The following is a 72089-nucleotide window of genomic DNA, read 5'->3' as shown; positions in this document are numbered from 1 at the left end:
ATGTTTCCATGTTTTACATATGGCAGTGTAGATATTTCAATGTTTATAGAGATGGCGCTGTAGATATTTCCATGTTTATACAGATCGCGGTGTAGTTATTTCCATGTTTATACAGATAGCGGTGTAGATATTTCCATGTTTTTACAGATATCGGTGTAGATATTTCCATGTTTACACAGATTGCGGTGTAGATATTTCCATCTTTCTACAGATGGCATTGTAGATATTTCCATGTTTATGCAGATGGCGGTGTAGATATTTCCATGTTTATATAGATGGTAGTGTAGATATTACCATGTTTATACAGATAGCGGTGTAGATATTTCCATGTTTATACAGATCGTGGTGAAGATATTTCCATGTTTATACAGATCGCGGAGTAGATATTTCCATGTTTATACAGATCGCTGTGTAAATATTTCCATGTTTATACAGATAGCGGTGTAGATATTTCCATGTTTATACAGATAGCGGTGTAGATATTTCCATGTTAATAGAGATAGCGGTGTAGGTATTTCCATGTTTATAGACATAGCAGTGTAGATATTTCCATGTTTATATAGATGGCGTTGTAGATATTTCCATGTTTATACCGATAGATGTGTTGGTATTTCCACGTTTATACAGATAGCGATGTAGATATTTCCATGTTTATACAGCTCGCGGTGCAGATATTTATATCTTTATACAGATGGCATTGTAGATATTTCCTTATTCACACAGATGGCGGTGTAGATGTTTCCATGTTTATACAGATGGCGGAGTAGTTAGTTCCATGTTTATGGAGATGGCAGTGTAGATATTTTCAGGTTTATAGAGATGGCGGTGTAGATATTTCCATGTTTATAGAGATAGAAGTGTAGATATATACATGTTTATACAGATGGCTGTGTAGATATTTCCATGTGTATACAGTTGGCATTGTAGATATTTCCATGTTTATACAGATGACTGTAGAGGTATTTCCATGTTTTACAGATGGCTGTGCAGATATTTCCATGTTTATAGAGATAGCGGTGTAGATATTTCCATGTTTGTACAGATGGCGATGTTGATATTTCCATCTATACACAGATGGCCGTGTAGATATTTCCATGTTTATACAGATGGCAGCGTAGATATTTCCATGGACATGCAGATTGCGGTGTAGATATTTCCATGTTTATACAGATAGCGGTGTAGATATTTCCATGTTTTCACAGATGGTGGTGTGGATATTTCCGTGTTTATACACATGGCAGAGTAGATACTTCCATCATTCTGGAGATGGCAGTGTAGATATTTTCATGTTTATAGAGATGGCGGTGTAGATATTTCCATATTTATAGAGATAGCGGTGTAGATTTTTCCATCTTTCTACAGATGGCAGTGAAGATATTTCCATGTTTATACAGATGGCGGTGTAGATATTTCCATACTTATAGAGTTGTCTGTGTACATATTTCCATGTGTATACAGATGGTATTGTAGGTATTTCCATGTTTATACCGATTGTGGTGTAGATATTTCCATGTTTATTCAGATGACTGTGTAGATATTTCCATGTTTTACAGAAGGCAGTGTAGATATTTCAATGTTTATAGAGATGTCGCTGTAGATATTTCCATGTTTATACAGAGTGCGGTGTAGATATTTCCATGTTTATACAGATAGCGGTGTATATATTTCCATGTTTTTACAGATGTCGGTGTAGATATTTCCATGTTTACACAGATTGCGGTGTAGATATTTCCATCTTTCTACAGATGGCATTGTAGATATTTCCATGTTTATGCAGATGGCGGTGTAGATATTTCCATGTTTATATAGATGGTGGTGTAGATATTACCATGTTTATACAGATAGCGGTGTAGATATTTCCATGTTTATACAGATCGTGGTGAAGATATTTCCATGTTTATACAGATCGCGGTGTAGATATTTCCATGTTTATACAGATCGCTGTGCAGATATTTCCATGTTTATACAGATAGCGGTGTAGATATTTCCATGTTTATAGAGATAGCGGTGTAGGTATTTCCATGTTTATAGACATAGCGGTGTAGATATTTCCATGTTTATATAGATGGCGTTGTAGATATTTCCATGTTTATACCGATAGATGTGTTGGTATTTCCACGTTGATACAGATAGCGATGTAGATATTTCCATGTTTATACAGCTCGCGGTGCAGATATTTATATCTTTATACAGATGGCGTTGTAGATATTTCCTTATTCACACAGATGGCGGTGTAGATGTTTCCATGTTTATACAGATGGCGGAGTAGTTATTTCCATGTTTATGGAGATGGCAGTGTAGATATTTTCATGTTTATAGAGATGGCGGTGTAGATATTTCCATGTTTATAGAGATAGCAGTGTAGATATTTACATGTTTATTCAGATGACTGTAGAGGTAATTCCATGTTTTACCGATGGCTCTGCAGATATTTCCATGTTTATAGAGATAGCGGTGTAGATATTTCCATGTTTGTACAGATGGCGTTGTTGATAATTCCATCTATACACAGATGGCCGTGTAGATATTTCCATGTTTATACAGATGGCAGCGTAGATATTTCCATGGACATGCAGATGGCGGTGTAGCTATTTCCATGTTTATACAGATAGCGGTGTAGATATTTCCATGTTTTCACAGATGGTGGTGTAGATGTTTCCGTGTTTATACACATGGGGGAGTAGATACTTCCATCTTTATGGAGATGGCAGTGTAGATATTTTCATGTTTATAGAGATGGCGGTGTAGATATTTCCATATTTAGAGAGATAGCGGTGTAGATATTTCCATCTTTCTACAGATGGCAGTGTAGATATTTCCATGTTTATACAGATGGCGGTGTAGTTATTTCCATACTTATAGAGTTGTCTGTGTACATATTTCCATGTGTATACAGATGGTATTGTAGGTATTTCCATGTTTATACAGATGGTGGTGTAGATATTTCCATGTTTATTCAGATGACTGTGTAGATATTTCCATGTTTTACAGATGGCAGTGTAGATATTTCAATGTTTATAGAGATGGCGCTGTAGATATTTCCATGTTTATACAGAGTGGTGTAGATATTTCCATGTTTATACAGATAGCGGTGTATATATTTCCATGTTTTTACAGATATCGGTGTAGATATTTCCATGTTTACACAGATTGCGGTGTAGATATTTCCATCTTTCTGCAGATGGCATTGTAGATATTTCCATGTTTATGCAGATGGTGGTGTAGATATTTCCATGTTTATATAGATGGTGGTGTAGATATTACCATGTTTATACAGATAGCGGTGTAGATATTTCCATGTTTATACAGATCGTGGTGAAGATATTTCCATGTTTATACAGATCGCGGTGTAGATATTTCCATCTTTCTACAGATGGCAGTGTAGATATCTCCATGTTTATACAGATGGCGGTGTAGATATTTCCATACTTATAGGGATGTCTGTGTAGATATTTCCATGTGTATACAGATGGTATTGTAGGTATCTCCATGTTTATACAGATGGTGGTGTAGATATTTCCATGTTTATTCAGATGACTGTGTAGATATTTCCATGTTTTACAGATGGCAGTGTAGATATTTCAATGTTTATAGAGATGGCGCTGTAGATATTTCCATGTTTATACAGATCGCCGTGTAGGTATTTCCATGTTTATACAGATAGCGGTGTAGATATTTCCATGTTTTTACAGATATCGGTGTAGATATTTCCATGTTTACACAGATTGCGGTGTAGATATTTCCATCTTTCTACAGATGGCATTGTAGATATTTCCATGTTTATGCAGATGGCGGTGTAGATATTTCCATGTTTATATAGATGGTGGTGTAGGTATTACCATGTTTATACAGATATCGGTGTAGATATTTCCATGTTTATACAGATCGTGGTGAAGATATTTCCATGTTTATACAGATCGCGGAGTAGATATTTCCATGTTTATACAGATCGCTGTGTACATATTTCCATGTTTATACAGATAGCGGTGTAGATATTTCCATGTTTATACAGATAGCGGTGTAGATATTTCCATGTTAATAGAGATAGCGGTGTAGGTATTTCCATGTTTATAGACATAGCAATGTAGATATTTCCATGTTTATATAGATGGCGTTGTAGATATTTCCATGTTTATACCGATAGATGTGTTGGTATTTCCACGTTTATACAGATAGCGATGTAGATATTTCCATGTTTATACAGCTCGCGGTGCAGAGATTTATATCTTTATACAGATGGCATTGTAGATATTTCCTTATTCACACAGATGGCGGTGTAGATGTTTCCATGTTTATACAGATGGCGGAGTAGTTAGTTCCATGTTTATGGAGATGGCAGTGTAGATATTTTCATGTTTATAGAGATGGCGGTGTAGATATTTCCATGTTTATAGAGATAGCAGTGTAGATATTTACATGTTTAAACAGATGGCTGTGTAGATATTTCCATGTGTATACAGTTGGCATTGTAGATATTTCCATGTTTATACAGATGACTGTAGAGGTATTTCCATGTTTTACAGATGGCTGTGCAGATATTTCCATGTTTATAGAGATAGCGGTGTAGATATTTCCATGTTTGTACAGATGGCGATGTTGATATTTCCATCTATACACAGATGGCCGTGTAGATATTTCCATGTTTATACAGATGGCAGCGTAGATATTTCCATGGACATGCAGATGGCGGTGTAGATATTTCCATGTTTATACAGATAGCGGTGTAGATATTTCCATGTTTTCACAGATGGTGGTGTAGATATTTCCGTGTTTATACACATGGCGGAGTAGATACTTCCATCTTAATGGAGATGGCAGTGTAGATATTTTCATGTTTATAGAGATGGCGGTGTAGATATTTCCATATTTATAGAGATAGCGGTGTAGATAATTCCATCTTTCTACAGATGGCAGTGTAGATATTTCCATGTTTATACATATGGCGGTGTAGATATTTCCATATTTATGGAGATAGCGGTGTAGATATTTCCATCTTTCTACAGATGGCAGTGTAGATATTTCCATGTTTATACAGATGGCGGTGTAGATATTTCCATACTTATACAGATGTCTGTGTAGATATTTCCATGTGTATACAGATGGTATTGTAGGTATTTCCATGTTTATACAGATGGTGGTGTAGATATTTCCATGTTTATTCAGATGACTGTGTAGATATTTCCATGTTTTTACAGATGGCAGTGTAGATATTTCAATGTTTATAGAGATGGCGCTGTAGATATTCCATGTTTATACAGATCGCGGTGTAGATATTTCCATGTTTATACAGATAGCGGTGTAGATATTTCCATGTTTTTAGAGATAACGGTGTAGATTTTTCCATGTTTGCACCGATTGCGGTGTAGATATTTCCATCTTTCTACAGATGGCATTGTAGATATTTCCATGTTTATGCAGATGGCGGTGTAGATACTTCCATGTTTATATAGATGGTGGTGTAGATATTACCATGTTAATACAGATAGCGGTGTAGATATTTCCATGTTTATACAGATCGTGGTGAAGATATTTCCATGTTTATACAGATCGCGGTGTAGATATTTCCATGTTTATACAGATCGCGGTGTAGATATTTCCATGTTTATACAGATAGCGTTGTAGATATTTCCATGTTTATACAGATAGCAGTGTAGATATTTCCATGTTTATAGAGATAGCGGTGTAGGTATTTCCATGTTTATAGACATAGCAGTGTAGATATATCCATGTTTATATAGATGGCGTTGTAGATATTTCCATGTTTATACCGACAGATGTGTTGGTATTTCTACGTTTATACAGATAGCGATGTAGATATTTCCATGTTTATACAGCTCGCGGTGCAGATATTTATATCTTTACACAGATGGCATTGTAGATATTTCCTTATTCACACAGATGGCGGTGTAGATGTTTCCATGTTTATACAGATGGCGGAGTAGTTAGTTCCATGTTTATGGAGATGGCAGTGTAGATATTTTCATGTTTTTAGAGATGGCGGTGTAGATATTTCCATGTTTATAGAGATAGCAGTGTAGATATTTACATGTTTATACAGATGGCTGTGTAGATATTTCCATGTGTATACAGATGGCATTGTAGATATTTCCATGTTTATACAGATGACTGTAGAGGTATTTCCATGTTTTACAGATGGCTGTGCAGATATTTCCATGTTTATAGAGATAGCGGTGTAGATATTTCCATGTTTGTACAGATGGCGATGTTGATATTTCCATCTATACACAGATGGCCGTGTAGATATTTCCATGTTTATACAGATGGCAGCGTAGATATTTCCATGGACATGCAGATTGCGGTGTAGATATTTCCATGTTTATACAGATAGCGGTGTAGATATTTCCATGTTTTCACAGATGGTGGTGTGGATATTTCCGTGTTTATACACATGGCAGAGTAGATACTTCCATCTTTCTGGAGATGGCAGTGTAGATATTTTCATGTTTATAGAGATGGCGGTGTGGATATTTCCATATTTATAGAGATAGCGGTGTAGATTTTTCCATCTTTCTACAGATGGCAGTGAAGATATTTCCATGTTTATACAGATGGCGGTGTAGATATTTCCATACTTATAGAGTTGTCTGTGTACATATTTCCATGTGTATACAGATGGTATTGTAGGTATTTCCATGTTTATACCGATTGTGGTGTAGATATTTCCATGTTTATTCAGATGACTGTGTAGATATTTCCATGTTTTACAGAAGGCAGTGTAGATATTTCAATGTTTATAGAGATGTCGCTGTAGATATTTCCATGTTTATACAGAGTGCGGTGTAGATATTTCCATGTTTATACAGATAGCGGTGTATATATTTCCATGTTTTTACAGATATCGGTGTAGATATTTCCATGTTTACACAGATTGCGGTGTAGATATTTCCATCTTTCTACAGATGGCATTGTAGATATTTCCATGTTTATGCAGATGGCGGTGTAGATATTTCCATGTTTATATAGATGGTGGTGTAGATATTACCATGTTTATACAGATAGCGGTGTAGATATTTCCATGTTTATACAGATCGTGGTGAAGATATTTCCATGTTTATACAGATCGCGGTGTAGATATTTCCATGTTTATACAGATCGCTGTGCAGATATTTCCATGTTTATACAGATAGCGGTGTAGATATTTCCATGTTTATAGAGATAGCGGTGTAGGTATTTCCATGTTTATAGACATAGCGGTGTAGATATTTCCATGTTTATATAGATGGCGTTGTAGATATTTCCATGTTTATACCGATAGATGTGTTGGTATTTCCACGTTTATACAGATAGCGATGTAGATATTTCCATGTTTATACAGCTCGCGGTGCAGATATTTATATCTTTATACAGATGGCGTTGTAGATATTTCCTTATTCACACAGATGGCGGTGTAGATGTTTCCATGTTTATACAGATGGCGGAGTAGTTATTTCCATGTTTATGGAGATGGCAGTGTAGATATTTTCATGTTTATAGAGATGGCGGTGTAGATATTTCCATGTTTATAGAGATAGCAGTGTAGATATTTACATGTTTATACAGATGACTGTAGAGGTAATTCCATGTTTTACCGATGGCTCTGCAGATATTTCCATGTTTATAGAGATAGCGGTGTAGATATTTCCATGTTTGTACAGATGGCGTTGTTGATAATTCCATCTATACACAGATGGCCGTGTAGATATTTCCATGTTTATACAGATGGCAGCGTAGATATTTCCATGGACATGCAGATGGCGGTGTAGCTATTTCCATGTTTATACAGATAGCGGTGTAGATATTTCCATGTTTTCACAGATGGTGGTGTAGATGTTTCCGTGTTTATACACATGGGGGAGTAGATACTTCCATCTTTATGGAGATGGCAGTGTAGATATTTTCATGTTTATAGAGATGGCGGTGTAGATATTTCCATATTTAGAGAGATAGCGCTGTAGATATTTCCATCTTTCTACAGATGGCAGTGTAGATATTTCCATGTTTATACAGATGGCGGTGTAGTTATTTCCATACTTATAGAGTTGTCTGTGTACATATTTCCATGTGTATACAGATGGTATTGTAGGTATTTCCATGTTTATACAGATGGTGGTGTAGATATTTCCATGTTTATTCAGATGACTGTGTAGATATTTCCATGTTTTACAGATGGCAGTGTAGATATTTCAATGTTTATAGAGATGGCGCTGTAGATATTTCCATGTTTATACAGAGTGGTGTAGATATTTCCATGTTTATACAGATAGCGGTGTATATATTTCCATGTTTTTACAGATATCGGTGTAGATATTTCCATGTTTACACAGATTGCGGTGTAGATATTTCCATCTTTCTGCAGATGGCATTGTAGATATTTCCATGTTTATGCAGATGGCGGTGTAGATATTTCCATGTTTATATAGATGGTGGTGTAGATATTACCATGTTTATACAGATAGCGGTGTAGATATTTCCATGTTTATACAGATCGTGGTGAAGATATTTCCATGTTTATACAGATCGCGGTGTAGATATTTCCATGTTTATACAGATCGCTGTGCAGATATTTCCATGTTTATACAGATAGCGGTGTAGATATTTCCATGTTTATAGAGATAGCGGTGTAGGTATTTCCATGTTTATAGACATAGCGGTGTAGATATTTCCATGTTTATATAGATGGCGTTGTAGATATTTCCATGTTTATACCGATAGATGTGTTGGTATTTCCACGTTGATACAGATAGCGATGTAGATATTTCCATGTTTATACAGCTCGCGGTGCAGATATTTATATCTTTATACAGATGGCGTTGTAGATATTTCCTTATTCACACAGATGGCGGTGTAGATGTTTCCATGTTTATACAGATGGCGGAGTAGTTATTTCCATGTTTATGGAGATGGCAGTGTAGATATTTTCATGTTTATAGAGATGGCGGTGTAGATATTTCCATGTTTATAGAGATAGCAGTGTAGATATTTACATGTTTATACAGATGACTGTAGAGGTAATTCCATGTTTTACCGATGGCTCTGCAGATATTTCCATGTTTATAGAGATAGCGGTGTAGATATTTCCATGTTTGTACAGATGGCGTTGTTGATAATTCCATCTATACACAGATGGCCGTGTAGATATTTCCATGTTTATACAGATGGCAGCGTAGATATTTCCATGGACATGCAGATGGCGGTGTAGCTATTTCCATGTTTATACAGATAGCGGTGTAGATATTTCCATGTTTTCACAGATGGTGGTGTAGATGTTTCCGTGTTTATACACATGGGGGAGTAGATACTTCCATCTTTATGGAGATGGCAGTGTAGATATTTTCATGTTTATAGAGATGGCGGTGTAGATATTTCCATATTTAGAGAGATAGCGGTGTAGATATTTCCATCTTTCTACAGATGGCAGTGTAGATATTTCCATGTTTATACAGATGGCGGTGTAGTTATTTCCATACTTATAGAGTTGTCTGTGTACATATTTCCATGTGTATACAGATGGTATTGTAGGTATTTCCATGTTTATACAGATGGTGGTGTAGATATTTCCATGTTTATTCAGATGACTGTGTAGATATTTCCATGTTTTACAGATGGCAGTGTAGATATTTCAATGTTTATAGAGATGGCGCTGTAGATATTTCCATGTTTATACAGAGTGGTGTAGATATTTCCATGTATATACAGATAGCGGTGTATATATTTCCATGTTTTTACAGATATCGGTGTAGATATTTCCATGTTTACACAGATTGCGGTGTAGATATTTCCATCTTTCTGCAGATGGCATTGTAGATATTTCCATGTTTATGCAGATGGCGGTGTAGATATTTCCATGTTTATATAGATGGTGGTGTAGATATTACCATGTTTATACAGATAGCGGTGTAGATATTTCCATGTTTATACAGATCGTGGTGAAGATATTTCCATGTTTATACAGATCGCGGTGTAGATATTTCCATCTTTCTACAGATGGCAGTGTAGATATCTCCATGTTTATACAGATGGCGGTGTAGATATTTCCATACTTATAGGGATGTCTGTGTAGATATTTCCATGTGTATACAGATGGTATTGTAGGTATCTCCATGTTTATACAGATGGTGGTGTAGATATTTCCATGTTTATTCAGATGACTGTGTAGATATTTCCATGTTTTACAGATGGCAGTGTAGATATTTCAATGTTTATAGAGATGGCGCTGTAGATATTTCCATGTTTATACAGATCGCCGTGTAGGTATTTCCATGTTTATACAGATAGCGGTGTAGATATTTCCATGTTTTTACAGATATCGGTGTAGATATTTCCATGTTTACACAGATTGCGGTGTAGATATTTCCATCTTTCTACAGATGGCATTGTAGATATTTCCATGTTTATGCAGATGGCGGTGTAGATATTTCCATGTTTATATAGATGGTGGTGTAGGTATTACCATGTTTATACAGATAGCGGTGTAGATATTTCCATGTTTATACAGATCGTGGTGAAGATATTTCCATGTTTATACAGATCGCGGAGTAGATATTTCCATGTTTATACAGATCGCTGTGTACATATTTCCATGTTTATACAGATAGCGGTGTAGATATTTCCATGTTTATACAGATAGCGGTGTAGATATTTCCATGTTAATAGAGATAGCGGTGTAGGTATTTCCATGTTTATAGACATAGCAATGTAGATATTTCCATGTTTATATAGATGGCGTTGTAGATATTTCCATGTTTATACCGATAGATGTGTTGGTATTTCCACGTTTATACAGATAGCGATGTAGATATTTCCATGTTTATACAGCTCGCGGTGCAGAGATTTATATCTTTATACAGATGGCATTGTAGATATTTCCTTATTCACACAGATGGCGGTGTAGATGTTTCCATGTTTATACAGATGGCGGAGTAGTTAGTTCCATGTTTATGGAGATGGCAGTGTAGATATTTTCATGTTTATAGAGATGGCGGTGTAGATATTTCCATGTTTATAGAGATAGCAGTGTAGATATTTACATGTTTAAACAGATGGCTGTGTAGATATTTCCATGTGTATACAGTTGGCATTGTAGATATTTCCATGTTTATACAGATGACTGTAGAGGTATTTCCATGTTTTACAGATGGCTGTGCAGATATTTCCATGTTTATAGAGATAGCGGTGTAGATATTTCCATGTTTGTACAGATGGCGATGTTGATATTTCCATCTATACACAGATGGCCGTGTAGATATTTCCATGTTTATACAGATGGCAGCGTAGATATTTCCATGGACATGCAGATGGCGGTGTAGATATTTCCATGTTTATACAGATAGCGGTGTAGATATTTCCATGTTTTCACAGATGGTGGTGTAGATATTTCCGTGTTTATACACATGGCGGAGTAGATACTTCCATCTTAATGGAGATGGCAGTGTAGATATTTTCATGTTTATAGAGATGGCGGTGTAGATATTTCCATATTTATAGAGATAGCGGTGTAGATAATTCCATCTTTCTACAGATGGCAGTGTAGATATTTCCATGTTTATACAGATGGCGGTGTAGATATTTCCATATTTATGGAGATAGCGGTGTAGATATTTCCATCTTTCTACAGATGGCAGTGTAGATATTTCCATGTTTATACAGATGGCGGTGTAGATATTTCCATACTTATACAGATGTCTGTGTAGATATTTCCATGTGTATACAGATGGTATTGTAGGTATTTCCATGTTTATACAGATGGTGGTGTAGATATTTCCATGTTTATTCAGATGACTGTGTAGATATTTCCATGTTTTTACAGATGGCAGTGTAGATATTTCAATGTTTATAGAGATGGCGCTGTAGATATTCCATGTTTATACAGATCGCAGTGTAGATATTTCCATGTTTATACAGATAGCGGTGTAGATATTTCCATGTTTTTAGAGATAACGGTGTAGATGTTTCCATGTTTGCACCGATTGCGGTGTAGATATTTCCATCTTTCTACAGATGGCATTGTAGATATTTCCATGTTTATGCAGATGGCGGTGTAGATACTTCCATGTTTATATAGATGGTGGTGTAGATATTACCATGTTTATACAGATAGCGGTGTAGATATTTCCATGTTTATACAGATCGTGGTGAAGATATTTCCATGTTTATACAGATCGCGGTGTAGATATTTCCATGTTTATACAGATCGCGGTGTAGATATTTCCATGTTTATACAGATAGCGTTGTAGATATTTCCATGTTTATACAGATAGCAGTGTAGATATTTCCATGTTTATAGAGATAGCGGTGTAGGTATTTCCATGTTTATAGACATAGCAGTGTAGATATATCCATGTTTATATAGATGGCGTTGTAGATATTTCCATGTTTATACCGACAGATGTGTTGGTATTTCTACGTTTATACAGATAGCGATGTAGATATTTCCATGTTTATACAGCTCGCGGTGCAGATATTTATATCTTTACACAGATGGCATTGTAGATATTTCCTTATTCACACAGATGGCGGTGTAGATGTTTCCATGTTTATACAGATGGCGGAGTAGTTAGTTCCATGTTTATGGAGATGGCAGTGTAGATATTTTCATGTTTTTAGAGATGGCGGTGTAGATATTTCCATGTTTATAGAGATAGCAGTGTAGATATTTACATGTTTATACAGATGGCTGTGTAGATATTTCCATGTGTATACAGATGGCATTGTAGATATTTCCATGTTTATACAGATGACTGTAGAGGTATTTCCATGTTTTACCGATGGCTCTGCAGATATTTCCATGTTTATAGAGATAGCGGTGTAGATATTTCCATGTTTGTACAGATGGCGTTGTTGATATTTCCATCTATACACAGAGGGCCGTGTAGATATTTCCATGTTTATACAGATGGCAGCGTAGATATTTCCATGGACATGCAGATGGCGGTGTAGATATTTCCATCTTTCTACAGATGGCAGTGTAGATATTTCCATGTTTATACAGATGGCGGTGTAGATATTTCCATACTTATAGAGATGTCTGTGTAGATATTTCCATGTGTATACAGATGGTATTGTAGGTATCTCCATGTTTATACAGATGGTGGTGTAGATATTTCCATGTTTATTCAGATGACTGTGTAGATATTTCCATGTTTTACAGATGGCAGTGTAGATATTTCAATGTTTATAGAGATGGCGCTGTAGATATTTCCATGTTTATACAGATCGCGGTGTAGGTATTTCCATGTTTATACAGATAGCGGTGTAGATATTTCCATGTTTTTACAGATATCGGTGTAGATATTTCCATGTTTACACAGATTGCGGTGTAGATATTTCCATCTTTCTACAGATGGCATTGTAGATATTTCCATGTTTATGCAGATGGCGGTGTAGATATTTCCATGTTTATATAGATGGTATTGTAGGTATTACCATGTTTATACAGATAGCGGTGTAGATATTTCCATGTTTATACAGATCGTGGTGAAGATATTTCCATGTTTATACAGATCGCGGAGTAGATATTTCCATGTTTATACAGATCGCTGTGTACATATTTCCATGTTTATACAGATAGCGGTGTAGATATTTCCATGTTTATACAGATAGCGGTGTAGATATTTCCATGTTAATAGAGATAGCGGTGTAGGTATTTCCATGTTTATAGACATAGCAGTGTAGATATTTCCATGTTTATATAGATGGCGTTGTAGATATTTCCAAGTTTATACCGATAGATGTGTTGGTATTTCCACGTTGATACAGATAGCGATGTAGATATTTCCATGTTTATACAGCTCGCGGTGCAGAGATTTATATCTTTATACAGATGGCATTGTAGATATTTTCTTATTCACACAGATGGCGGTGTAGTTGTTTCCATGTTTATACAGATGGCGGAGTAGTTAGTTCCATGTTTATGGAGATGGCAGTGTAGATATTTTCATGTTTATAGAGATGGCGGTGTAGATATTTCCATGTTTATAGAGATAGCAGTGTAGATATTTACATGTTTATACAGATGGCTGTGTAGATATTTCCATGTGTATACAGTTGGCATTGAAGATATTTCCATGTTTATACAGATGACTGTAGAGGTATTTCCATGTTTTACAGATGGCTGTGCAGATATTTCCATGTTTATAGAGATAGCGGTGAAGATATTTCCATGTTTGTACAGATGGTGATGTTGATATTTCCATCTATACACAGATGGCCGTGTAGATATTTCCATGTTTATACAGATGGCAGTGTAGATATTTCCATGGACATGCAGATGGCGGTGTAGATATTTCCATGTTTATACAGATAGCGGTGTAGATATTTCCAAGTTTTCACAGATGGTGGTGTAGATATTTCCGTGTTTATACACATGGCGGAGTAGATACTTCCATCTTTATGGAGATGGCAGTGTAGATATTTTCATGTTTATAGAGATGGCGGTGTAGATATTTCCATATTTATAGAGATAGCGGTGTAGATAATTCCATCTTTCTACAGATGGCAGTGTAGATATTTCCATGTTTATACAGATGGCGGTGTAGATATTTCCATACTTATACAGATGTCTGTGTAGATATTTCCATGTGTATACAGATGGTATTGTAGGTATTTCCATGTTTATACAGATGGTGGTGTAGATATTTCCATGTTTATTCAGATGACTGTGTAGATATTTCCATGTTTTTACAGATGGCAGTGTAGATATTTCAATGTTTATAGAGATGGCGCTGTAGATATTCCATGTTTATACAGATCGCGGTGTAGATATTTCCATGTTTATACAGATAGCGGTGTAGATATTTCCATGTTTTTAGAGATAACGGTGTAGATATTTACATTTTTACACAGATTGCGGTGTAGATATTTCCATCTTTCTACAGATGGCATTGTAGATATTTCCATGTTTATGCAGATGGCGGTGTAGATACTTCCATGTTTATATAGACGGTGGTGTAGATATTACCATGTTTATACAGATAGCGGTGTAGATATTTCCATGTTTATACAGATCGTGGTGAAGAAATTTCGATGTTTATACAGATCACGGTGTAGATATTTCTATGTTTATACAGATCGCGGTGTAGATATTTCCATGTTTATACAGATAGCGTTGTAGATATTTCCATGTTTATACAGATAGCAGTGTATATATTTCCATGTTTATAGAGATAGCGGTGTAGGTATTTCCATGTTTATAGACATAGCAGTTTAGATATATCCATGTTTATATAGATGGCGTTGTAGATATTTCCATCTTTATACCGATAGATGTGTTGGTATTTCTTCGTTTATACAGATAGCGATGTAGATATTTCCATGTTTATACAGCTCGCGGTGCAGATATTTATATATTTATACAGATGGCATTGTAGATATTTCCTTATTCACACAGATGGCGGTGTAGATGTATCCATGTTTATACAGATGGCGGAGTAGTTAGTTCCATGTTTATGGAGATGGCAGTGTAGATATTTTCATGTTTATAGAGATGGCGGTGTAGATATTTCCATGTTTATAGAGATAGCAGTGTAGATATTTACATGTTTATACAGATGACTGTAGAGGTATTTCCATGTTTTAACGATGGCTCTGCAGATATTTCCATGTTTATAGAGATAGCGGTGTAGATATTTCCATGTTTGTACAGATGGCGTTGTTGATAATTCCATCTATACACAGATGGCCGTGTAGATATTTCCATGTTTATACAGATGGCAGCGTAGATATTTCCATGGACATGCAGATGGCGGTGTAGATATTTCCATGTTTATACAGATAGCGGTGTAGATATTTCCATGTTTTCACAGATGGTGGTGTAGATGTTTCCGTGTTTATACACATGGCGGAGTAGATACTTCCATCTTCATGGAGATGGCAGTGTAGATATTTTCATGTTTATAGAGACGGCGGTGTAGATATTTCCATATTTATAGAGATAGCGGTGTAGATATTTCCATCTTTCTACAGATGGCAGTGTAGATATTTCCATGTTTATACAGATGGCGGTGTAGATATTTCCATACTTATAGAGTTGTCTGTGTACATATTTCCATGTGTATACAGATGGTATTGTAGGTATTTCCATGTTTATACAGATGGTGGTGTAGATATTTCCATGTTTATTCAGATGACTGTGTAGATATTTCCATGTTTTGCAGATGACAGTGTAGATATTTCAATGTTTATAGAGATGGCGCTGTAGATATTTCCATGTTTATACAGATTGCGGTGTAGATATTTCCATGTTTATACAGATAGCGGTGTATATATTTCCATGTTTTTACAGATATCGGTGTAGATATTTCCATGTTTACACAGATTGCGGTGTACATATTTCCATCTTTCTACAGATGGCATTGTAGATATTTCCATGTTTATGCAGATGGCGGTGTAGATATTTCCATGTTTATATAGATGGTGGTGTAGATATTACCATGTTTATACAGATAGCGGTGTAGATATTTCCATGTTTATACAGATCGTGGTGAAGATATTTCCATGTTTATACAGATCGCGGTGTAGATATTTCCATGTTTATACAGATCGCGGTGAAGATATTTCCATGTTTATACAGATAGCGGTGTAGATATTTCCATGTTTATACAGATAGCGGTGTAGATATTTCCATGTTTATAGAGATAGCGGTGTAGGTATTTCCATGTTTATAGACATAGCTGTGTAGATATTTCCATGTTTATATAGATGGCGTTGTAGATATTTCCATGTTTTTACCGATAGATGTGTTGGTATTTCCATGTTTATACAGATAGCGATGTAGATATTTCCATCTTTATACAGCTCGCGGTGCAGATATTTATATCTTTATACTGATGGCATTTTAGATATTTCCTTATTCACACAGATGGCGGTGTAGATGTTTCCATGTTTATACAGATGGCGGAGTAGTTAGTTCCATGTTTATGGAGATGGCAGTGTAGATATTTTCATGTTTATAGAGATGGCGGTGTAGATATTTCCATGTTTATAGAGATAGCAGTGTAGATATTTACATGTTTATACAGATGGCTGTGTAGATATTTCCATGTGTATACAGATGGCATTGTAGATATTTCCATGTTTATACAGATGACTGAAGAGGTTTTTCCATGTTTTACCGATGGCTCTGCAGATATTTCCATGTTTATAGAGATAGCGGTGTAGATATTTCCATGTTTGTACAGATGGCGTTGTTGATATTTCCATCTATACACAGATGGCCGTGTAGATATTTCCATGTTTATACCGATGGCAGCGTAGATATTTCCATGGACATGCAGTTGGCGGTGTAGATATTTCCATGTTTATACAGATAGCGGTGTAGATATTTCCATGTTTTCACAGATGGTGGTGTGGATATTTCCGTGTGTATACACATGGCAGAGTAGATACTTCCATCTTTATGCAGATGGCAGTCTAGATATTTTCATGTTTATAGAGATGGCGGTGTAGATATTTCCATATTTATAGAGATAGCGGTGTAGATAATTCCATCTTTCTACAGATGGCAGTGTAGATATTTCCATGTTTATACAGATGGCGGTGTAGTTATTTCCATACTTATAGAGTTGTCTGTGTACATATTTCCATGTGTATACAGATGGTATTGTAGGTATTTCCATGTTTATACAGATGGTGGTGTAGATATTTCCATGTTTATTCAGATGACTGTGTACATATTTCCATGTTTTACAGATGGCAGTGGAGATATTTCAATGTTTATAGAGATGGCGCTGTAGATATTTCCATGTTTATACAGAGTGGTGTAGATATTTCCATGTTTATACAGATAGCGGTGTATATATTTCCATGTTTTTACAGATATCGGTGTAGATATTTCCATGTTTACACAGATTGCGGTGTAGATATTTCCATGTTTTTACAGATATCGGTGTAGTTATTTCCATGTTTACACAGATTGCGGTGTAGATATTTCCATCTTTCTACAGATGGCATTGTAGATATTTCCATGTTTATGCAGATGGCGGTGTAGATATTTCCATGTTTATATAGATGGTAGTATAGATATTACCATGTTTATACAGATAGCGGTGTAGATATTTCCATGTTTATACAGATCGTGGTGAAGATATTTCCATGTTTATACAGATAGCGTTGTAGATATTTCCATGTTTATACAGATAGCAGTGTAGATATTTCCATGTTTATAGAGATAGCGGTGTAGGTATTTCCATGTTTATAGACATAGCAGTGTAGATATATCCATGTTTATATAGATGGCGTTGTAGATATTTCCATGTTTATACCGATAGATGTGTTGGTATTTCTTCGTTTATACCGATAGCGATGTAGATATTTCCATGTTTATACAGCTCGCGGTGCAGATATTTATATCTTTATACAGATGGCATAGTAGATATTTCCTTATTCACACAGATGGCGGTGTAGATGTATCCATGTTTATACAGATGGCGGAGTAGTTAGTTCCATGTTTATGGAGATGGCAGTGTAGATATTTTCATGTTTATAGAGATGGCGGTGTAGATATTTCCATGTTTATAGAGATAGCAGTGTAGATATTTACATGTTTATACAGATGACTGTAGAGGTATTTCCATGTTTTAACGATGGCTCTGCAGATATTTCCATGTTTATAGAGATAGCGGTGTAGATATTTCCATGTTTGTACAGATGGCGTTGTTGATAATTCCATCTATACACAGATGGCCGTGTAGATATTTCCATGTTTATACAGATGGCAGCGTAGATATTTCCATGGACATGCAGATGGCGGTGTAGATATTTCCATGTTTATACAGATAGCGGTGTAGATATTTCCATGTTTTCACAGATGGTGGTGTAGATGTTTCCGTGTTTATACACATGGCGGAGTAGATACTTCCATCTTTATGGAGATGGCAGTGTAGATATTTTCATGTTTATAGAGACGGCGGTGTAGATATTTCCATATTTATAGAGATAGCGGTGTAGATATTTCCATCTTTCTACAGATGGCAGTGTAGATATTTCCATGTTCATACAGATGGCGGTGTAGATATTTCCATACTTATAGAGTTGTCTGTGTACATATTTCCATGTGTATACAGATGGTATTGTAGGTATTTCCATGTTTATACAGATGGTGGTGTAGATATTTCCATGTTTATTCAGATGACTGTGTAGATATTTCCATGTTTTGCAGATGGCAGTGTAGATATTTCAATGTTTATAGAGATGGCGCTGTAGATATTTCCATGTTTATACAGATTGCGGTGTAGATATTTCCATGTTTATACAGATAGCGGTGTATATATTTCCATGTTTTTACAGATATCGGTGTAGATATTTCCATGTTTACACAGATTGCGGTGTAGATATTTCCATCTTTCTACAGATGGCATTGTAGATATTTCCATGTTTATGCAGATGGCGGTGTAGATATTTCCATGTTTATATAGATGGTGGTGTAGATATTACCATGTTTATACAGATAGCGGTGTAGATATTTCCATGTTTATACAGATCGTGGTGAAGATATTTCCATGTTTATACAGATCGCGGTGTAGATATTTCCATGTTTATACAGATCGCGGTGAAGATATTTCCATGTTTATACAGATAGCGGTGTAGATATTTCCATGTTTATACAGATAGCGGTGTAGATATTTCCATGTTTATAGAGATAGCGGTGTAGGTATTTCCATGTTTATAGACATAGCTGTGTAGATATTTCCATGTTTATATAGATGGCGTTGTAGATATTTCCATGTTTTTACCGATAGATGTGTTGGTATTTCCATGTTTATACAGATAGCGATGTAGATATTTCCATCTTTATACAGCTCGCGGTGCAGATATTTATATCTTTATACTGATGGCATTTTAGATATTTCCTTATTCACACAGATGGCGGTGTAGATGTTTCCATGTTTATACAGATGGCGGAGTAGTTAGTTCCATGTTTATGGAGATGGCAGTGTAGATATTTTCATGTTTATAGAGATGGCGGTGTAGATATTTCCATGTTTATAGAGATAGCAGTGTAGATATTTACATGTTTATACAGATGGCTGTGTAGATATTTCCATGTGTATACAGTTGGCATTGAAGATATTTCCATGTTTATACAGATGACTGTAGAGGTATTTCCATGTTTTACAGATGGCTGTGCAGATATTTCCATGTTTATAGAGATAGCGGTGAAGATATTTCCATGTTTGTACAGATGGTGATGTTGATATTTCCATCTATACACAGATGGCCGTGTAGATATTTCCATGTTTATACAGATGGCAGCGTAGATATTTCCATGGACATGCAGATGGCGGTGTAGATATTTCCATGTTTATACAGATAGCGGTGTAGATATTTCCAAGTTTTCACAGATGGTGGTGTAGATATTTCCGTGTTTATACACATGGCGGAGTAGATACTTCCATCTTTATGGAGATGGCAGTGTAGATATTTTCATGTTTATAGAGATGGCGGTGTAGATATTTCCATATTTATAGAGATAGCGGTGTAGATAATTCCATCTTTCTACAGATGGCAGTGTAGATATTTCCATGTTTATACAGATGGCGGTGTAGATATTTCCATACTTATACAGATGTCTGTGTAGATATTTCCATGTGTATACAGATGGTATTGTAGGTATTTCCATGTTTATACAGATGGTGGTGTAGATATTTCCATGTTTATTCAGATGACTGTGTAGATATTTCCATGTTTTTACAGATGGCAGTGTAGATATTTCAATGTTTATAGAGATGGCGCTGTAGATATTCCATGTTTATACAGATCGCGGTGTAGATATTTCCATGTTTATACAGATAGCGGTGTAGATATTTCCATGTTTTTAGAGATAACGGTGTAGATATTTCCATTTTTACACAGATTGCGGTGTAGATATTTCCATCTTTCTACAGATGGCATTGTAGATATTTCCATGTTTATGCAGATGGCGGTGTAGATACTTCCATGTTTATATAGACGGTGGTGTAGATATTACCATGTTTATACAGATAGCGGTGTAGATATTTCCATGTTTATACAGATCGTGGTGAAGATATTTCGATGTTTATACAGATCACGGTGTAGATATTTCTATGTTTATACAGATCGCGGTGTAGATATTTCCATGTTTATACAGATAGCATTGTAGATATTTCCATGTTTATACAGATAGCAGTGTATATATTTCCATGTTTATAGAGATAGCGGTGTAGGTATTTCCATGTTTATAGACATAGCAGTGTAGATATATCCATGTTTATATAGATGGCGTTGTAGATATTTCCATGTTTATACCGATAGATGTGTTGGTATTTCTTCGTTTATACAGATAGCGATGTAGATATTTCCATGTTTATACAGCTCGCGGTGCAGATATTTATATCTTTATACAGATGGCATTGTAGATATTTCCTTATTCACACAGATGGCGGTGTAGATGTATCCATGTTTATACAGATGGCGGAGTAGTTAGTTCCATGTTTATGGGGATGGCAGTGTAGATATTTTCATGTTTATAGAGATGGCGGTGTAGATATTTCCATGTTTATAGAGAAAGCAGTGTAGATATTTACATGTTTATACAGATGACTGTAGAGGTATTTCCATGTTTTAACGATGGCTCTGCAGATATTTCCATGTTTATAGAGATAGCGGTGTAGATATTTCCATGTTTGTACAGATGGCGTTGTTGATAATTCCATCTATACACAGATGGCCGTGTAGATATTTCCATGTTTATACAGATGGCATTGTAGATATTTCCATGTTTATGCAGATGGCGGTGTAGATATTTCCATGTTTATATAGATGGTGGTGCAGATATTACCATGTTTATACAGATAGCGGTGTAGATATTTCCATGTTTATACAGATCGTGGTGAAGATATTTCCATGTTTATACAGATCGCGGTGTAGATATTTCCATGTTTATACAGATCGCGGTGAAGATATTTCCATGTTTATACAGATAGCGGTGTAGATATTTCCATGTTTATGCAGATAGCGGTGTAGATATTTCCATGTTTATAGAGATAGCGGTGTAGGTATTTCCATGTTTATAGACATAGCTGTGTAGATATTTCCATGTTTATATAGATGGCGTTGTAGATATTTCCATGTTTTTACCGATAGATGTGTTGGTATTTCCATGTTTATACAGATAGCGATGTAGATATTTCCATCTTTATACAGCTCGCGGTGCAGATATTTATATCTTTATACTGATGGCATTTTAGATATTTCCTTATTCACACAGATGGCGGTGTAGAAGTTTCCATGTTTATACAGATGGCGGAGTAGTTAGTTCCATGTTTATGGAGATGGCAGTGTAGATATTTTCATGTTTATAGAGATGGCGGTGTAGATATTTCCATGTTTATAGAGATAGCAGTGTAGATATTTACATGTTTATACAGATGGCTGTGTAGATATTTCCATGTGTATACAGATGGCATTGTAGATATTTCCATGTTTATACAGATGACTGAAGAGGTTTTTCCATGTTTTACCAATGGCTCTGCAGATATTTCCATGTTTATAGAGATAGCGGTGTAGATATTTCCATGTTTGTACAGATGGCGTTGTTGATATTTCCATCTATACACAGATGGCCGTGTAGATATTTCCATGTTTATACAGATGGCAGCGTAGATATTTCCATGGACATGCAGTTGGCGGTGTAGATATTTCCATGTTTATACAGATAGCGGTGTAGATATTTCCATGTTTTCACAGATGGTGGTGTGGATATTTCCGTGTGTATACACATGGCAGAGTAGATACTTCCATCTTTATACAGATGGCAGTCTAGATATTTTCATGTTTATAGAGATGGCGGTGTAGATATTTCCATATTTATAGAGATAGCGGTGTAGATAATTCCATCTTTCTACAGATGGCAGTGTAGATATTTCCATGTTTATACAGATGGCGGTGTAGTTATTTCCATACTTATAGAGTTGTCTGTGTACATATTTCCATGTGTATACAGATGGTATTGTAGGTATTTCCATGTTTACACAGATGGTGGTGTAGATATTTCCATGTTTATTCAGATGACTGTGTAGATATTTCCATGTTTTACAGATGGCAGTGGAGATATTTCAATGTTTATAGAGATGGCGCTGTAGATATTTCCATGTTTATACAGAGTGGTGTAGATATTTCCATGTTTATACAGAGAGCGGTGTATATATTTCCATGTTTTTACAGATATCGGTGTAGATATTTCCATGTTTACACAGATTGCGGTGTAGATATTTCCATGTTTTTACAGATATCGGTGTAGATATTTCCATGTTTACACAGATTGCGGTGTAGATATTTCCATCTTTCTACAGATGGCATTGTAGATATTTCTATGTTTATGCAGATGGCGGTGTAGATATTTCCATGTTTATATAGATGGTAGTGTAGATATTACCATGTTTATACAGATAGCGGTGTAGATATTTCCATGTTTATACAGATCGTGGTGAAGATATTTCCATGTTTATACAGATCGCCGAGTAGATATTTCCATGTTTATACAGATCGCTGTGTAAATATTTCCATGTTTATACAGATAGCGGTGTAGATATTTCCATGTTTATACAGATATCGGTGTAGATATTTCCATGTTAATAGAGATAGCGGTGTAGGTATTTCCATGTTTATACACATAGCAGTGTAGATATTTCCATGTTTATATAGATGGCGTTGTAGATATTTCCATGTTTATACCGATAGATGTGTTGGTATTTCCACGTTTATACAGATAGCGATGTAGATATTTCCATGTTTATACAGCTCGCGGTGCAGATATTTATATCTTTATACAGATGGCATTGTAGATATTTCCTTATTCACACAGATGGCTGTGTAGATGTTTCCATGTTTATACAGATGGCGGAGTAGTTAGTTCCATGTTTATGGAGATGGCAGTGTAGATATTTTCAGGTTTATAGAGATGGCGGTGTAGATATTTCCATGTTTATAGAGATAGCGGTGTAGGTATTTCCATGTTTATAGACATAGCTGTGTAGATATTTCCATGTTTATATAGATGGCGTTGTAGATATTTCCATGTTTTTACCGATAGATGTGTTGGTATTTCCATGTTTATACAGATAGCGATGTAGATATTTCCATCTTTATACAGCTCGCGGTGCAGATATTTATATCTTTATACTGATGGCATTTTAGATATTTCCTTATTCACACAGATGGCGGTGTAGATGTTTCCATGTTTATACAGATGGCGGAGTAGTTAGTTCCATGTTTATGGAGATGGCAGTGTAGATATTTTCATGTTTATAGAGATGGCGGTGTAGATATTTCCATGTTTATAGAGATAGCAGTGTAGATATTTACATGTTTATACAGATGGCTGTGTAGATATTTCCATGTGTATACAGATGGCATTGTAGATATTTCCATGTTTATACAGATGACTGAAGAGGTTTTTCCATGTTTTACCGATGGCTCTGCAGATATTTCCATGTTTATAGAGATAGCGGTGTAGATATTTCCATGTTTGTACAGATGGCGTTGTTGATATTTCCATCTATACACAGATGGCCGTGTAGATATTTCCATGTTTATACAGATGGCAGCGTAGATATTTCCATGGACATGCAGTTGGCGGTGTAGATATTTCCATGTTTATACAGATAGCGGTGTAGATATTTCCATGTTTTCACAGATGGTGGTGTGGATATTTCCGTGTGTATACACATGGCAGAGTAGATACTTCCATCTTTATGCAGATGGCAGTCTAGATATTTTCATGTTTATAGAGATGGCGGTGTAGATATTTCCATATTTATAGAGATAGCGGTGTAGATAATTCCATCTTTCTACAGATGGCAGTGTAGATATTTCCATGTTTATACAGATGGCGGTGTAGTTATTTCCATACTTATAGAGTTGTCTGTGTACATATTTCCATGTGTATACAGATGGTATTGTAGGTATTTCCATGTTTACACAGATGGTGGTGTAGATATTTCCATGTTTATTCAGATGACTGTGTAGATATTTCCATGTTTTACAGATGGCAGTGGAGATATTTCAATGTTTATAGAGATGGCGCTGTAGATATTTCCATGTTTTTACAGATATCGGTGTAGATATTTCCATGTTTACACAGATTGCGGTGTAGATATTTCCATGTTTTTACAGATATCGGTGTAGATATTTCCATGTTTACACAGATTGCGGTGTAGATATTTCCATCTTTCTACAGATGGCATTGTAGATATTTCCATGTTTATGCAGATGGCGGTGTAGATATTTCCATGTTTATATAGATGGTAGTGTAGATATTACCATGTTTATACAGATAGCGGTGTAGATATTTCCATGTTTATACAGATCGTGGTGAAGATATTTCCATGTTTATACAGATCGCCGAGTAGATATTTCCATGTTTATACAGATCGCTGTGTAAATATTTCCATGTTTATACAGATAGCGGTGTAGATATTTCCATGTTTATACAGATATCGGTGTAGATATTTCCATGTTAATAGAGATAGCGGTGTAGGTATTTCCATGTTTATACACATAGCAGTGTAGATATTTCCATGTTTATATAGATGGCGTTGTAGATATTTCCATGTTTATACCGATAGATGTGTTGGTATTTCCACGTTTATACAGATAGCGATGTAGATATTTCCATGTTTATACAGCTCGCGGTGCAGATATTTATATCTTTATACAGATGGCATTGTAGATATTTCCTTATTCACACAGATGGCTGTGTAGATGTTTCCATGTTTATACAGATGGCGGAGTAGTTAGTTCCATGTTTATGGAGATGGCAGTGTAGATATTTTCAGGTTTATAGAGATGGCGGTGTAGATATTTCCATGTTTATAGAGATAGCAGTGTAGATATTTACATGTTTATACAGATGGCTGTGTAGATATTTCCATGTGTATACAGTTGGCATTGTAGATATTTCCATGTTTATACAGATGACTGTAGAGGTATTTCCATGTTTTACAGATGGCTGTGCAGATATTTCCATGTTTATAGAGATAGCGGTGTAGATATTTCCATGTTTGTACAGATGGCGATGTTGATATTTCCATCTATACACAGATGGCCGTGTAGATATTTCCATGTTTATACAGATGGCAGCATAGATATTTCCATGGACATGCAGATTGCGGTGTAGATATTTCCATGTTTATACAGATAGCGGTGTAGATATTTCCATGTTTTCACAGATGGTGGTGTGGATATTTCCGTGTTTATACACATGGCAGAGTAGATACTTCCATCTTTCTGGAGATGGCAGTGTAGATATTTTCATGTTTATAGAGATGGCGGTGTAGATATTTCCATATTTGTAGAGATAGCGGTGTAGATTTTTCCATCTTTCTACAGATGGCAGTGAAGATATTTCCATGTTTATACAGATGGCGGTGTAGATATTTCCATACTTATAGAGTTGACTGTGTATATATTTCCATGTGTATACAGATGGTATTGTAGGTATTTCCATGTTTATACTGATTGTGGTGTAGATATCTCCATGTTTATTCAGATGACTGTGTAGATATTTCCATGTTTTACAGAAGGCAGTGTAGATATTTCAATGTTTATAGAGATGTCGCTGTAGATATTTCCATGTTTATACAGAGTGCGGTGTAGATATTTCCATGTTTATACAGATAGCGGTGTATATATTTCCATGTTTTTACAGATATCGGTGTAGATATTTCCATGTTTACACAGATTGCGGTGTAGATATTTCCATCTTTCTACAGATGGCATTGTAGATATTTCCATGTTTATGCAGATGGCGGTGTAGATATTTCCATGTTTATATAGATGGTGGTGTAGATATTACCATGTTTATACAGATAGCGGTGTAGATATTTCCATGTTTATACAGATCGTGGTGAAGATATTTCCATGTTTATACAGATCGCGGTGTAGATATTTCCATGTTTATACAGATCGCTGTGCAGATATTTCCATGTTTATACAGATAGCGGTGTAGATATTTCCATGTTTATAGAGATAGCGGTGTAGGTATTTCCATGTTTATAGACATAGCGGTGTAGATATTTCCATGTTTATATAGATGGCGTTGTAGATATTTCCATGTTTATACCGATAGATGTGTTGGTATTTCCACGTTGATACAGATAGCGATGTAGATATTTCCATGTTTATACAGCTCGCGGTGCAGATATTTATATCTTTATACAGATGGCGTTGTAGATATTTCCTTATTCACACAGATGGCGGTGTAGATGTTTCCATGTTTATACAGATGGCGGAGTAGTTAATTCCATGTTTATGGAGATGGCAGTGTAGATATTTTCATGTTTATAGAGATGGCGGTGTAGATATTTCCATGTTTATAGAGATAGCAGTGTAGATATTTTCATGTTTATACAGATGGCTGTGTAGCTATTTCCATGTGTATATAGATGGCATTGTAGATATTTCCATGTTTATACTGATGACTGTAGAGGTATTTCCATGTTTTACCGATGGCTCTGCAGATATTTCCATGTTTATAGAGATAGCGGTGTAGATATTTCCATGTTTGTACAGATGGCGATGTTGATATTTCCATCTATACACAGATGGCCGTGTAGATATTTCCATGTTTATACAGATGGCAGCATAGATATTTCCATGGACATGCAGATGGCGGTGTAGATATTTCCATGTTTATACAGATAGCGGTGTAGATATTTCCATGTTTTCACAGATGGTGGTGTAGATATTTCCGTGTTTATACACATGGCGGAGTAGATACTTCCATCTTTATGGAGATGGCAGTGTAGATATTTTCATGTTTATAGAGATGGCGGTGTAGATATTTCCATATTTATAGAGATAGCGGTGTAGATAATTCCATCTTTCTACAGATGGCAGTGTAGATATTTCCATGTTTATACAGATGGCGGTGTAGATATTTCCATACTTATACAGATGTCTGTGTAGATATTTCCATGTGTATACAGATGGTATTGTAGGTATTTCCATGTTTATACAGATGGTGGTGTAGATATTTCCATGTTTATTCAGATGACTGTGTAGATATTTCCATGTTTTTACAGATGGCAGTGTAGATATTTCAATGTTTATAGAGATGGCGCTGTAGATATTCCATGTTTATACAGATCGCGGTGTAGATATTTCCATGTTTATACAGATAGCGGTGTAGATATTTCCATGTTTTACAGATAACGGTGTAGATATTTCCATGTTTACACAGATTGCGGTGTAGATATTTCCATCTTTCTACAGATGGCATTGTAGATGTATCCATGTTTATGCAGATGGCGGTGTAGATACTTCTATGTTTATATAGACGGTGGTGTAGATATTACCATGTTTATACAGATAGCGGTGTAGATATTTCCATGTTTATACAGATCATGGTGAAGATATTTCCATGTTTACAGATCACGGTGTAGATATTTCCATGTTTATACACATCGTGGTGTAGATATTTCCATGTTTATACAGATAGCGTTGTAGATATTTCCATGTTAATACAGATAGCAGTGTAGATATTTCCATGTTTATAGAGATAGCGGTGTAGGTATTTCCATGTTTATAGACATAGCAGTGTAGATATATCCATGTTTATATAGATGGCGTTGTAGATATTTCCATGTTTATACCGATAGATGTGTTGGTATTTCTATGTTTATACAGATAGCGACGTAGATATTTCCATGTTTATACAGCTCGCGGTGCAGATATTTATATCTTTATACAGATGGCATTGTAGATATTTCCTTATTCACACAGATGGCGGTGTAGATGTTTCCATGTTTATACAGATGGCGGAGTAGTTAGTTCCATGTTTATGGAGATGGCAGTGTAGATATTTTCATGTTTATAGAGATGGCGGTGTAGATATTTCCATGTTTATAGAGATAGCAGTGTAGATATTTACATGTTTATACAGATGACTGTAGAGGTAATTACATGTTTTACCGATGGCTCTGCAGATATTTCCATGTTTATAGAGATAGCGGTGTAGATATTTCCATGTTTGTACAGATGGCGTTGTTGATAATTCCATCTATACACAGATGGCCGTGTAGATATTTCCATGTTTATACAGATGGCAGCGTAGATATTTCCATGGACATGCAGATGGCGGTGTAGCTATTTCCATGTTTATACAGATAGCGGTGTAGATATTTCCATGTTTTCACAGATGGTGGTGTAGATGTTTCCGTGTTTATACACATGGGGGAGTAGATACTTCCATCTTTATGGAGATGGCAGTGTAGATATTTTCATGTTTATAGAGATGGCGGTGTAGATATTTCCATATTTATAGAGATAGCGGTGTAGATATTTCCATCTTTCTACAGATGGCAGTGTAGATATTTCCAGGTTTATACAGATGGCGGTGTAGTTATTTCCATACTTATAGAGTTGTCTGTGTACATATTTCCATGTGTATACAGATGGTATTGTAGGTATTTCCATGTTTATACAGATGGTGGTGTAGATATTTCCATGTTTATTCAGATGACTGTGTAGATATTTCCATGTTTTACAGATGGCAGTGTAGATATTTCAATGTTTATAGAGATGGCGCTGTAGATATTTCCATGTTTATACAGAGTGGTGTAGATATTTCCATGTTTATACAGATAGCGGTGTATATATTTCCATGTTTTTACAGATATCGGTGTAGATATTTCCATGTTTACACAGATTGCGGTGTAGATATTTCCATCTTTCTGCAGATGGCATTGTAGATATTTCCATGTTTATGCAGATGGCGGTGTAGATATTTCCATGTTTATATAGATGGTGGTGTAGATATTACCATGTTTATACAGATAGCGGTGTAGATATTTCCATGTTTATACAGATCGTGGTGAAGATATTTCCATGTTTATACAGATCGCGGTGTAGATATTTCCATCTTTCTACAGATGGCAGTGTGGATATCTCCATGTTTATACAGATGGCGGTGTAGATATTTCCATACTTATAGAGATGTCTGTGTAGATATTTCCATGTGTATACAGATGGTATTGTAGGTATGTCCATGTTTATACAGATGGTGGTGTAGATATTTCCATGTTTATTCAGATGACTGTGTAGATATTTCCATGTTTTACAGATGGCAGTGTAGATATTTCAATGTTTATAGAGATGGCGCTGTAGATATTTCCATGTTTATACAGATCGCCGTGTAGGTATTTCCATGTTTATACAGATAGCGGTGTAGATATTTCCATGTTTTTACAGATATCGGTGTAGATATTTCCATGTTTACACAGATTGCGGTGTAGATATTTCCATCTTTCTACAGATGGCATTGTAGATATTTCCATGTTTATGCAGATGGCGGTGTAGATATTTCCATGTTTATATAGATGGTGGTGTAGATATTACCATGTTTATACAGATAGCGGTGAAGATATTTCCATGTTTATTCAGATCGTGGTGAAGATATTTCCATGTTTATACAGATCGCGGTGTAGATATTTCCATGTTTATACAGATCGCTGTGCAGATATTTCCATGTTTATACAGATAGCGGTGTAGATATTTCCATGTTTATACAGATAGCGGTGTAGATATTTCCATGTTTATAGAGATAGCGGTGTAGGTATTTCCATGTTTATAGACATAGCGGTGTAGATATTTCCATGTTTATATAGATGGCGTTGTAGATATTTCCATGTTTATACCGATAGATGTGTTGGTATTTCCACATTTATACAGATAGCGATGTAGATATTTCCATCTTTATACAGCTCGCGGTGCAGATATTTATATCTTTATACTGATGGCATTGTAGATATTTCCTTATTCACACAGATGGCGGTGTAGATGTTTCCATGTTTATACAGATGGCGGAGTAGTTAGTTCCATGTTTATGGAGATGGCAGTGTAGATATTTTCATGTTTATAGAGATGGCGGTGTAGATATTTCCATGTTTATATAGATAGCAGTGTAGATATTTACATGTTTATACAGATGGCTGTGTAGATATTTCCATGTGTATACAGTTGGCATTGTAGATATTTCCATGTTTATACAGATGACTGTAGAGGTATTTCCATGTTTTACAGATGGCTGTGCAGATATTTCCATGTTTATAGAGATAGCGGTGTAGATATTTCCATGTTTGTACAGATGGCGATGTTGATATTTCCATCTATACACAGATGGCCGTGTAGATATTTCCATGTTTATACAGATGGCAGCGTAGATATTTCCATGGACATGCAGATGGCGGTGTAGATATTTCCATGTTTATACAGATAGCGGTGTAGATATTTCCATGTTTTCACAGATGGTGGTGTAGATATTTCCGTGTTTATACACATGGCGGAGTAGATACTTCCATCTTTATGGAGATGGCAGTGTAGATATTTTCATGTTTATAGAGATGGCGGTGTAGATATTTCCATATTTATAGAGATAGCGGTGTAGATAATTCCATCTTTCTACAGATGGCAGTGTAGATATTTCCATGTTTATACAGATGGCGGTGTAGATATTTCCATACTTATACAGATGTCTGTGTAGATATTTCCATGTGTATACAGATGGTATTGTATGTATTTCCATGTTTATACAGATGGTGGTGTAGATATTTCCATGTTTATTCAGATGACTGTGTAGATATTTCCATGTTTTTACAGATGGCAGTGTAGATATTTCAATGTTTATAGAGATGGCGCTGTAGATATTCCATGTTTATACATATCGCGGTGTAGATATTTCCATGTTTATACAGATAGCGGTGTAGACATTTCCATGTTTTTACAGATAACGGTGTAGTTATTTCCATGTTTACACAGATTTCGGTGTAGATATTTCCATCTTTCTACAGATGGCATTGTAGATATTTCCATGTTTATGCAGATGGCGGTGTAGATACTTCCATGTTTATATAGATGGTGGTGTAGATATTACCATGTTTATACAGATAGCGGTGTAGATATTTCCATGTTTATACAGATCGTGGTGAAGATATTTCCATGTTTATACAGATCACGGTGTAGATATTTCCATGTTTATACAGATCACGGTGTAGATATTTCCATGTTTATACAGATCGCGGTGTAGATATTTCCATGTTTATACAGATAGCGTTGTAGATATTTCCATGTTTATACAGATAGCAGTGTAGATATTTCCATGTTTATAGAGATAGCGGTGTAGGTAATTCCATGTTTATAGACATAGCAGTGTAGATATATCCATGTTTATATAGATGGCGTTGTAGATATTTCCATGTTTATACCGATAGATGTGTTGGTATTTCTACGTTTATACAGATAGCGATGTACATATCTCCATGTTTATACAGCTCGCGGTGCAGATATTTATATCTTTATACAGATGGCATTGTAGATATTTCCTTATTCACACAGATGGCGGTGTAGATGTTTCCATGTTTATACAGATGGCGGAGTGGTTAGTTCCATGTTTATGGAGATGGCAGTGTAGATAATTTCATGTTTATAGAGATGGCGGTGTAGATATTTCCATGTTTATAGAGATAGCAGTGTAGATATTTACATGTTTATACAGATGACTGTAGAGGTATTTCCGTGTTTTACCGATGGCTCTGTAGATATTTCCATGTTTATAGAGATAGCGGTGTAGATAATTCCATGTGTGTACAGATGGCGTTGTTGATAATTCCATCTATACACAGATGGCCGTGTAGATATTTCCATGTTTATACAGATGGCAGCGTAGATATTTCGATGGACATGCAGATGGCGGTGTAGATATTTCCATGTTTATACAGATAGCAGTGTAGATATTTCCATGTTTTCACAGATGGTGGTGTGGATATTTCCGTGTTTATACACATTGCAGAGTAGATACTTCCATCTTTATGGAGATGCAAGTGTAGATATTTTCATGTTTATAGAGATGGCGGTGTAGATATTTCCATGTTTATAGAGATAGCAGTGTAGATATTTACATGTTTATACAGATGGCTGTGTAGATATTTCCATGTGTATACAGATGGCATTGTGGATATTTCCATGTTTATACAGATGACTGTAGAGGTATTTCCATGTTTTACCGATGGCTCTGCAGATATTTCCATGTTTATAGAGATAGCGGTGTAGATATTTCCATGTTTGTACAGATGGCGTTGTTGATATTTCCATCTATACACAGATGGCCTTGTAGATATTTCCATGTTTATACAGATGGCAGCGTAGATATTTCCATGGACATGCAGATGGCGGTGTAGATATTTCCATGTTTATACAGATAGCGGTGTAGATATTTCCATGTTTTCACAGATGGTGGTGTAGATGTTTCCGTGTTTATACACATGGCGGAGTAGATACTTCCATCTTTATGGAGATGGCAGTGTAGATGTTTTCATGTTTATAGAGATGGCGGTGTAGATATTTCCATATTTATAGAGATAGCGGTGTAGATTTTTCCATCTTTCTACAGATGGCAGTGAAGATATTTCCATGTTTATACAGATGGCGGTGTAGATATTTCCATACTTATAGAGTTGTCTGTGTACATATTTCCATGTGTATACAGATGGTATTGTAGGTATTTCCATGTTTATACCGATGGTGATGTAGATATTTCCATGTTTATTCAGATGACTGTGTAGATATTTCCATGTTTTACAGATGGCAGTGTAGATATTTCAATGTTTATAGAGATGGCACTGTAGATATTTCCATGTTTATACAGAGTGCGGTGTAGATATTTCCATGTTTATACAGATAGCGGTGTATATATTTCCATGCTTTTACAGATATCGGTGTAGATATTTCCATGTTTACACAGATTGCGGTGTAGATATTTCCATCTTTATACAGATGGCATTGTAGATATTTCCATGTTTATGCAGATGGCGGTGTAGATATTTCCATGTTTATATAGATGGTGGTGTTGATATTACCATGTTTATACAGATAGCGGTGTAGATATTTCCATGTTTATACAGATAGCGGTGTAGATATTTCCATGTTTATACAGATCGCTGTGCAGATATTTCCATGTTTATACAGATAGCGGTGTAGATATTTCCATGTTTATACAGATAGCGGTGTAGATATTTCCATGTTTATAGAGATAGCAGTGTAGGTATTTCCATGTTTATAGACATAGCGGTGTAGATATTGCCATGTTTATATAGATGGCGTTGTAGATATTTCCATGTATATACCGATAGATGTGTTGGTATTTTCACGTTGATACAGATAGCGATGTAGATATTTCCATGTTTATACAGCTCGCGGTGCAGATATTTATATCTTTATACAGATGGCGTTGTAGATATTTCCTTATTCACATAGATGGCGGTGTAGATGTTTCCATGTTTATACAGATGGCGGAGTAGTTATTTCCATGTTTATGGAGATGGCAGTGTAGATATTTTCATGTTTATAGAGATGGCGGTGTAGATATTTCCATGTTTATAGAGATAGCAGTGTAGATATTTTAATGTTTATACAGATGGCTGTGTAGCTATTTCCATGTGTATATAGATAGCATTGTAGATATTTCCATGTTTATACTGATGACTGTAGAGGTATTTCCATGTTTTACCGATGGCTCTGCAGATATTTCCATGTTTATAGAGATAGCGGTGTAGATATTTCCATGTTTGTACAGATGGCGATGTTGATATTTCCATCTATACACAGATGGCCGTGTAGATATTTCCATGTTTATACAGATGGCAGCGTAGATATTTCCATGGACATGCAGATGGCGGTGTAGATATTTCCATGTTTATACAGATAGCGGTGTAGATATTTCCATGTTTTCACAGAAGGTGGTGTAGATATTTCCGTGTTTATACACATGACGGAGTAGATACTTCCATCTTTATGGAGATGGCAGTGTAGATATTTTCATGTTTATAGAGATGGCGGTGTAGATATTTCCATATTTATAGAGATAGCGGTGTAGATAATTCCATCTTTCTACTGATGGCAGTGTAGATATTTCCATGTTTATACAGATGGCGGTGTAGATATTTCCATACTTATACAGATGTCTGTGTAGATATTTCCATGTGTATACAGATGGTATTGTAGGTATCTCCATGTTTATACAGATGGTGGTGTAGATATTTCCATGTTTATTCAGACGACTGTGTAGATGTTTCCATGTTTTACATATGGCAGTGTAGATATTTCAATGTTTATAGAGATGGCGCTGTAGATATTTCCATGTTTATACAGATCGCGGTGTAGTTATTTCCATGTTTATACAGATAGCGGTGTAGATATTTCCATGTTTTTACAGATATCGGTGTAGATATTTCCATGTTTACACAGATTGCGGTGTAGATATTTCCATCTTTCTACAGATGGCATTGTAGATATTTCCATGTTTATGCAGATGGCGGTGTAGATATTTCCATGTTTATATAGATGGTAGTGTAGATATTACCATGTTTATACAGATAGCGGTGTAGATATTTCCATGTTTATACAGATCGTGGTGAAGATATTTCCATGTTTATACAGATCGTGGAGTAGATATTTCCATGTTTATACAGATCGCTGTGTAAATATTTCCATGTTTATACAGATAGCGGTGTAGATATTTCCATGTTTATACAGATAGCGGTGTAGATATTTCCATGTTTTACAGAAGGCAGTGTAGATATTTCAATGTTTATAGAGATGTCGCTGTAGATATTTCCATGTTTATACAGAGTGCGGTGTAGATATTTCCATGTTTATACAGATAGCGGTGTATATATTTCCATGTTTTTACAGATATCGGTGTAGATATTTCCATGTTTACACAGATTGCGGTGTAGATATTTCCATCTTTCTACAGATGGCATTGTAGATATTTCCATGTTTATGCAGATGGCGGTGTAGATATTTCCATGTTTATATAGATGGTGGTGTAGATATTACCATGTTTATACAGATAGCGGTGTAGATATTTCCATGTTTATACAGATCGTGGTGAAGATATTTCCATGTTTATACAGATCGCGGTGTAGATATTTCCATGTTTATACAGATCGCTGTGCAGATATTTCCATGTTTATACAGATAGCGGTGTAGATATTTCCATGTTTATAGAGATAGCGGTGTAGGTATTTCCATGTTTATAGACATAGCGGTGTAGATATTTCCATGTTTATATAGATGGCGTTGTAGATATTTCCATGTTTATACCGATAGATGTGTTGGTATTTCCACGTTGATACAGATAGCGATGTAGATATTTCCATGTTTATACAGCTCGCGGTGCAGATATTTATATCTTTATACAGATGGCGTTGTAGATATTTCCTTATTCACACAGATGGCGGTGTAGATGTTTCCATGTTTATACAGATGGCGGAGTAGTTATTTCCATGTTTATGGAGATGGCAGTGTAGATATTTTCATGTTTATAGAGATGGCGGTGTAGATATTTCCATGTTTATAGAGATAGCAGTGTAGATATTTACATGTTTATACAGATGACTGTAGAGGTAATTCCATGTTTTACCGATGGCTCTGCAGATATTTCCATGTTTATAGAGATAGCGGTGTAGATATTTCCATGTTTGTACAGATGGCGTTGTTGATAATTCCATCTATACACAGATGGCCGTGTAGATATTTCCATGTGTATACAGATGGCAGCGTAGATATTTCCATGGACATGCAGATGGCGGTGTAGCTATTTCCATGTTTATACAGATAGCGGTGTAGATATTTCCATGTTTTCACAGATGGTGGTGTAGATGTTTCCGTGTTTATACACATGGGGGAGTAGATACTTCCATCTTTATGGAGATGGCAGTGTAGATATTTTCATGTTTATAGAGATGGCGGTGTAGATATTTCCATATTTAGAGAGATAGCGGTGTAGATATTTCCATCTTTCTACAGATGGCAGTGTAGATATTTCCATGTTTATACAGATGGCGGTGTAGTTATTTCCATACTTATAGAGTTGTCTGTGTACATATTTCCATGTGTATACAGATGGTATTGTAGGTATTTCCATGTTTATACAGATGGTGGTGTAGATATTTCCATGTTTATTCAGATGACTGTGTAGATATTTCCATGTTTTACAGATGGCAGTGTAGATATTTCAATGTTTATAGAGATGGCGCTGTAGATATTTCCATGTTTATACAGAGTGGTGTAGATATTTCCATGTTTATACAGATAGCGGTGTATATATTTCCATGTTTTTACAGATATCGGTGTAGATATTTCCATGTTTACACAGATTGCGGTGTAGATATTTCCATCTTTCTGCAGATGGCATTGTAGATATTTCCATGTTTATGCAGATGGCGGTGTAGATATTTCCATGTTTATATAGATGGTGGTGTAGATATTACCATGTTTATACAGATAGCGGTGTAGATATTTCCATGTTTATACAGATCGTGGTGAAGATATTTCCATGTTTATACAGATCGCGGTGTAGATATTTCCATCTTTCTACAGATGGCAGTGTAGATATCTCCATGTTTATACAGATGGCGGTGTAGATATTTCCATACTTATAGGGATGTCTGTGTAGATATTTCCATGTGTATACAGATGGTATTGTAGGTATCTCCAAGTTTATACAGATGGTGGTGTAGATATTTCCATGTTTATTCAGATGACTGTGTAGATATTTCCATGTTTTACAGATGGCAGTGTAGATATTTCAATGTTTATAGAGATGGTGCTGTAGATATTTCCATGTTTATACAGATCGCCGTGTAGGTATTTCCATGTTTATACAGATAGCGGTGTAGATATTTCCATGTTTTTACAGATATCGGTGTAGATATTTCCATGTTTACACAGATTGCGGTGTAGATATTTCCATCTTTCTACAGATGGCATTGTAGATATTTCCATGTTTATGCAGATGGCGGTGTAGATATTTCCATGTTTATATAGATGGTGGTGTAGGTATTACCATGTTTATACAGATAGCGGTGTAGATATTTCCATGTTTATACAGATCGTGGTGAAGATATTTCCATGTTTATACAGATCGCGGAGTAGATATTTCCATGTTTATACAGATCGCTGTGTACATATTTCCATGTTTATACAGATAGCGGTGTAGATATTTCCATGTTTATACAGATAGCGGTGTAGATATTTCCATGTTAATAGAGATAGCGGTGTAGGTATTTCCATGTTTATAGACATAGCAATGTAGATATTTCCATGTTTATATAGATGGCGTTGTAGATATTTCCATGTTTATACCGATAGATGTGTTGGTATTTCCACGTTTATACAGATAGCGATGTAGATATTTCCATGTTTATACAGCTCGCGGTGCAGAGATTTATATCTTTATACAGATGGCATTGTAGATATTTCCTTATTCACACAGATGGCGGTGTAGATGTTTCCATGTTTATACAGATGGCGGAGTAGTTAGTTCCATGTTTATGGAGATGGCAGTGTAGATATTTTCATGTTTATAGAGATGGCGGTGTAGATATTTCCATGTTTATAGAGATAGCAGTGTAGATATTTACATGTTTAAACAGATGGCTGTGTAGATATTTCCATGTGTATACAGTTGGCATTGTAGATATTTCCATGTTTATACAGATGACTGTAGAGGTATTTCCATGTTTTACAGATGGCTGTGCAGATATTTCCATGTTTATAGAGATAGCGGTGTAGATATTTCCATGTTTGTACAGATGGCGATGTTGATATTTCCATCTATACACAGATGGCCGTGTAGATATTTCCATGTTTATACAGATGGCAGCGTAGATATTTCCATGGACATGCAGATGGCGGTGTAGATATTTCCATGTTTATACAGATAGCGGTGTAGATATTTCCATGTTTTCACAGATGGTGGTGTAGATATTTCCGTGTTTATACACATGGCGGAGTAGATACTTCCATCTTAATGGAGATGGCAGTGTAGATATTTTCATGTTTATAGAGATGGCGGTGTAGATATTTCCATATTTATAGAGATAGCGGTGTAGATAATTCCATCTTTCTACAGATGGCAGTGTAGATATTTCCATGTTTATACAGATGGCGGTGTAGATATTTCCATATTTATGGAGATAGCGGTGTAGATATTTCCATCTTTCTACAGATGGCAGTGTAGATATTTCCATGTTTATACAGATGGCGGTGTAGATATTTCCATACTTATACAGATGTCTGTGTAGATATTTCCATGTGTATACAGATGGTATTGTAGGTATTTCCATGTTTATACAGATGGTGGTGTAGATATTTCCATGTTTATTCAGATGACTGTGTAGATATTTCCATGTTTTTACAGATGGCAGTGTAGATATTTCAATGTTTATAGAGATGGCGCTGTAGATATTCCATGTTTATACAGATCGCAGTGTAGATATTTCCATGTTTATACAGATAGCGGTGTAGATATTTCCATGTTTTTAGAGATAACGGTGTAGATGTTTCCATGTTTGCACCGATTGCGGTGTAGATATTTCCATCTTTCTACAGATGGCATTGTAGATATTTCCATGTTTATGCAGATGGCGGTGTAGATACTTCCATGTTTATATAGATGGTGGTGTAGATATTACCATGTTTATACAGATAGCGGTGTAGATATTTCCATGTTTATACAGATCGTGGTGAAGATATTTCCATGTTTATACAGATCGCGGTGTAGATATTTCCATGTTTATACAGATCGCGGTGTAGATATTTCCATGTTTATACAGATAGCGTTGTAGATATTTCCATGTTTATACAGATAGCAGTGTAGATATTTCCATGTTTATAGAGATAGCGGTGTAGGTATTTCCATGTTTATAGACATAGCAGTGTAGATATATCCATGTTTATATAGATGGCGTTGTAGATATTTCCATGTTTATACCGACAGATGTGTTGGTATTTCTACGTTTATACAGATAGCGATGTAGATATTTCCATGTTTATACAGCTCGCGGTGCAGATATTTATATCTTTACACAGATGGCATTGTAGATATTTCCTTATTCACACAGATGGCGGTGTAGATGTTTCCATGTTTATACAGATGGCGGAGTAGTTAGTTCCATGTTTATGGAGATGGCATTGTAGATATTTTCATGTTTTTAGAGATGGCGGTGTAGATATTTCCATGTTTATAGAGATAGCAGTGTAGATATTTACATGTTTATACAGATGGCTGTGTAGATATTTCCATGTGTATACAGATGGCATTGTAGATATTTCCATGTTTATACAGATGACTGTAGAGGTATTTCCATGTTTTACCGATGGCTCTGCAGATATTTCCATGTTTATAGAGATAGCGGTGTAGATATTTCCATGTTTGTACAGATGGCGTTGTTGATATTTCCATCTATACACAGAGGGCCGTGTAGATATTTCCATGTTTATACAGATGGCAGCGTAGATATTTCCATGGACATGCAGATGGCGGTGTAGATATTTCCATCTTTCTACAGATGGCAGTGTAGATATTTCCATGTTTATACAGATGGCGGTGTAGATATTTCCATACTTATAGAGATGTCTGTGTAGATATTTCCATGTGTATACAGATGGTATTGTAGGTATCTCCATGTTTATACAGATGGTGGTGTAGATATTTCCATGTTTATTCAGATGACTGTGTAGATATTTCCATGTTTTACAGATGGCAGTGTAGATATTTCAATGTTTATAGAGATGGCGCTGTAGATATTTCCATGTTTATACAGATCGCGGTGTAGGTATTTCCATGTTTATACAGATAGCGGTGTAGATATTTCCATGTTTTTACAGATATCGGTGTAGATATTTCCATGTTTACACAGATTGCGGTGTAGATATTTCCATCTTTCTACAGATGGCATTGTAGATATTTCCATGTTTATGCAGATGGCGGTGTAGATATTTCCATGTTTATATAGATGGTATTGTAGGTATTACCATGTTTATACAGATAGCGGTGTAGATATTTCCATGTTTATACAGATCGTGGTGAAGATATTTCCATGTTTATACAGATCGCGGAGTAGATATTTCCATGTTTATACAGATCGCTGTGTACATATTTCCATGTTTATACAGATAGCGGTGTAGATATTTCCATGTTTATACAGATAGCGGTGTAGATATTTCCATGTTAATAGAGATAGCGTTGTAGGTATTTCCATGTTTATAGACATAGCAGTGTAGATATTTCCATGTTTATATAGATGGCGTTTTAGATATTTCCATGTTTATACCGATAGATGTGTTGGTATTTCCACGTTGATACAGATAGCGATGTAGATATTTCCATGTTTATACAGCTCGCGGTGCAGAGATTTATATCTTTATACAGATGGCATTGTAGATATTTTCTTATTCACACAGATGGCGGTGTAGATGTTTCCATGTTTATACAGATGGCGGAGTAGTTAGTTCCATGTTTATGGAGATGGCAGTGTAGATATTTTCATGTTTATAGAGATGGCGGTGTAGATATTTCCATGTTTATAGAGATAGCAGTGTAGATATTTACATGTTTATACAGATGGCTGTGTAGATATTTCCATGTGTATACAGTTGGCATTGAAGATATTTCCATGTTTATACAGATGACTGTAGAGGTATTTCCATGTTTTACAGATGGCTGTGCAGATATTTCCATGTTTATAGAGATAGCGGTGAAGATATTTCCATGTTTGTACAGATGGTGATGTTGATATTTCCATCTATACACAGATGGCCGTGTAGATATTTCCATGTTTATACAGATGGCAGCGTAGATATTTCCATGGACATGCAGATGGCGGTGTAGATATTTCCATGTTTATACAGATAGCGGTGTAGATATTTCCAAGTTTTCACAGATGGTGGTGTAGATATTTCCGTGTTTATACACATGGCGGAGTAGATACTTCCATCTTTATGGAGATGGCAGTGTAGATATTTTCATGTTTATAGAGATGGCGGTGTAGATATTTCCATATTTATAGAGATAGCGGTGTAGATAATTCCATCTTTCTACAGATGGCAGTGTAGATATTTCCATGTTTATACAGATGGCGGTGTAGATATTTCCATACTTATACAGATGTCTGTGTAGATATTTCCATGTGTATACAGATGGTATTGTAGGTATTTCCATGTTTATACAGATGGTGGTGTAGATATTTCCATGTTTATTCAGATGACTGTGTAGATATTTCCATGTTTTTACAGATGGCAGTGTAGATATTTCAATGTTTATAGAGATGGCGCTGTAGATATTCCATGTTTATACAGATCGCGGTGTAGATATTTCCATGTTTATACAGATAGCGGTGTAGATATTTCCATGTTTTTAGAGATAACGGTGTAGATATTTACATTTTTACACAGATTGCGGTGTAGATATTTCCATCTTTCTACAGATGGCATTGTAGATATTTCCATGTTTATGCAGATGGCGGTGTAGATACTTCCATGTTTATATAGACGGTGGTGTAGATATTACCATGTTTATACAGATAGCGGTGTAGATATTTCCATGTTTATACAGATCGTGGTGAAGATATTTCGATGTTTATACAGATCACGGTGTAGATATTTCTATGTTTATACAGATCGCGGTGTAGATATTTCCATGTTTATACAGATAGCGTTGTAGATATTTCCATGTTTATACAGATAGCAGTGTATATATTTCCATGTTTATAGAGATAGCGGTGTAGGTATTTCCATGTTTATAGACATAGCAGTTTAGATATATCCATGTTTATATAGATGGCGTTGTAGATATTTCCATGTTTATACCGATAGATGTGTTGGTATTTCTTCGTTTATACAGATAGCGATGTAGATATTTCCATGTTTATACAGCTCGCGGTGCAGATATTTATATCTTTATACAGATGGCATTGTAGATATTTCCTTATTCACACAGATGGCGGTGTAGATGTATCCATGTTTATACAGATGGCGGAGTAGTTAGTTCCATGTTTATGGAGATGGCAGTGTAGATATTTTCATGTTTATAGAGATGGCGGTGTAGATATTTCCATGTTTATAGAGATAGCAGTGTAGATATTTACATGTTTATACAGATGACTGTAGAGGTATTTCCATGTTTTAACGATGGCTCTGCAGATATTTCCATGTTTATAGAGATAGCGGTGTAGATATTTCCATGTTTGTACAGATGGCGTTGTTGATAATTCCATCTATACACAGATGGCCGTGTAGATATTTCCATGTTTATACAGATGGCAGCGTAGATATTTCCATGGACATGCAGATGGCGGTGTAGATATTTCCATGTTTATACAGATAGCGGTGTAGATATTTCCATGTTTTCACAGATGGTGGTGTAGATGTTTCCGTGTTTATACACATGGCGGAGTAGATACTTCCATCTTTATGGAGATGGCAGTGTAGATATTTTCATGTTTATAGAGACGGCGGTGTAGATATTTCCATATTTATAGAGATAGCGGTGTAGATATTTCCATCTTTCTACAGATGGCAGTGTAGATATTTCCATGTTTATACAGATGGCGGTGTAGATATTTCCATACTTATAGAGTTGTCTGTGTACATATTTCCATGTGTATACAGATGGTATTGTAGGTATTTCCATGTTTATACAGATGGTGGTGTAGATATTTCCATGTTTATTCAGATGACTGTGTAGATATTTCCATGTTTTGCAGATGACAGTGTAGATATTTCAATGTTTATAGAGATGGCGCTGTAGATATTTCCATGTTTATACAGATTGCGGTGTAGATATTTCCATGTTTATACAGATAGCGGTGTATATATTTCCATGTTTTTACAGATATCGGTGTAGATATTTCCATGTTTACACAGATTGCGGTGTACATATTTCCATCTTTCTACAGATGGCATTGTAGATATTTCCATGTTTATGCAGATGGCGGTGTAGATATTTCCATGTTTATATAGATGGTGGTGTAGATATTACCATGTTTATACAGATAGCGGTGTAGATATTTCCATGTTTATACAGATCGTGGTGAAGATATTTCCATGTTTATACAGATCGCGGTGTAGATATTTCCATGTTTATACAGATCGCGGTGAAGATATTTCCATGTTTATACAGATAGCGGTGTAGATATTTCCATGTTTATACAGATAGCGGTGTAGATATTTCCATGTTTATAGAGATAGCGGTGTAGGTATTTCCATGTTTATAGACATAGCTGTGTAGATATTTCCATGTTTATATAGATGGCGTTGTAAATATTTCCATGTTTTTACCGATAGATGTGTTGGTATTTCCATGTTTATACAGATAGCGATGTAGATATTTCCATCTTTATACAGCTCGCGGTGCAGATATTTATATCTTTATACTGATGGCATTTTAGATATTTCCTTATTCACACAGATGGCGGTGTAGATGTTTCCATGTTTATACAGATGGCGGAGTAGTTAGTTCCATGTTTATGGAGATGGCAGTGTAGGTATTTTCATGTTTATAGAGATGGCGGTGTAGATATTTCCATGTTTATAGAGATAGCAGTGTAGATATTTAGATGTTTATACAGATGGCTGTGTAGATATTTCCATGTGTATACAGATGGCATTGTAGATATTTCCATGTTTATACAGATGACTGAAGAGGTTTTTCCATGTTTTACCGATGGCTCTGCAGATATTTCCATGTTTATAGAGATAGCGGTGTAGATATTTCCATGTTTGTACAGATGGCGTTGTTGATATTTCCATCTATACACAGATGGCCATGTAGATATTTCCATGTTTATACCGATGGCAGCGTAGATATTTCCATGGACATGCAGTTGGCGGTGTAGATATTTCCATGTTTATACAGATAGCGGTGTAGATATTTCCATGTTTTCACAGATGGTGGTGTGGATATTTCCGTGTGTATACACATGGCAGAGTAGATACTTCCATCTTTATGCAGATGGCAGTCTAGATATTTTCATGTTTATAGAGATGGCGGTGTAGATATTTCCATATTTATAGAGATAGCGGTGTAGATAATTCCATCTTTCTACAGATGGCAGTGTAGATATTTCCATGTTTATACTGATGGCGGTGTAGTTATTTCCATACTTATAGAGTTGTCTGTGTACATATTTCCATGTGTATACAGATGGTATTGTAGGTATTTCCATGTTTATACAGATGGTGGTGTAGATATTTCCATGTTTATTCAGATGACTGTGTACATATTTCCATGTTTTACAGATGGCAGTGGAGATATTTCAATGTTTATAGAGATGGCGCTGTAGATATTTCCATGTTTATACAGAGTGGTGTAGATATTTCCATGTTTATACAGATAGCGGTGTATATATTTCCATGTTTTTACAGATATCGGTGTAGATATTTCCATGTTTACACAGATTGCGGTGTAGATATTTCCATGTTTTTACAGATATCGGTGTAGTTATTTCCATGTTTACACAGATTGCGGTGTAGATATTTCCATCTTTCTACAGATGGCATTGTAGATATTTCCATGTTTATGCAGATGGCGGTGTAGATATTTCCATGTTTATATAGATGGTAGTATAGATATTACCATGTTTATACAGATAGCGGTGTAGATATTTCCATGTTTATACAGATCGTGGTGAAGATATTTCCATGTTTATACAGATAGCGTTGTAGATATTTCCATGTTTATACAGATAGCAGTGTAGATATTTCCATGTTTATAGAGATAGCGGTGTAGGTATTTCCATGTTTATAGACATAGCAGTGTAGATATATCCATGTTTATATAGATGGCGTTGTAGATATTTCCAAGTTTATACCGATAGATGTGTTGGTATTTCTTCGTTTATACAGATAGCGATGTAGATATTTCCATGTTTATACAGCTCGCGGTGCAGATATTTATATCTTTATACAGATGGCATAGTAGATATTTCCTTATTCACACAGATGGCGGTGTAGATGTATCCATGTTTATACAGATGGCGGAGTAGTTAGTTCCATGTTTATGGAGATGGCAGTGTAGATATTTTCATGTTTATAGAGATGGCGGTGTAGATATTTCCATGTTTATAGAGATAGCAGTGTAGATATTTACATGTTTATACAGATGACTGTAGAGGTATTTCCATGTTTTAACGATGGCTCTGCAGATATTTCCATGTTTATAGAGATAGCGGTGTAGATATTTCCATGTTTGTACAGATGGCGTTGTTGATAATTCCATCTATACACAGATGGCCGTGTAGATATTTCCATGTTTATACAGATGGCAGCGTAGATATTTCCATGGACATGCAGATGGCGGTGTAGATATTTCCATGTTTATACAGATAGCGGTGTAGATATTTCCATGTTTTCACAGATGGTGGTGTAGATGTTTCCGTGTTTATACACATGGCGGAGTAGATACTTCCATCTTTATGGAGATGGCAGTGTAGATATTCTCATGTTTATAGAGACGGCGGTGTAGATATTTCCATATTTATAGAGATAGCGGTGTAGATATTTCCATCTTTCTACAGATGGCAGTGTAGATATTTCCATGTTCATACAGATGGCGGTGTAGATATTTCCATACTTATAGAGTTGTCTGTGTACATATTTCCATGTGTATACAGATGGTATTGTAGGTATTTCCATGTTTATACAGATGGTGGTGTAGATATTTCCATGTTTATTCAGATGACTGTGTAGATATTTCCATGTTTTGCAGATGGCAGTGTAGATATTTCAATGTTTATAGAGATGGCGCTGTAGATATTTCCATGTTTATACAGATTGCGGTGTAGATATTTCCATGTTTATACAGATAGCGGTGTATATATTTCCATGTTTTTACAGATATCGGTGTAGATATTTCCATGTTTACACAGATTGCGGTGTAGATATTTCCATCTTTCTACAGATGGCATTGTAGATATTTCCATGTTTATGCAGATGGCGGTGTAGATATTTCCATGTTTATATAGACGGTGGTGTAGATATTACCATGTTTATACAGATAGCGGTGTAGATATTTCCATGTTTATACAGATCGTGGTGAAGATATTTCCATGTTTATACAGATCGCGGTGTAGATATTTCCATGTTTATACAGATCGCGGTGAAGATATTTCCATGTTTATACAGATAGCGGTGTAGATATTTCCATGTTTATACAGATAGCGGTGTAGATATTTCCATGTTTATAGAGATAGCGGTGTAGGTATTTCCATGTTTATAGACATAGCTGTGTAGATATTTCCATGTTTATATATATGGCGTTGTAGATATTTCCATGTTTTTACCGATAGATGTGTTGGTATTTCCATGTTTATACAGATAGCGATGTAGATATTTCCATCTTTATACAGCTCGCGGTGCAGATATTTATATCTTTATACTGATGGCATTTTAGATATTTCCTTATTCACACAGATGGCGGTGTAGATGTTTCCATGTTTATACAGATGGCGGAGTAGTTAGTTCCATGTTTATGGAGATGGCAGTGTAGATATTTTCATGTTTATAGAGATGGCGGTGTAGATATTTCCATGTTTATAAAGATAGCAGTGTAGATATTTACATGTTTATACAGATGGCTGTGTAGATATTTCCATGTGTATACAGATGGCATTGTAGATATTTCCATGTTTATACAGATGACTGAAGAGGTTTTTCCATGTTTTACCGATGGCTCTGCAGATATTTCCATGTTTATAGAGATAGCGGTGTAGATATTTCCATGTTTGTACAGATGGCGTTGTTGATATTTCCATCTATACACAGATGGCCGTGTAGATATTTCCATGTTTATACAGATGGCAGCGTAGATATTTCCATGGACATGCAGTTGGCGGTGTAGATATTTCCATGTTTATACAGATAGCGGTGTAGATATTTCCATGTTTTCACAGATGGTGGTGTGGATATTTCCGTGTGTATACACATGGCAGAGTAGATACTTCCATCTTTATGCAGATGGCAGTCTAGATATTTCCATGTTTATACAGATGGCGGTGTAGATATTTCCATACTTATAGAGATGTCTGTGTAGATATTTCCATGTGTATACAGATGGTATTGTAGGTATCTCCATGTTTATACAGATGGTGGTGTAGATATTTCCATGTTTATTCAGATGACTGTGTAGATATTTCCATGTTTTACAGATGGCAGTGTAGATATTTCAATGTTTATAGAGATGGCGCTGTAGATATTTCCATGTTTATACAGATCGCGGTGTAGGTATTTCCATGTTTATACAGATAGCGGTGTAGATATTTCCATGTTTTTACAGATATCGGTGTAGATATTTCCATGTTTACACAGATTGCGGTGTAGATATTTCCATCTTTCTACAGATGGCATTGTAGATATTTCCATGTTTATGCAGATGGCGGTGTAGATATTTCCATGTTTATATAGATGGTATTGTAGGTATTACCATGTTTATACAGATAGCGGTGTAGATATTTCCATGTTTATACAGATCGTGGTGAAGATATTTCCATGTTTATACAGATCGTGGAGTAGATATTTCCATGTTTATACAGATCGCTGTGTACATATTTCCATGTTTATACAGATAGCGGTGTAGATATTTCCATGTTTATACAGATAGCGGTGTAGATATTTCCATGTTAATAGAGATAGCGGTGTAGGTATTTCCATGTTTATAGACATAGCAGTGTAGATATTTCCATGTTTATATAGATGGCGTTGTAGATATTTCCATGTTTATACCGATAGATGTGTTGGTATTTCCACGTTTATACAGATAGCGATGTAGATATTTCCATGTTTATACAGCTCGCGGTGCAGAGATTTATATCTTTATACAGATGGCATTGTAGATATTTTCTTATTCACACAGATGGCGGTGTAGATGTTTCCATGTTTATACAGATGGCGGAGTAGTTAGTTCCATGTTTATGGAGATGGCAGTGTAGATATTTTCATGTTTATAGAGATGGCGGTGTAGATATTTCCATGTTTATAGAGATAGCGGGGTAGATATTTCCATGTTTATTCAGATGACTGTGTACATATTTCCATGTTTTACAGATGGCAGTGGAGATATTTCAATGTTTATAGAGATGGCGCTGTAGATATTTCCATGTTTATACAGAGTGGTGTAGATATTTCCATGTTTATACAGATAGCGGTGTATATATTTCCATGTTTTTACAGATATCGGTGTAGATATTTCCATGTTTACACAGATTGCGGTGTAGATATTTCCATGTTTTTACAGATATCGGTGTAGTTATTTCCATGTTTACACAGATTGCGGTGTAGATATTTCCATCTTTCTACAGATGGCATTGTAGATATTTCCATGTTTATGCAGATGGCGGTGTAGATATTTCCATGTTTATATAGATGGTAGTATAGATATTACCATGTTTATACAGATAGCGGTGTAGATATTTCCATGTTTATACAGATCGTGGTGAAGATATTTCCATGTTTATACAGATAGCGTTGTAGATATTTCCATGTTTATACAGATAGCAGTGTAGATATTTCCATGTTTATAGAGATAGCGGTGTAGGTATTTCCATGTTTATAGACATAGCAGTGTAGATATATCCATGTTTATATAGATGGCGTTGTAGATATTTCCAAGTTTATACCGATAGATGTGTTGGTATTTCTTCGTTTATACAGATAGCGATGTAGATATTTCCATGTTTATACAGCTCGCGGTGCAGATATTTATATCTTTATACAGATGGCATAGTAGATATTTCCTTATTCACACAGATGGCGGTGTAGATGTATCCATGTTTATACAGATGGCGGAGTAGTTAGTTCCATGTTTATGGAGATGGCAGTGTAGATATTTTCATGTTTATAGAGATGGCGGTGTAGATATTTCCATGTTTATAGAGATAGCAGTGTAGATATTTACATGTTTATACAGATGACTGTAGAGGTATTTCCATGTTTTAACGATGGCTCTGCAGATATTTCCATGTTTATAGAGATAGCGGTGTAGATATTTCCATGTTTGTACAGATGGCGTTGTTGATAATTCCATCTATACACAGATGGCCGTGTAGATATTTCCATGTTTATACAGATGGCAGCGTAGATATTTCCATGGACATGCAGATGGCGGTGTAGATATTTCCATGTTTATACAGATAGCGGTGTAGATATTTCCATGTTTTCACAGATGGTGGTGTAGATGTTTCCGTGTTTATACACATGGCGGAGTAGATACTTCCATCTTTATGGAGATGGCAGTGTAGATATTCTCATGTTTATAGAGACGGCGGTGTAGATATTTCCATATTTATAGAGATAGCGGTGTAGATATTTCCATCTTTCTACAGATGGCAGTGTAGATATTTCCATGTTCATACAGATGGCGGTGTAGATATTTCCATACTTATAGAGTTGTCTGTGTACATATTTCCATGTGTATACAGATGGTATTGTAGGTATTTCCATGTTTATACAGATGGTGGTGTAGATATTTCCATGTTTATTCAGATGACTGTGTAGATATTTCCATGTTTTGCAGATGGCAGTGTAGATATTTCAATGTTTATAGAGATGGCGCTGTAGATATTTCCATGTTTATACAGATTGCGGTGTAGATATTTCCATGTTTATACAGATAGCGGTGTATATATTTCCATGTTTTTACAGATATCGGTGTAGATATTTCCATGTTTACACAGATTGCGGTGTAGATATTTCCATCTTTCTACAGATGGCATTGTAGATATTTCCATGTTTATGCAGATGGCGGTGTAGATATTTCCATGTTTATATAGACGGTGGTGTAGATATTACCATGTTTATACAGATAGCGGTGTAGATATTTCCATGTTTATACAGATCGTGGTGAAGATATTTCCATGTTTATACAGATCGCGGTGTAGATATTTCCATGTTTATACAGATCGCGGTGAAGATATTTCCATGTTTATACAGATAGCGGTGTAGATATTTCCATGTTTATACAGATAGCGGTGTAGATATTTCCATGTTTATAGAGATAGCGGTGTAGGTATTTCCATGTTTATAGACATAGCTGTGTAGATATTTCCATGTTTATATATATGGCGTTGTAGATATTTCCATGTTTTTACCGATAGATGTGTTGGTATTTCCATGTTTATACAGATAGCGATGTAGATATTTCCATCTTTATACAGCTCGCGGTGCAGATATTTATATCTTTATACTGATGGCATTTTAGATATTTCCTTATTCACACAGATGGCGGTGTAGATGTTTCCATGTTTATACAGATGGCGGAGTAGTTAGTTCCATGTTTATGGAGATGGCAGTGTAGATATTTTCATGTTTATAGAGATGGCGGTGTAGATATTTCCATGTTTATAAAGATAGCAGTGTAGATATTTACATGTTTATACAGATGGCTGTGTAGATATTTCCATGTGTATACAGATGGCATTGTAGATATTTCCATGTTTATACAGATGACTGAAGAGGTTTTTCCATGTTTTACCGATGGCTCTGCAGATATTTCCATGTTTATAGAGATAGCGGTGTAGATATTTCCATGTTTGTACAGATGGCGTTGTTGATATTTCCATCTATACACAGATGGCCGTGTAGATATTTCCATGTTTATACAGATGGCAGCGTAGATATTTCCATGGACATGCAGTTGGCGGTGTAGATATTTCCATGTTTATACAGATAGCGGTGTAGATATTTCCATGTTTTCACAGATGGTGGTGTGGATATTTCCGTGTGTATACACATGGCAGAGTAGATACTTCCATCTTTATGCAGATGGCAGTCTAGATATTTCCATGTTTATACAGATGGCGGTGTAGATATTTCCATACTTATAGAGATGTCTGTGTAGATATTTCCATGTGTATACAGATGGTATTGTAGGTATCTCCATGTTTATACAGATGGTGGTGTAGATATTTCCATGTTTATTCAGATGACTGTGTAGATATTTCCATGTTTTACAGATGGCAGTGTAGATATTTCAATGTTTATAGAGATGGCGCTGTAGATATTTCCATGTTTATACAGATCGCGGTGTAGGTATTTCCATGTTTATACAGATAGCGGTGTAGATATTTCCATGTTTTTACAGATATCGGTGTAGATATTTCCATGTTTACACAGATTGCGGTGTAGATATTTCCATCTTTCTACAGATGGCATTGTAGATATTTCCATGTTTATGCAGATGGCGGTGTAGATATTTCCATGTTTATATAGATGGTATTGTAGGTATTACCATGTTTATACAGATAGCGGTGTAGATATTTCCATGTTTATACAGATCGTGGTGAAGATATTTCCATGTTTATACAGATCGTGGAGTAGATATTTCCATGTTTATACAGATCGCTGTGTACATATTTCCATGTTTATACAGATAGCGGTGTAGATATTTCCATGTTTATACAGATAGCGGTGTAGATATTTCCATGTTAATAGAGATAGCGGTGTAGGTATTTCCATGTTTATAGACATAGCAGTGTAGATATTTCCATGTTTATATAGATGGCGTTGTAGATATTTCCATGTTTATACCGATAGATGTGTTGGTATTTCCACGTTTATACAGATAGCGATGTAGATATTTCCATGTTTATACAGCTCGCGGTGCAGAGATTTATATCTTTATACAGATGGCATTGTAGATATTTTCTTATTCACACAGATGGCGGTGTAGATGTTTCCATGTTTATACAGATGGCGGAGTAGTTAGTTCCATGTTTATGGAGATGGCAGTGTAGATATTTTCATGTTTATAGAGATGGCGGTGTAGATATTTCCATGTTTATAGAGATAGCAGTGTAGATATTTACATGTTTATACAGATGGCTGTGTAGATATTTCCATGTGTATACAGTTGGCATTGAAGATATTTCCATGTTTATACAGATGACTGTAGAGGTATTTCCATGTTTTACAGATGGCTGTGCAGATATTTCCATGTTTATAGAGATAGCGGTGAAGATATTTCCATGTTTGTACAGATGGTGATGTTGATATTTCCATCTATACACAGATGGCCGTGTAGATATTTCCATGTTTATACAGATGGCAGCGTAGATATTTCCATGGACATGCAGATGGCGGTGTAGATATTTCCATGTTTATACAGATAGCGGTGTAGATATTTCCAAGTTTTCACAGATGGTGGTGTAGATATTTCCGTGTTTATACACATGGCGGAGTAGATACTTCCATCTTTATGGAGATGGCAGTGTAGATATTTTCATGTTTATAGAGATGGCGGTGTAGATATTTCCATATTTATAGAGATAGCGGTGTAGATAATTCCATCTTTCTACAGATGGCAGTGTAGATATTTCCATGTTTATACAGATGGCGGTGTAGATATTTCCATACTTATACAGATGTCTGTGTAGATATTTCCATGTGTATACAGATGGTATTGTAGGTATTTCCATGTTTATACAGATGGTGGTGTAGATATTTCCATGTTTATTCAGATGACTGTGTAGATATTTCCATGTTTTTACAGATGGCAGTGTAGATATTTCAATGTTTATAGAGATGGCGCTGTAGATATTCCATGTTTATACAGATCGCGGTGTAGATATTTCCATGTTTATACAGATAGCGGTGTAGATATTTCCATGTTTTTAGAGATAACGGTGTAGATATTTACATTTTTACACAGATTGCGGTGTAGATATTTCCATCTTTCTACAGATGGCATTGTAGATATTTCCATGTTTATGCAGATGGCGGTGTAGATACTTCCATGTTTATATAGACGGTGGTGTAGATATTACCATGTTTATACAGATAGCGGTGTAGATATTTCCATGTTTATACAGATCGTGGTGAAGATATTTCGATGTTTATACAGATCACGGTGTAGATATTTCTATGTTTATACAGATCGCGGTGTAGATATTTCCATGTTTATACAGATAGCGTTGTAGATATTTCCATGTTTATACAGATAGCAGTGTATATATTTCCATGTTTATAGAGATAGCGGTGTAGGTATTTCCATGTTTATAGACATAGCAGTTTAGATATATCCATGTTTATATAGATGGCGTTGTAGATATTTCCATGTTTATACCGATAGATGTGTTGGTATTTCTTCGTTTATACAGATAGCGATGTAGATATTTCCATGTTTATACAGCTCGCGGTGCAGATATTTATATCTTTATACAGATGGCATTGTAGATATTTCCTTATTCACACAGATGGCGGTGTAGATGTATCCATGTTTATACAGATGGCGGAGTAGTTAGTTCCATGTTTATGGAGATGGCAGTGTAGATATTTTCATGTTTATAGAGATGGCGGTGTAGATATTTCCATGTTTATAGAGATAGCAGTGTAGATATTTACATGTTTATACAGATGACTGTAGAGGTATTTCCATGTTTTAACGATGGCTCTGCAGATATTTCCATGTTTATAGAGATAGCGGTGTAGATATTTCCATGTTTGTACAGATGGCGTTGTTGATAATTCCATCTATACACAGATGGCCGTGTAGATATTTCCATGTTTATACAGATGGCAGCGTAGATATTTCCATGGACATGCAGATGGCGGTGTAGATATTTCCATGTTTATACAGATAGCGGTGTAGATATTTCCATGTTTTCACAGATGGTGGTGTAGATGTTTCCGTGTTTATACACATGGCGGAGTAGATACTTCCATCTTTATGGAGATGGCAGTGTAGATATTTTCATGTTTATAGAGACGGCGGTGTAGATATTTCCATATTTATAGAGATAGCGGTGTAGATATTTCCATCTTTCTACAGATGGCAGTGTAGATATTTCCATGTTTATACAGATGGCGGTGTAGATATTTCCATACTTATAGAGTTGTCTGTGTACATATTTCCATGTGTATACAGATGGTATTGTAGGTATTTCCATGTTTATACAGATGGTGGTGTAGATATTTCCATGTTTATTCAGATGACTGTGTAGATATTTCCATGTTTTGCAGATGACAGTGTAGATATTTCAATGTTTATAGAGATGGCGCTGTAGATATTTCCATGTTTATACAGATTGCGGTGTAGATATTTCCATGTTTATACAGATAGCGGTGTATATATTTCCATGTTTTTACAGATATCGGTGTAGATATTTCCATGTTTACACAGATTGCGGTGTACATATTTCCATCTTTCTACAGATGGCATTGTAGATATTTCCATGTTTATGCAGATGGCGGTGTAGATATTTCCATGTTTATATAGATGGTGGTGTAGATATTACCATGTTTATACAGATAGCGGTGTAGATATTTCCATGTTTATACAGATCGTGGTGAAGATATTTCCATGTTTATACAGATCGCGGTGTAGATATTTCCATGTTTATACAGATCGCGGTGAAGATATTTCCATGTTTATACAGATAGCGGTGTAGATATTTCCATGTTTATACAGATAGCGGTGTAGATATTTCCATGTTTATAGAGATAGCGGTGTAGGTATTTCCATGTTTATAGACATAGCTGTGTAGATATTTCCATGTTTATATAGATGGCGTTGTAAATATTTCCATGTTTTTACCGATAGATGTGTTGGTATTTCCATGTTTATACAGATAGCGATGTAGATATTTCCATCTTTATACAGCTCGCGGTGCAGATATTTATATCTTTATACTGATGGCATTTTAGATATTTCCTTATTCACACAGATGGCGGTGTAGATGTTTCCATGTTTATACAGATGGCGGAGTAGTTAGTTCCATGTTTATGGAGATGGCAGTGTAGGTATTTTCATGTTTATAGAGATGGCGGTGTAGATATTTCCATGTTTATAGAGATAGCAGTGTAGATATTTAGATGTTTATACAGATGGCTGTGTAGATATTTCCATGTGTATACAGATGGCATTGTAGATATTTCCATGTTTATACAGATGACTGAAGAGGTTTTTCCATGTTTTACCGATGGCTCTGCAGATATTTCCATGTTTATAGAGATAGCGGTGTAGATATTTCCATGTTTGTACAGATGGCGTTGTTGATATTTCCATCTATACACAGATGGCCATGTAGATATTTCCATGTTTATACCGATGGCAGCGTAGATATTTCCATGGACATGCAGTTGGCGGTGTAGATATTTCCATGTTTATACAGATAGCGGTGTAGATATTTCCATGTTTTCACAGATGGTGGTGTGGATATTTCCGTGTGTATACACATGGCAGAGTAGATACTTCCATCTTTATGCAGATGGCAGTCTAGATATTTTCATGTTTATAGAGATGGCGGTGTAGATATTTCCATATTTATAGAGATAGCGGTGTAGATAATTCCATCTTTCTACAGATGGCAGTGTAGATATTTCCATGTTTATACTGATGGCGGTGTAGTTATTTCCATACTTATAGAGTTGTCTGTGTACATATTTCCATGTGTATACAGATGGTATTGTAGGTATTTCCATGTTTATACAGATGGTGGTGTAGATATTTCCATGTTTATTCAGATGACTGTGTACATATTTCCATGTTTTACAGATGGCAGTGGAGATATTTCAATGTTTATAGAGATGGCGCTGTAGATATTTCCATGTTTATACAGAGTGGTGTAGATATTTCCATGTTTATACAGATAGCGGTGTATATATTTCCATGTTTTTACAGATATCGGTGTAGATATTTCCATGTTTACACAGATTGCGGTGTAGATATTTCCATGTTTTTACAGATATCGGTGTAGTTATTTCCATGTTTACACAGATTGCGGTGTAGATATTTCCATCTTTCTACAGATGGCATTGTAGATATTTCCATGTTTATGCAGATGGCGGTGTAGATATTTCCATGTTTATATAGATGGTAGTATAGATATTACCATGTTTATACAGATAGCGGTGTAGATATTTCCATGTTTATACAGATCGTGGTGAAGATATTTCCATGTTTATACAGATAGCGTTGTAGATATTTCCATGTTTATACAGATAGCAGTGTAGATATTTCCATGTTTATAGAGATAGCGGTGTAGGTATTTCCATGTTTATAGACATAGCAGTGTAGATATATCCATGTTTATATAGATGGCGTTGTAGATATTTCCAAGTTTATACCGATAGATGTGTTGGTATTTCTTCGTTTATACAGATAGCGATGTAGATATTTCCATGTTTATACAGCTCGCGGTGCAGATATTTATATCTTTATACAGATGGCATAGTAGATATTTCCTTATTCACACAGATGGCGGTGTAGATGTATCCATGTTTATACAGATGGCGGAGTAGTTAGTTCCATGTTTATGGAGATGGCAGTGTAGATATTTTCATGTTTATAGAGATGGCGGTGTAGATATTTCCATGTTTATAGAGATAGCAGTGTAGATATTTACATGTTTATACAGATGACTGTAGAGGTATTTCCATGTTTTAACGATGGCTCTGCAGATATTTCCATGTTTATAGAGATAGCGGTGTAGATATTTCCATGTTTGTACAGATGGCGTTGTTGATAATTCCATCTATACACAGATGGCCGTGTAGATATTTCCATGTTTATACAGATGGCAGCGTAGATATTTCCATGGACATGCAGATGGCGGTGTAGATATTTCCATGTTTATACAGATAGCGGTGTAGATATTTCCATGTTTTCACAGATGGTGGTGTAGATGTTTCCGTGTTTATACACATGGCGGAGTAGATACTTCCATCTTTATGGAGATGGCAGTGTAGATATTCTCATGTTTATAGAGACGGCGGTGTAGATATTTCCATATTTATAGAGATAGCGGTGTAGATATTTCCATCTTTCTACAGATGGCAGTGTAGATATTTCCATGTTCATACAGATGGCGGTGTAGATATTTCCATACTTATAGAGTTGTCTGTGTACATATTTCCATGTGTATACAGATGGTATTGTAGGTATTTCCATGTTTATACAGATGGTGGTGTAGATATTTCCATGTTTATTCAGGTGACTGTGTAGATATTTCCATGTTTTGCAGATGGCAGTGTAGATATTTCAATGTTTATAGAGATGGCGCTGTAGATATTTCCATGTTTATACAGATTGCGGTGTAGATATTTCCATGTTTATACAGATAGCGGTGTATATATTTCCATGTTTTTACAGATATCGGTGTAGATATTTCCATGTTTACACAGATTGCGGTGTAGATATTTCCATCTTTCTACAGATGGCATTGTAGATATTTCCATGTTTATGCAGATGGCGGTGTAGATATTTCCATGTTTATATAGACGGTGGTGTAGATATTACCATGTTTATACAGATAGCGGTGTAGATATTTCCATGTTTATACAGATCGTGGTGAAGATATTTCCATGTTTATACAGATCGCGGTGTAGATATTTCCATGTTTATACAGATCGCGGTGAAGATATTTCCATGTTTATACAGATAGCGGTGTAGATATTTCCATGTTTATACAGATAGCGGTGTAGATATTTCCATGTTTATAGAGATAGCGGTGTAGGTATTTCCATGTTTATAGACATAGCTGTGTAGATATTTCCATGTTTATATATATGGCGTTGTAGATATTTCCATGTTTTTACCGATAGATGTGTTGGTATTTCCATGTTTATACAGATAGCGATGTAGATATTTCCATCTTTATACAGCTCGCGGTGCAGATATTTATATCTTTATACTGATGGCATTTTAGATATTTCCTTATTCACACAGATGGCGGTGTAGATGTTTCCATGTTTATACAGATGGCGGAGTAGTTAGTTCCATGTTTATGGAGATGGCAGTGTAGATATTTTCATGTTTATAGAGATGGCGGTGTAGATATTTCCATGTTTATAAAGATAGCAGTGTAGATATTTACATGTTTATACAGATGGCTGTGTAGATATTTCCATGTGTATACAGATGGCATTGTAGATATTTCCATGTTTATACAGATGACTGAAGAGGTTTTTCCATGTTTTACCGATGGCTCTGCAGATATTTCCATGTTTATAGAGATAGCGGTGTAGATATTTCCATGTTTGTACAGATGGCGTTGTTGATATTTCCATCTATACACAGATGGCCGTGTAGATATTTCCATGTTTATACAGATGGCAGCGTAGATATTTCCATGGACATGCAGTTGGCGGTGTAGATATTTCCATGTTTATACAGATAGCGGTGTAGATATTTCCATGTTTTCACAGATGGTGGTGTGGATATTTCCGTGTGTATACACATGGCAGAGTAGATACTTCCATCTTTATGCAGATGGCAGTCTAGATATTTCCATGTTTATACAGATGGCGGTGTAGATATTTCCATACTTATAGAGATGTCTGTGTAGATATTTCCATGTGTATACAGATGGTATTGTAGGTATCTCCATGTTTATACAGATGGTGGTGTAGATATTTCCATGTTTATTCAGATGACTGTGTAGATATTTCCATGTTTTACAGATGGCAGTGTAGATATTTCAATGTTTATAGAGATGGCGCTGTAGATATTTCCATGTTTATACAGATCGCGGTGTAGGTATTTCCATGTTTATACAGATAGCGGTGTAGATATTTCCATGTTTTTACAGATATCGGTGTAGATATTTCCATGTTTACACAGATTGCGGTGTAGATATTTCCATCTTTCTACAGATGGCATTGTAGATATTTCCATGTTTATGCAGATGGCGGTGTAGATATTTCCATGTTTATATAGATGGTATTGTAGGTATTACCATGTTTATACAGATAGCGGTGTAGATATTTCCATGTTTATACAGATCGTGGTGAAGATATTTCCATGTTTATACAGATCGTGGAGTAGATATTTCCATGTTTATACAGATCGCTGTGTACATATTTCCATGTTTATACAGATAGCGGTGTAGATATTTCCATGTTTATACAGATAGCGGTGTAGATATTTCCATGTTAATAGAGATAGCGGTGTAGGTATTTCCATGTTTATAGACATAGCAGTGTAGATATTTCCATGTTTATATAGATGGCGTTGTAGATATTTCCATGTTTATACCGATAGATGTGTTGGTATTTCCACGTTTATACAGATAGCGATGTAGATATTTCCATGTTTATACAGCTCGCGGTGCAGAGATTTATATCTTTATACAGATGGCATTGTAGATATTTTCTTATTCACACAGATGGCGGTGTAGATGTTTCCATGTTTATACAGATGGCGGAGTAGTTAGTTCCATGTTTATGGAGATGGCAGTGTAGATATTTTCATGTTTATAGAGATGGCGGTGTAGATATTTCCATGTTTATAGAGATAGCGGGGTAGATATTTCCATGTTTATTCAGATGACTGTGTACATATTTCCATGTTTTACAGATGGCAGTGGAGATATTTCAATGTTTATAGAGATGGCGCTGTAGATATTTCCATGTTTATACAGAGTGGTGTAGATATTTCCATGTTTATACAGATAGCGGTGTATATATTTCCATGTTTTTACAGATATCGGTGTAGATATTTCCATGTTTACACAGATTGCGGTGTAGATATTTCCATGTTTTTACAGATATCGGTGTAGTTATTTCCATGTTTACACAGATTGCGGTGTAGATATTTCCATCTTTCTACAGATGGCATTGTAGATATTTCCATGTTTATGCAGATGGCGGTGTAGATATTTCCATGTTTATATAGATGGTAGTATAGATATTACCATGTTTATACAGATAGCGGTGTAGATATTTCCATGTTTATACAGATCGTGGTGAAGATATTTCCATGTTTATACAGATAGCGTTGTAGATATTTCCATGTTTATACAGATAGCAGTGTAGATATTTCCATGTTTATAGAGATAGCGGTGTAGGTATTTCCATGTTTATAGACATAGCAGTGTAGATATATCCATGTTTATATAGATGGCGTTGTAGATATTTCCAAGTTTATACCGATAGATGTGTTGGTATTTCTTCGTTTATACAGATAGCGATGTAGATATTTCCATGTTTATACAGCTCGCGGTGCAGATATTTATATCTTTATACAGATGGCATAGTAGATATTTCCTTATTCACACAGATGGCGGTGTAGATGTATCCATGTTTATACAGATGGCGGAGTAGTTAGTTCCATGTTTATGGAGATGGCAGTGTAGATATTTTCATGTTTATAGAGATGGCGGTGTAGATATTTCCATGTTTATAGAGATAGCAGTGTAGATATTTACATGTTTATACAGATGACTGTAGAGGTATTTCCATGTTTTAACGATGGCTCTGCAGATATTTCCATGTTTATAGAGATAGCGGTGTAGATATTTCCATGTTTGTACAGATGGCGTTGTTGATAATTCCATCTATACACAGATGGCCGTGTAGATATTTCCATGTTTATACAGATGGCAGCGTAGATATTTCCATGGACATGCAGATGGCGGTGTAGATATTTCCATGTTTATACAGATAGCGGTGTAGATATTTCCATGTTTTCACAGATGGTGGTGTAGATGTTTCCGTGTTTATACACATGGCGGAGTAGATACTTCCATCTTTATGGAGATGGCAGTGTAGATATTCTCATGTTTATAGAGACGGCGGTGTAGATATTTCCATATTTATAGAGATAGCGGTGTAGATATTTCCATCTTTCTACAGATGGCAGTGTAGATATTTCCATGTTCATACAGATGGCGGTGTAGATATTTCCATACTTATAGAGTTGTCTGTGTACATATTTCCATGTGTATACAGATGGTATTGTAGGTATTTCCATGTTTATACAGATGGTGGTGTAGATATTTCCATGTTTATTCAGATGACTGTGTAGATATTTCCATGTTTTGCAGATGGCAGTGTAGATATTTCAATGTTTATAGAGATGGCGCTGTAGATATTTCCATGTTTATACAGATTGCGGTGTAGATATTTCCATGTTTATACAGATAGCGGTGTATATATTTCCATGTTTTTACAGATATCGGTGTAGATATTTCCATGTTTACACAGATTGCGGTGTAGATATTTCCATCTTTCTACAGATGGCATTGTAGATATTTCCATGTTTATGCAGATGGCGGTGTAGATATTTCCATGTTTATATAGACGGTGGTGTAGATATTACCATGTTTATACAGATAGCGGTGTAGATATTTCCATGTTTATACAGATCGTGGTGAAGATATTTCCATGTTTATACAGATCGCGGTGTAGATATTTCCATGTTTATACAGATCGCGGTGAAGATATTTCCATGTTTATACAGATAGCGGTGTAGATATTTCCATGTTTATACAGATAGCGGTGTAGATATTTCCATGTTTATAGAGATAGCGGTGTAGGTATTTCCATGTTTATAGACATAGCTGTGTAGATATTTCCATGTTTATATATATGGCGTTGTAGATATTTCCATGTTTTTACCGATAGATGTGTTGGTATTTCCATGTTTATACAGATAGCGATGTAGATATTTCCATCTTTATACAGCTCGCGGTGCAGATATTTATATCTTTATACTGATGGCATTTTAGATATTTCCTTATTCACACAGATGGCGGTGTAGATGTTTCCATGTTTATACAGATGGCGGAGTAGTTAGTTCCATGTTTATGGAGATGGCAGTGTAGATATTTTCATGTTTATAGAGATGGCGGTGTAGATATTTCCATGTTTATAAAGATAGCAGTGTAGATATTTACATGTTTATACAGATGGCTGTGTAGATATTTCCATGTGTATACAGATGGCATTGTAGATATTTCCATGTTTATACAGATGACTGAAGAGGTTTTTCCATGTTTTACCGATGGCTCTGCAGATATTTCCATGTTTATAGAGATAGCGGTGTAGATATTTCCATGTTTGTACAGATGGCGTTGTTGATATTTCCATCTATACACAGATGGCCGTGTAGATATTTCCATGTTTATACAGATGGCAGCGTAGATATTTCCATGGACATGCAGTTGGCGGTGTAGATATTTCCATGTTTATACAGATAGCGGTGTAGATATTTCCATGTTTTCACAGATGGTGGTGTGGATATTTCCGTGTGTATACACATGGCAGAGTAGATACTTCCATCTTTATGCAGATGGCAGTCTAGATATTTCCATGTTTATACAGATGGCGGTGTAGATATTTCCATACTTATAGAGATGTCTGTGTAGATATTTCCATGTGTATACAGATGGTATTGTAGGTATCTCCATGTTTATACAGATGGTGGTGTAGATATTTCCATGTTTATTCAGATGACTGTGTAGATATTTCCATGTTTTACAGATGGCAGTGTAGATATTTCAATGTTTATAGAGATGGCGCTGTAGATATTTCCATGTTTATACAGATCGCGGTGTAGGTATTTCCATGTTTATACAGATAGCGGTGTAGATATTTCCATGTTTTTACAGATATCGGTGTAGATATTTCCATGTTTACACAGATTGCGGTGTAGATATTTCCATCTTTCTACAGATGGCATTGTAGATATTTCCATGTTTATGCAGATGGCGGTGTAGATATTTCCATGTTTATATAGATGGTATTGTAGGTATTACCATGTTTATACAGATAGCGGTGTAGATATTTCCATGTTTATACAGATCGTGGTGAAGATATTTCCATGTTTATACAGATCGTGGAGTAGATATTTCCATGTTTATACAGATCGCTGTGTACATATTTCCATGTTTATACAGATAGCGGTGTAGATATTTCCATGTTTATACAGATAGCGGTGTAGATATTTCCATGTTAATAGAGATAGCGGTGTAGGTATTTCCATGTTTATAGACATAGCAGTGTAGATATTTCCATGTTTATATAGATGGCGTTGTAGATATTTCCATGTTTATACCGATAGATGTGTTGGTATTTCCACGTTTATACAGATAGCGATGTAGATATTTCCATGTTTATACAGCTCGCGGTGCAGAGATTTATATCTTTATACAGATGGCATTGTAGATATTTTCTTATTCACACAGATGGCGGTGTAGATGTTTCCATGTTTATACAGATGGCGGAGTAGTTAGTTCCATGTTTATGGAGATGGCAGTGTAGATATTTTCATGTTTATAGAGATGGCGGTGTAGATATTTCCATGTTTATAGAGATAGCAGTGTAGATATTTACATGTTTATACAGATGGCTGTGTAGATATTTCCATGTGTATACAGTTGGCATTGAAGATATTTCCATGTTTATACAGATGACTGTAGAGGTATTTCCATGTTTTACAGATGGCTGTGCAGATATTTCCATGTTTATAGAGATAGCGGTGAAGATATTTCCATGTTTGTACAGATGGTGATGTTGATATTTCCATCTATACACAGATGGCCGTGTAGATATTTCCATGTTTATACAGATGGCAGCGTAGATATTTCCATGGACATGCAGATGGCGGTGTAGATATTTCCATGTTTATACAGATAGCGGTGTAGATATTTCCAAGTTTTCACAGATGGTGGTGTAGATATTTCCGTGTTTATACACATGGCGGAGTAGATACTTCCATCTTTATGGAGATGGCAGTGTAGATATTTTCATGTTTATAGAGATGGCGGTGTAGATATTTCCATATTTATAGAGATAGCGGTGTAGATAATTCCATCTTTCTACAGATGGCAGTGTAGATATTTCCATGTTTATACAGATGGCGGTGTAGATATTTCCATACTTATACAGATGTCTGTGTAGATATTTCCATGTGTATACAGATGGTATTGTAGGTATTTCCATGTTTATACAGATGGTGGTGTAGATATTTCCATGTTTATTCAGATGACTGTGTAGATATTTCCATGTTTTTACAGATGGCAGTGTAGATATTTCAATGTTTATAGAGATGGCGCTGTAGATATTCCATGTTTATACAGATCGCGGTGTAGATATTTCCATGTTTATACAGATAGCGGTGTAGATATTTCCATGTTTTTAGAGATAACGGTGTAGATATTTCCATTTTTACACAGATTGCGGTGTAGATATTTCCATCTTTCTACAGATGGCATTGTAGATATTTCCATGTTTATGCAGATGGCGGTGTAGATACTTCCATGTTTATATAGACGGTGGTGTAGATATTACCATGTTTATACAGATAGCGGTGTAGATATTTCCATGTTTATACAGATCGTGGTGAAGATATTTCGATGTTTATACAGATCACGGTGTAGATATTTCTATGTTTATACAGATCGCGGTGTAGATATTTCCATGTTTATACAGATAGCGTTGTAGATATTTCCATGTTTATACAGATAGCAGTGTATATATTTCCATGTTTATAGAGATAGCGGTGTAGGTATTTCCATGTTTATAGACATAGCAGTGTAGATATATCCATGTTTATATAGATGGCGTTGTAGATATTTCCATGTTTATACCGATAGATGTGTTGGTATTTCTTCGTTTATACAGATAGCGATGTAGATATTTCCATGTTTATACAGCTCGCGGTGCAGATATTTATATCTTTATACAGATGGCATTGTAGATATTTCCTTATTCACACAGATGGCGGTGTAGTTGTATCCATGTTTATACAGATGGCGGAGTAGTTAGTTCCATGTTTATGGAGATGGCAGTGTAGATATTTTCATGTTTATAGAGATGGCGGTGTAGATATTTCCATGTTTATAGAGATAGCAGTGTAGATATTTACATGTTTATACAGATGACTGTAGAGGTATTTCCATGTTTTAACGATGGCTCTGCAGATATTTCCATGTTTATAGAGATAGCGGTGTAGATATTTCCATGTTTGTACAGATGGCGTTGTTGATAATTCCATCTATACACAGATGGCCGTGTAGATATTTCCATGTTTATACAGATGGCAGCGTAGATATTTCCATGGACATGCAGATGGCGGTGTAGATATTTCCATGTTTATACAGATAGCGGTGTAGATATTTCCATGTTTTCACAGATGGTGGTGTAGATGTTTCCGTGTTTATACACATGGCGGAGTAGATACTTCCATCTTTATGGAGATGGCAGTGTAGATATTTTCATGTTTATAGAGACGGCGGTGTAGATATTTCCATATTTATAGAGATAGCGGTGTAGATATTTCCATCTTTCTACAGATGGTAGTGTAGATATTTCCATGTTTATACAGATGGCGGTGTAGATATTTCCATACTTATAGAGTTGTCTGTGTACATATTTCCATGTGTATACAGATGGTATTGTAGGTATTTCCATGTTTATACAGATGGTGGTGTAGATATTTCCATGTTTATTCAGATGACTGTGTAGATATTTCCATGTTTTGCAGATGGCAGTGTAGATATTTCAATGTTTATAGAGATGGCGCTGTAGATATTTCCATGTTTATACAGATTGCGGTGTAGATATTTCCATGTTTATACAGATAGCGGTGTATATATTTCCATGTTTTTACAGATATCGGTGTAGATATTTCCATGTTTACACAGATTGCGGTGTAGATATTTCCATCTTTCTACAGATGGCATTGTAGATATTTCCATGTTTATGCAGATGGCGGTGTAGATATTTCCATGTTTATATAGATGGTGGTGTAGATATTACCATGTTTATACAGATAGCGGTGTAGATATTTCCATGTTTATACAGATCGTGGTGAAGATATTTCCATGTTTATACAGATCGCGGTGTAGATATTTCCATGTTTATTCAGATCGCGGTGAAGATATTTCCATGTTTATACAGATAGCGGTGTAGATATTTCCATGTTTATACAGATAGCGGTGTAGATATTTCCATGTTTATAGAGATAGCGGTGTAGGTATTTCCATGTTTATAGACATAGCTGTGTAGATATTTCCATGTTTATATAGATGGCGTTGTAGATATTTCCATGTTTTTACCGATAGATGTGTTGGTATTTCCATGTTTATACAGATAGCGATGTAGATATTTCCATCTTTATACAGCTCGCGGTGCAGATATTTATATCTTTATACTGATGGCATTTGAGATATTTCCTTATTCACACAGATGGCGGTGTAGATGTTTCCATGTTTATACAGATGGCGGAGTAGTTAGTTCCATGTTTATGGAGATGGCAGTGTAGATATTTTCATGTTTATAGAGATGGCGGTGTAGATATTTCCATGTTTATAGAGATAGCAGTGTAGATATTTACATGTTTATACAGATGGCTGTGTAGATATTTCCATGTGTATACAGATGGCATTGTAGATATTTCCATGTTTATACAGATGACTGAAGAGGTTTTTCCATGTTTTACCGATGGCTCTGCAGATATTTCCATGTTTATAGAGATAGCGGTGTAGATATTTCCATGTTTGTACAGATGGCGTTGTTGATATTTCCATCTATACACAGATGGCCGTGTAGATATTTCCATGTTTATACAGATGGCAGCGTAGATATTTCCATGGACATGCAGTTGGCGGTGTAGATATTTCCATGTTTATACAGATAGCGGTGTAGACATTTCCATGTTTTCACAGATGGTGGTGTGGATATTTCCGTGTGTATACACATGGCAGAGTAGATACTTCCATCTTTATGCAGATGGCAGTCTAGATATTTTCATGTTTATAGAGATGGCGGTGTAGATATTTCCATATTTATAGAGATAGCGGTGTAGATAATTCCATCTTTCTACAGATGGCAGTGTAGATATTTCCATGTTTATACAGATGGCGGTGTAGTTATTTCCATACTTATAGAGTTGTCTGTGTACATATTTCCATGTGTATACAGATGGTATTGTAGGTATTTCCATGTTTATACAGATGGTGGTGTAGATATTTCCATGTTTATTCAGATGACTGTGTAGATATTTCCATGTTTTACAGATGGCAGTGGAGATATTTCAATGTTTATAGAGATGGCGCTGTAGATATTTCCATGTTTATACAGAGTGGTGTAGATATTTCCATGTTTATACAGATAGCGGTGTATATATTTCCATGTTTTTACAGATATCGGTGTAGATATTTCCATGTTTACACAGATTGCGGTGTAGATATTTCCATGTTTTTACAGATATCGGTGTAGATATTTCCATGTTTACACAGATTGCGGTGTAGATATTTCCATCTTTCTACAGATGGCATTGTAGATATTTCCATGTTTATGCAGATGGCGGTGTAGATATTTCCATGTTTATATAGATGGTAGTGTAGATATTACCGTGTTTATACAGATAGCGGTGTAGATATTTCCATGTTTATACAGATCGTGGTGAAGATATTTCCATGTTTATACAGATCGCGGAGTAGATATTTCCATGTTTATACAGATCGCTGTGTAAATATTTCCATGTTTATACAGATAGCGGTGTAGATATTTCCATGTTTATACAGATAGCGGTGTAGATATTTCCATGTTAATAGAGATAGCGGTGTAGGTATTTCCATGTTTATAGACATAGCAGTGTAGATATTTCCATGTTTATATAGATGGTGTTGTAGATATTTCCATGTTTATACCGATAGATGTGTTGGTATTTCCACGTTTATACAGATAGCGATGTAGATATTTCCATGTTTATACAGCTCGCGGTGCAGATATTTATATCTTTATACAGATGGCATTGTAGATATTTCCTTATTCACACAGATGGCTGTGTAGATGTTTCCATGTTTATACAGATGGCGGAGTAGTTAGTTCCATGTTTATGGAGATGGCAGTGTTGATATTTTCAGGTTTATAGAGATGGCGGTGTAGATATTTCCATGTTTATAGAGATAGCAGTGTAGATATTTACATGTTTATACAGATGGCTGTGTAGATATTTCCATGTGTATACAGTTGGCATTTTAGATATTTCCATGTTTATACAGATGACTGTAGAGGTATTTCCATGTTTTAAAGATGGCTGTGCAGATATTTCCATGTTTATAGAGATAGCGGTGTAGATATTTCCATGTTTGTACAGATGGCGATGTTGATATTTCCATCTATACACAGATGGCCGTGTAGATATTTCCATGTTTATACAGATGGCAGCGTAGATATTTCCATGGACATGCAGATTGCGGTGTAGATATTTCCATGTTTATACAGATAGCGGTGTAGATATTTCCATGTTTTCACAGATGGTGGTGTGGATATTTCCGTGTTTATACACATGGCAGAGTAGATACTTCCATCTTTCTGGAGATGGCAGTGTAGATATTTTCATGTTTATAGAGATGGCGGTGTAGATATTTCCATATTTGTAGAGATAGCGGTGTAGATTTTTCCATCTTTCTACAGATGGCAGTGAAGATATTTCCATGTTTATACAGATGGCGGTGTAGATATTTCCATACTTATAGAGTTGTCTGTGTACATATTTCCATGTGTATACAGATGGTATTGTAGGTATTTCCATGTTTATACTGATTGTGGTGTAGATATTTCCATGTTTATTCAGATGACTGTGTAGATATTTCCATGTTTTACAGAAGGCAGTGTAGATATTTCAATGTTTATAGAGATGTCGCTGTAGATATTTCCATGTTTATACAGAGTGCGGTGTAGATATTTCCATGTTTATACAGATAGCGGTGTATATATTTCCATGTTTTTACAGATATCGGTGTAGATATTTCCATGTTTACACAGATTGCGGTGTAGATATTTCCATCTTTCTACAGATGGCATTGTAGATATTTCCATGTTTATGCAGATGGCGGTGTAGATATTTCCATGTTTATATAGATGGTGGTGTAGATATTACCATGTTTATACAGATAGCGGTGTAGATATTTCCATGTTTATACAGATCGTGGTGAAGATATTTCCATGTTTATACAGATCGCGGTGTAGATATTTCCATGTTTATACAGATCGCTGTGCAGATATTTCCATGTTTATACAGATAGCGGTGTAGATATTTCCATGTTTATAGAGATAGCGGTGTAGGTATTTCCATGTTTATAGACATAGCGGTGTAGATATTTCCATGTTTATATAGATGGCGTTGTAGATATTTCCATGTTTATACCGATAGATGTGTTGGTATTTCCACGTTGATACAGATAGCGATGTAGATATTTCCATGTTTATACAGCTCGCGGTGCAGATATTTATATCTTTATACAGATGGCGTTGTAGATATTTCCTTATTCACACAGATGGCGGTGTAGATGTTTCCATGTTTATACAGATGGCGGAGTAGTTATTTCCATGTTTATGGAGATGGCAGTGTAGATATTTTCATGTTTATAGAGATGGCGGTGTAGATATTTCCATGTTTATAGAGATAGCAGTGTAGATATTTTCATGTTTATACAGATGGCTGTGTAGCTATTTCCATGTGTATATAGATGGCATTGTAGATATTTCCATGTTTATACTGATGACTGTAGAGGTATTTCCATGTTTTACCGATGGCTCTGCAGATATTTCCATGTTTATAGAGATAGCGGTGTAGATATTTCCATGTTTGTACAGATGGCGATGTTGATATTTCCATCTATACACAGATGGCCGTGTAGATATTTCCATGTTTATACAGATGGCAGCGTAGATATTTCCATGGACATGCAGATGGCGGTGTAGATATTTCCATGTTTATACAGATAGCGGTGTAGATATTTCCATGTTTTCACAGATGGTGGTGTAGATATTTCCGTGTTTATACACATGGCGGAGTAGATACTTCCATCTTTATGGAGATGGCAGTGTAGATATTTTCATGTTTATAGAGATGGCGGTGTAGATATTTCCATATTTATAGAGATAGCGGTGTAGATAATTCCATCTTTCTACAGATGGCAGTGTAGATATTTCCATGTTTATACAGATGGCGGTGTAGATATTTCCATACTTATACAGATGTCTGTGTAGATATTTCCATGTGTATACAGATGGTATTGTAGGTATTTCCATGTTTATACAGATGGTGGTGTAGATATTTCCATGTTTATTCAGATGACTGTGTAGATATTTCCATGTTTTTACAGATGGCAGTGTAGATATTTCAATGTTTATAGAGATGGCGCTGTAGATATTCCATGTTTATACAGATAGCGGTGTAGATATTTCCATGTTTTACAGATAACGGTGTAGATATTTCCATGTTTACACAGATTGCGGTGTAGATATTTCCATCTTTCTACAGATGGCATTGTAGATGTATCCATGTTTATGCAGATGGCGGTGTAGATACTTCTATGTTTATATAGACGGTGGTGTAGATATTACCATGTTTATACAGATAGCGGTGTAGATATTTCCATGTTTATACAGATCATGGTGAAGATATTTCCATGTTTATACAGATCACGGTGTAGATATTTCCATGTTTATACACATCGTGGTGTAGATATTTTCATGTTTATACAGATAGCGTTGTAGATATTTCCATGTTAATACAGATAGCAGTGTAGATATTTCCATGTTTATAGAGATAGCGGTGTAGGTATTTCCATGTTTATAGACATAGCAGTGTAGATATATCCATGTTTATATAGATGGCGTTGTAGATATTTCCATGTTTATACCGATAGATGTGTTGGTATTTCTACGTTTATACAGATAGCGATGTAGATATTTCCATGTTTATACAGCTCGCGGTGCAGATATTTATATCTTTATACAGATGGCATTGTAGATATTTCCTTATTCACACAGATGGCGGTGTAGATGTTTCCATGTTTATACAGATGGCGGAGTAGTTAGTTCCATGTTTATGGAGATGGCAGTGTAGATATTTTCATGTTTATAGAGATGGCGGTGTAGATATTTCCATGTTTATAGAGATAGCAGTGTAGATATTTACATGTTTATACAGATGACTGTAGAGGTAATTACATGTTTTACCGATGGCTCTGCAGATATTTCCATGTTTATAGAGATAGCGGTGTAGATATTTCCATGTTTGTACAGATGGCGTTGTTGATAATTCCATCTATACACAGATGGCCGTGTAGATATTTCCATGTTTATACAGATGGCAGCGTAGATATTTCCATGGACATGCAGATGGCGGTGTAGCTATTTCCATGTTTATACAGATTGCGGTGTAGATATTTCCATGTTTTCACAGATGGTGGTGTAGATGTTTCCGTGTTTATACACATGGGGGAGTAGATACTTCCATCTTTATGGAGATGGCAGTGTAGATATTTTCATGTTTATAGAGATGGCGGTGTAGATATTTCCATATTTATAGAGATAGCGGTGTAGATATTTCCATCTTTCTACAGATGGCAGTGTAGATATTTCCATGTTTATACAGATGGCGGTGTAGTTATTTCCATACTTATAGAGTTGTCTGTGTACATATTTCCATGTGTATACAGATGGTATTGTAGGTATTTCCATGTTTATACAGATGGTGGTGTAGATATTTCCATGTTTATTCAGAT

The sequence above is a fragment of the Pan paniscus genome, chromosome 7 (genome assembly GCF_029289425.2).
Source record: "Pan paniscus chromosome 7, NHGRI_mPanPan1-v2.0_pri, whole genome shotgun sequence".
Classification (NCBI taxonomy): Eukaryota; Metazoa; Chordata; class Mammalia; order Primates; family Hominidae; genus Pan; species Pan paniscus.
The sequence above is the reverse complement of the archived record's forward strand: the minus strand, read 5'-3'. Positions refer to the sequence as shown.